Below are 69,888 nucleotides of genomic sequence, written 5' to 3'. Positions count from 1 at the left end.
TGCTGTGCCCTTTGCAGAGCACACTGGTGTCAGTGTCAGGGGGAATCCACTAGATGGAAGCAAGAGAAAGTGTCAGTGAACTCCCGAGGCTGAGGCTCCAAACTGCACCACATCCAGGATTTGTTCCTCTCCACATACACACCAATATATGCACAGATACAATTCCAAAGTGAAATAATCTTTAGTTGTTATCACAGATAACAAAGGCAGAATTAAGTAAGTCTTCAATTACAATATCATATGTAACAATGAAGGTTTTCCCAAACTGTGCAGGTATAGCTATGCATATCCCAGAACTCAAACTCCCATCTCATGGCAGTTCTGAGACTGAGATGAAGAAGAATTCTTTCCTTCCCAGCCCCCAGGCCCTGAGATATCTGTCCATATGGAAGTGAGGGAATGGATTTCATGCACATGAGCTGGAAATGTCCCTGTCAGCTGGTCCTGAAGGAGCTGCACGGGGACTCCACACTGCCCTGTTCCTGTATGGAATGTGGGGTGTGCCAGCTGCAGCTCTGAGCCCCCACTAATGGGCAATATTTGAATTAAGAGCTTGTATCCCTGTAACTGTAACACAGGCTGAGGGTGCTCCACGTGCCCTGGGACAGCACAGAGTCACAGCATGGTGTGGGTGGAAGGAGTCTTATGGACCATCCCATTCCACCCCTGCCATGGGCAGGGACACCTTCCACTATCCCAGGCTGCTCCAAGCCCCGTCCAACCTGGCCTGGGACACCTCCAGGGATCCAGGGGCAGCCACAGCTTCTCTGGGCACCCTGTGCCAGGGCCTGCCCACCCTCACAGATTCCTTAGAAAAGAAGTTTAAAGAATGGGATTTTAAAGGTAGAACCACAGATGATGTTCTCAATATCACTGACAACTGTATCATGTCACTACCAGAGATATTCAAGAACAGACAGTTTTCAGAGGGAACAGGGAATCTCCATCCTTAGAGAGATAGAAAACTTGCCTGGACAAGGCTCTGAGTAGCCTGATCTAACTCCAGAGGCAGATCTCACTCCAAACTGGATCATCACTGCTGGGAGGGGAACAGGGGAACTGGTCCAGATGACCTTTAAGAGTCATTAAGCCCTTCTGATCCAAGGTTTCCTACAATTCTGTGACAGAAACCTGTCTGTGTGTTTGACAAGTGCTTTCAGTATTAAGGACACCTGGTTACTTCCACAAAGGTCATGAGCTAGGAGTCATAATTCTCTTTTATTTGCAAGAAAATGGAAGAAGAGCTAAATCAAAAAAATTATTATTGGCTTTTAAGAATCACAATTAAAAAAAAGAAAGTTAAATTAGTTCCAAAATAGCTGCTGCTGATCCAAATTGTTCTTACAGAGATACAGTGAGCATGTCTGAGGAGTGACAGCAGTGTTGCTTGCAGCCCTGGAACTCCTGCTTTGCTGGGATTAGCTCAGCCTTGCCCTCACTGAAGCCAGTGAAACCCTGTAAGTCCCCAGTGCAGGAATTCCCGGCTCAGGTCAGCTGGGAGATCCCTGGATGCCATCCCTGCAGTGCCCAGGTGAGGCTTTACCCACCTCCATTCATCTGACTTTTCCGCCGCACTCGTGAGATCTGTTTGTTGGGCTTCTCTCCCGACTGAGGTGTGGATGTGATCAGGTTGTTGTCTATGTCCCGCTCAATTCGACTCCTTTTCGTGGGGTTTTCTCTTTCTTCCTTGAAGGAGAAAGGAGACAAAAAAGAAACATACTGAGCAGTGCCTTCTTTTTTCCACGGAACAGACCAGATCTGTAAAACAGATCAACTGTCTCAGTTTAATGAAAAGCAAATTGGAAGCAGATGTGACCATTGCTGAAACGTTTCTGGGCTGGTACCTCTCTGTTTCCAGGACAGGTTGTCGTGGTTTAACACGTCATGAAATATTCTATTTCACTATATTTTTCATAATTCAAGAATATACTGCTACTTTAAAACTATCTGAACTTCAGCTTGTTACAAAGTTATCGCTTCAACACTTCAGTTCAAACCCCAGAAAATACTTCTGAATTTATATCAGATTTTTATTTATCATGTAGCTGACCTGGGATACACTGTAAATTAGTTATGGCTTCTCAGCTACTCCTCTTTAAAATCCACAGTTACATAATGTCAGTACCTGAACTGCTGGGGGTGAATGAAGATGGATTTTTTAGACTGGCCTTCATTTAGAGAAAAAATCACGGGTTTTTGAAGCAAGGTTACATTCAGCCTATCAAAGTTTATGTGTGTGTGTATATATATATATATTTGTATGTATATATATAATTCACCCTCAAATGTACATGTGACAGGTGTTCACAGGAGAAGATCAGTAAAGCTCCGATTTCTGCCTAGACCAAGATGAGATTTCGTGGTTTTCCCTGGCAATACCTGGGTTTGATGCTCTAAGCAGGGCAGTGCCCACTGCAGGAATCACACAACTGCAGCAGTTCCCTGACACTTGGGTTTGTGAGGTTTGACCTGTACTGACTGACTGACCCCTAAACAGTTTTGAATAAAAATGCTAAAAACACACTCAGTAAATTTATGCTTACACACTGGCTTGCCTTAGTTGCCAGAACTGGTAATTCCTCCAATCTGGACTCAAGGACTCTTTAAAACAGCAATTAAAAATCTACTGGATTTATTAGCCAACACTTTCACAAAGAAATACCAGGTAATAAATCCCGTGATTTATTGGACTGTTAAATACACCTATGATTGACTCCTGAAGGATTTCCAAGTCTGCTTTTCCTGACACAGCTCTCACAGGCGCCTGTCACCTTCTGAGTTTTTACATTTTGCTTTCACCACGTTCTTTATTCTCAATAGAAACGGGTTTAAAACCAATTCAGCCAAAAGCCAAGCAGGGCCCCACAGCCGGCTCACCTTGGGTGTGCTTCCTTTGATGAACTTTTTGATCGAAGACAAGAGGCCGGTGTCATTTTTCTGTGGCTTCCCCCCGCCCCCAGGTAAGGTCTCCTCCACCTCCGAGTGTTTCCGCTTGGCCCGGAGCGCCCGCTGCGGGTGGATCTGGTTGGACTGCTGAGAAGCTTTCCGCGTTCTCAGCCTCATCTTCATGGGCACCACATGGAAAGCTATAAAAGGAAAAACCAGGAATACTCAGTCATTGAAGAAGCGCACGAGGCTCCGGCTGCTGAACTGAGGAGTTACATAAGGCTGGCAGAGCCGCGCCGAGCTGTGCCATCCCTCGCACGGCCTCACCCACGGCTCGGGGAGCTGCTGGGCTGGAAGCACAACACTGGCACCACCACAGATGGAGCTCACCCGGCCACGGGCACGGCCAGCCAGCACATCCACGAGCCCTGGCACAACCCTCCGACCCGAGTGGCAGGAAGGGAAAATTGACCGTCCAGGCTGGAAAGGACCTCCGAGATCACCGAGCCTGTGACCGAGCACACCTCGTCAGCTGGGACGGTGTCACCTCCTCCTGACAGGACTGATTGAGTGGTGTCTCCAGCCCCAAACGACTGGATGCTGCGACAAGCCCTTTCCACCCCGTGCTCCTCACTACACTTCATTTAAAGTCTCCACATCACATCTGAGATGAGGCATTAATCTAAATTTGTGTCAAGTGTTCACAGAGGGAATCATGAGCCTGTGCACTCAGTGTGGGTGAGGACAGAGAGCTCTGCAAAGGAACCCAAACTGAGCTTCGCTAGAGCCAAGTTTGGGAATAACATCAGACCTCAGGAAGACTGGTGTAAGGGCAATATTTATTAAAGCAGAGTAAAAGGCCATTCCAGGGATTGCATCCAGTGTTCCAGTGGACTGCTGGTATTGTCACTCCTGAGTCTCAAAGTCACTGTCCTTTGGACTGGGGATGTGCTTTCTGCAGCTGCCTGGAGCCCAGAGCTGGGCTGGTTTGAAGGGGACTCCTCACGTGCTTAAATCATTCATATGATGGATCAGGAGTAGAAAAATGAAGTAGCAAGAAATCCATCTGAGGTGTAACGCAGAGAAACACTGGTAAGAAAGTAATTTGCCTTTCCTAGTTGAAGTCACGACAAAAAGCAGGTTTTTAAAGCAAACTGTATGCTTATCATGACAGGAATCAGTGTCTGCCTTTCGGGTTTCCATTTAGTGAGGATCTGACTGCTGCAGAGACAGAATAAATGTAACATTTAACATACAAGTTGCCTCTCTGCAGTCCATTTAGTGTGGATCTGATCGCTGCACAGACAGAATTAACAGTCTGTAACATTCAGCATGCAAGTAATGTCACAACAGGTATGTTGTTTAGGGAAAGGCAACGGTGGCACCGGGATGAGTCACAGACAGACAAATGTTGATCGTGTTTTTCACAACCAGTCCAAAGCCTGTACACAGCTGTGTTTGTTCAGAGATAAATCTCAATCTCACACAAAGGTGCTGCAGCTACACCTGGCCACCACACGGCCTATGGAGTTGGACAGGACCCGTGTCCAAGGATGGAAGGAGGGAAGCTGGGAGTCCCGGAGGCTCCGATCCCAGAGCACTCACCACGGCAGAGCATCGGGCTCAGAGCAACCTCCACATCCTGGAGCAAAGGGGGGCAGAGCGTGTGAGGCCGAGCCCCAGGCAGGTCCTGTGGAACAGGCCAAGGTGCTGTGACCTCTGTGACCCCCCAGTGATGTCACAGAACCACTGAGGGGGGAAAAGCCCTCCAAGGCTATTGAGGCCATGGAATCCAACTGTCCCCCAGCACTGCCAAGGCCACACTAACCCCTGTCCCCAAATGCCACATCCATATGTCCTTAAATCCCTCTGGGGACGGGGACTCCACCCCTGCCCTGGGCAGTTGTGCCAGGGCTGGACAGCCCTTTACAAGAACAAATTTTCCCAATATCCAACCTGAGCCTCCCCTGGCCCAGCTGGAGGCCGTTCCCTCTCCTCCTGTCCCTGTTCCCTGGAGCAGAACCCGACTCCCCCCAGCTCCCCCCTCCTGGCAGGGATTGCAGAGCCAGAAGGTCCCCCCTGAGCCTCCTTTTGTCCAGGCTGAGCCCCCCCAGCTCCCTCAGCTGCTCCAGCCCCTTCCCAGCTCCGTTCCCAGCTCTGGACATGCTCCAGCCCCTCAATGTCTCCTTTGCCATGAGGGCCCAGAACTGCCCCCAGGGCTGCAGATGCCCCAGCAGTGCCAGCACAGGCACAGGGCTGTGCCACACTGGTGTACTGGCCACACTAAACAAATGTGTGTAGAAAGGAATTAGAGAAAACTGTCAAACACTGAAGGAAATTCCAAATTGAGAATGAAAATGTTACGTACAATTTGCTATGGTACAAGTTGCCTGACTTTTCTAGAACAGAAACAAATATTAGGCAGACAATAAAAAAGAACCAATGTAATATTTGTCAGTGGCAAGTACATATTGCTACTGTTCAATGAGCTGAACTGTTCTGCACACCCCTGCCAGTCCTGTGGCTCACTGCACACTCTGGGTATCATGCCTGGGGTTATAAATATCTCTAATGGACTTAGCAACAGGTACCTGCAATCCTCTCAGAGACACGAGTTTGCTCTCCTAGCGCTTGATCCCCCTGGCTGGGGAGTTTTTACTGAATTATTGCCGTGGTTCTTCCCTGAACCAAGCACAAACCAGGCTACAAAACTTAACTCAGTGAAAAGAATCAAGTCCAAACAGGCAGGAGAATTTGTCTCCTCAAACCTGCAGGATTTGGCTTTCCCCAGGCAGGCCATCCCTGGTGGCACAGCTGACCAGGGGCTGAGCCAGGGCTCTGCAGGGAGCTGTGCTGAGGGAAACCCTCTGCAGGGGCTGAGCTGGCACCAACTCCTCCTGCAGTTACAATAAACCAGAAAGAGGAGGGAGGGGGAAGGAAAAACCTTGTTCTTCAAAAGAGAAATACCTGGCAAAGAGAGACTAAATGGAATACTCAAACAACAATTCGTGGCACAGGAAAATAAACTGAAGGAGCTCTTAAAACGCAGCAGCTGAAGGAGCTACAGCTGCAATAAATTCCATTATCCTGAGTCCACACAGCCCTACCTGTGTCAGGCTCCCTACCTGTGAATACTGTTGTTATTCTGTGGCACAGGTACACTGTACCTACAGGAAAGAAATTCCTGTGAATGACTCATATTTCAAACGAAGAACACACCTGGAATCTGCAGCTAGGGATGGCTTTTTCCCACCACATATGACACTGCTCTTTCTCTATTTTTCCCCAGACTATTAAAAGAGGAATTAGGTGAGGCACATCTAATTACAGGGTTTAGGGCTTTCTGATACAGGAAAGAGCTGAAGATGGTAGAAGAACAATAGTGATGAACAATAGGAAGAGATAAGTGACAGGAAAAATTAAATATAGTGTTGAAGGATTTCTCTCCATTTATTTTGGCACTCAGGAATAACACAGAACTGCCACTGTGGAAATCCATCCACCCCAAGCCTCCACACCAGAGGAGCCCCAGAGGATTCAGACAACTCGAACATGTCAGGAGCGTAACTCCAGTGACAGGAACACAGGAGGCCAAAAAATGGAGTTATTTATCTGGTTTTTGTCTTGAAACGTTTTGTACACAAAGCCAAAAAGGCAGTAAAATATTTTTAGACTTGGAGCAAGAGCAGCAATGCATGGTGTGGATACAGATGGACACAGGACCAGCACAAAGCTGGGATCTGTCCCCAGATTTCACAGCTGTGACAACAGAGGGGTTTGGATTTGAGGAGTGGCAGGTTTGGTGTCCCAGCCCAGCTCCCCCAGGCCTCCCTGCTGAGCTGTGTGTGGTTCTTTCACACACTCCTGGATCTCTGTGCAGATCCACGGACAGAGGAACCAAGACCAAATATTTCCTTCAGTTTACTCTTGAACAAGCAATACCAGAGGTATTTCGTCAGCACATTTCAGGGCTGGGATGTGACCCAGATTTCGGCATGAGGAAACATCCCAAGGAGGGATGGCTGAGATCCATTCACACGGTGCTTGGGATGCTTCAAGGAAACACAGCCCTGCTGTGCAGAGACCCCTGAGCCACCTCGGGAAGGGACACGGTGGTCCCTTGGTGGGGAGGGAGGTGGCCAAAGAGCCACCACTGAAGGACCCACCTGGGCTTTCATCCACACAGCCCCAAAGCACTCCACAGATTTCAAGGAAATGCTTTTCATTAGTTCAAAGATGTTGAGACTTTTCCCCCCAAAGACTCTTGGCCTTTCTTTAACCAATTTATTCTCCTTCCCTAGAAAATCACAGTAATTTCGTGTTACTCTGGTGGATGTGTTTTGTATCTTACTTGTCAGTCTCCTCAAATCTTTAGGTGTGTTTGTCTGCAACTGCAGAACTGAGAGAGCAGTTATCCAGGAAACCCTGACTCAAAGGAGTCTGGAAGTGGTGCTAGTCTAGCGTAGGTAAAAGCAAAATTAAAAGACACTGGTTTATTAAAACAGCAAATCCCACAATATGTACTATTCAAATGTTGGTACTGGGTCGTGAAATCTGGATAAATGTATAAAGAAACCACAAGTTCCACCAAAACAACAGTCAGGAATTTTAGCTATCAAAGGTGCAATGCAAACACCACCTCCAAATTCTGCTTCACTGAAAGGCCCTTTTCTGCTCCTCCCCATCTCCCAGGGCACTGAATCAATTCTGTCTGAAATAAAATCCTGCTTGAAATCCCTTGGTCTTCAGTCCCCTTGTTTGAACCCTGATTCCTCAGCACATCTACCTTGTGCTCACGCACTCAGTTCTGCTCTCCCAAAGTCTGGACATCCCCCCCAAACCAAACACACCCTCACAAAGACCCTGCCAAGGAACGACGCGGCTTTTCAGAATTGGCCTCAACTGAAAAGAGATTTTCTCTTCCCTTATTTTTCTGCTCTAGCCATCATATTTCTGTTTTGCCATTGCTCTGCTAGTGAGGCTTTGTTTTGATTATACCAAATGCATTTGGAACTGAAAGTTTATTCCCTCCTGGCCAAGTTATTTTTCTCTTTGCAACTGAGGGCACACACTGGAAATTAATTCGGGCTTTCCACACTAAGCAAGGAATGAACACGGAGAGCTGGGTTAGCTGCGGGAGAGCAAATCCCAGAGCAGAACCCCAAAACCAGCTGCCAAAGGAAGGCACTGCTGACAATCCCTGCCGTTGCAGAGAGAATTCCACGAGTCCCTTCAGATCCCGCCGGGCTCCCCGAGCGCGTGGGAAAGGAAAGTTTGCAGTGCCCGAGTTCTAAACGAGCAGTAACAAATTCCACAGAAACAGCACTGCTCCTGTTGGGATTCAGGGAGGGCCCAGCTGTCCTCAGGCTCTCTGGACATTTAATCCATGCTGCCAGGCACACAGGGAGCCTATTTATGGAAGTCATCTCCCTCTCATTACAACCCGTGGCACAGACAGGTTGCAAACACTTCCTGGACAGACCTTCCAGGATATCGTCTGACCACAACAAACCCAGAGGAGTTACTTTTCCTAATTGTTCGGCTCATCCATATTAGCTATCTTTTTAATTTCAAGAAAAATCAAGAATGTTAAGCCCAAGGAAGCCTGTGTTGGACTCTGGAAGCCATGGAGTAACTCCTGGGATTGTTAGGAGAATACAGGAATTTTTGCAAGGTCTACACAGCAACAGAGCTGCCTTTTGCTTGACTCCACCAGAACACCTAATCTTGCTCCACTTCACCTTAACCTTCCCGTGGGATCACAACCACAGTCACATATCCCACAGGACTAGCTCAGGTTCCTATCTTTTAAAGGGCTAGATAAGGGGGTTGGCTGCTCCTTTGGCCTTTAAAATAGCAAACTATTTTTACTGCAGGATAAAAACTCTTCAAATGATAACATGATTCTTGTTGCCCTGGAAAACACTTTTTCCTTGGTACACTGTTTAAACCTGACTCTTTCACGGCTCATCCTGGCCTCTTTCTTGCATGGAAAACTTCACTCTTATAAAATTGCACTGTCTGAGATTAATTTGTGCATGTACCTACATTAAAACTGACAGGAAAGTAAGTGCTAAAGGTTTAACAGCTTTACTGATTTGTCAGGGATATTGTGTTTTTACATATAACCTTCAGCCATAATACTGAGACATGATGAACTTGAATCTCATCCAGTCTCAAACACTTGCCTGAAATGAGTTTCAGGGACCTGTCTGATTCTATCACAGTGAGGTTGTTTCACACAGTTTATTTTCTTCCCTATTTCCCCCCCACCCCCCGTTCTTCATTTTGGGTGAAAAATCCACAAGAATAAAACCCAAACCTTATTGCCTACTCAATGGAAAGTTATAGGAAGACTCTGGTCAATATTCCAATACTGCAAAGTACAATAAGCACAATTTACAAATGAGAACAGAAGCTTCGTAAGGCAAAACTGCTCTGCATCCACACTGTAAGGCTCCCAGTCTTCATTCCACTCTGAATGTCACGTATTTATTTCACAAGATAACCCCCCACGTTGCTCTAATGTATCTCTGCCACTCCAAAATGTGTGAGATGTAACGAAGCAATAACTCCATGGCTGTGAAGTGGCAGAGATGGCTCTGCAAACAGCCAGGGAACTGCTCTCTGAGTGAGAAGGTGCTGTTTGGCTCGTGCCTTACTTTGGGAAGTTTCTGTCTGAGGGACTTTCTGAGCTGGAGAAGAGGGAGGTTGTGCACCTGTACCACAGGGCACAGATCCACAGGAAACCTGCATGGGTAAAGCCCAGATCTGCACACACGACCCACAAATCTGTACCTAGATACCTTAAAGCAGAGAAATCTGCACCTAGATACCTTAAAGCAGAGAAATCTGCACCTAGATACCTTAAAGCAGAGAAATCTGCAAGGACAGGAAGTGCTGATACCAGCTGTGAGCTCATACAGGGGCTGCATTTGTTGCCAGTCGTTCCCCAGCACTAGGAGAGAAGCTGCCCTCTCCACCAGCAATCCCACAGATGAAGAAAGCACCCAGCCACATTCCAAAGCGATGCAAGTCTCCTTGACAGTGGTTAATTTGCCACATCACAAAGCAGTCACACCGGAATTTGGGAAAAATTTTCCAGATACTGAGGACGCTTGAGTTAACTTAAGTAACAAATTTAATGCAAGTTAACTCAGACAGCAACCAAATGCTCAAAGGAGCTGCTGTCACCTCTGTGCCCCATCACACAGGACAGAGCACACCCCACCTTCCGCTACAAGTGCTGAAGAAACAACCTAGCAAAGCCGTGGAAGAGTAGCAACGTCTTATGGGGGGGAAAGGAAGGGTTTCTGCTCCCCAAACCTCCTCCCTGCACATCCCTGGGCACCGTGGCAGCCCTGGCAGCGCTGGCACACAGCTCACCTGCCAGCCAGCCGAGTTCTCAGGCTGCAATGATTCAAGCCGGGAACGAGGGCTGGAATAAAAGCACACAGCTCCTGGCAGGGGAAAGGCCAGTTGTAGTAGTGAAGCAGCAGGGCCGGTGCCCGGGGTTGGAGCTCCGTGCCATGCTCAGCCGTGCAGAACTCCGGCTCCCTGGCAGCGGCACGGCGGGATCAGCCTGCTCCTGGATGCTGCTCAGGAAGGGCTCCAAGCGCTCTGAGGGACAGGGCTCTTCCCTGCAGGCAGCACTGAGGGGGTCACCCTGCTTTGGAGGAACCCAGCTCGGCTGGGGGATGCAGCCTGGGTCACACCACCGGCTCCCGAGGCCACGGGACACATCCTGCCCCGTTCCCTGGAGCAGCCAGGAGACCGTTCCACGCTGCTGTGGAGCCCCAGCTCCAGCACGGCCACGAGCCCGGGGTTGTGTTGATGTGATCAGGTTTAAAATTTGCCTTTCATTTTCTGGCACGTTATTTCAACAAAGAACATCCGGCCACGAATTTTTAAAGCAACAGTATTTTCTGTCATGGGTTTCATTTGCTCGCTGCACTCCCTGATGGGCTCTGTCCTTTAGCAGAGAGACACTGATCAGCTTTTTCTCGAGAAAATAAGCCTTATACGGAGTTGTGCTGTCCGTAACTGCCTGTGTGTCTCTCAGTCCTCCCTGGGAAATGCAGAACCCACAGACCAGCATCAACCCCGCTTCACGGAGAGACAGAAATTCCAAATGGACTCAGTTCTTACAAGGTCTCCGAAAATCCAAACCTGTGTAGGGAACAGAGACCCTCCAGCATCCCAAACAGGCAAAAATGGCCACACCCTGTTGGCATCCCTCGCCCAGCCTGGCTGCACACAGACACACTCCACCTTGTCTCCTTGCCTAGGCCACCTCTGGAACATTTAAAAACTTGCGCATTAAAGCAGGAAAAAATTCCTCTCGTCATCCTTTTGATATCATGTATGTTATAGAACAGAAATCAGCTTTTTTAACTCTCTTTGAACTCGATGACCAAAGCCCACCAGACCAGTTAAACAACCACCTCTTGCAAACCTGTGTGCAGAGGCGGGTGGGGAGGGTCTGTCCAGCCACAGGGCAGGGGCAGAGCTGAGCTGTGGAGATGCAGCAACAGGTGGAAAAGCCTCATCCTGAATGCAGGAAACTGCACAGACTGTCAGTGACTCCCCTCTAACCTGTGGATGCATTTAACCCTCTTCTACAGCCCATCACTCTGATCCATCCCTTCCATCAGCTGCCCTGTGTTCCTTTCCCACACACCCAGCCACAGTGGGGATTTATCAGCAGTTACTGCGGTTTAAAACCAAACCTACACCATCCAACGAGCCTTCCCCTCTGTACCCAGCGATTCTGACACCCATCAGCTCCCTGCAGGCACAGAGCCTCCCGAATTCCCAGCAAACGGCACAGCAGCAGCTCCACACCCTCCTGCCACCTCACAGACCACCAGAGAACAGAAAACACATCAGGTGCAGAAGGAGCAGAGTGCAATCCTCCTGAAATGACTTTGTAGTTTTGAAAGCACAGGCCACCGATGACAAATGTTTATTTTCTAACCTGAAACTCTTTTACAGTCTGGAACCCTGTTATGTTAATTGACTCAGGACATTTTTATATTAACTATTAATCTTTGAGATTGCACATTATCATCAAACCTTTTCCAGGTATATAATAAACCAATTTACTATCAAAAGAGAATTATCTTCAAATAAGTCCAACAGGGTAATTACACCTAACAATTAAGCCTGACACCTCTTCACCCGGACCTGGGTCTCTGCAGCCCATTTTTCCAACTGAGCTCTCACAGACTTTTCTCTTAGGGGCGCCAGGGAGCTTTCATCTCCCTAAGCAACACAAAAGTAAAGGGCTTTAAACCCAGTAATTACCGTTGTTTAGGAATATCACTTTAGCTACACTGAAGTCTTGGAAAGTTTCTTCCGAATCTCTATTTTTAAGAACATAAAAGTATCAAGATGACACTAACTTTGTTTTCTTCTACAATATTCACCAGCTCTGGCTTGATAAGCAAAATAAACAAGCTTTTCTAAGCCTCTTTAAAATGATTTAATTACAACTGCTTGGTCTTGACAAGAGTTTAAGGTGTCAGATAAACTGAGGTAGATAACTCAATCAAATACATTGTAGTTAAGTCCTGTGTATACAATGCCTTGAACATTCTGGTAGATATTCCTGCTATCTTTACATACTTTCTGTACCTTTTGTATACTGTTTTCCCCCTCTGGAAACAACCTTAAAACTTGAGCTCACACTACACTTTCCTTTGGCCAGCACAGACACAGAACTCCTCCCACAGAGCTAAGAAGGAGCTTTCTCTTATCCTCTTTCTTTCTTAACTCCTGACAGGCCCTCTCCATCATTTCCCAGCCACACCCAGGGCTGCAGCACATCCCACCTGGACACTCTGGCGGGACAGGAGGGGGCTCAGCCCTCACCTACAGGACTTCCCTCTGTCCCTCCCACGTGAGGGATCAGAACCCACCAGCCCAAAGGATTATTCCATAGAAAAGGAAGGCTGCTGCACCTAAATGAGCTCCCCCAGGACAGGAAAAAGAGAGAAGGTTCTGGGGAAGGGAGGAAAGGGAAGCACCTCAGGTGGTGTTATCTCCTACAGAAAGGGTGTTGGAGAATGGAGCTGACACCTGGAGCCAGCCCTGTCCTGCCTGGAACAGAGAACACTGCAAACACACCAGCTATGGGATACAACCTGCAGAAGAGTTTACTGGAGCCTGGAGAAACTACTCTGGATGAGGCAAAACCCAGCAGAGGGGTAAGAAACACCTGTACCTGTGCTGGTCTCTGCTGCAGCACTGCAGCCCTCTGTGCTGAGCAGGGACACCGAGAGCCCCTGAGGCTCTGTCTGGACTGAGACCTGGGCTGGGCTGTGCCTGAACAGCAGCTTTCCCTCTGCAACACTGCTGGGAAGGGAAAGGGCAGACCCAGCCAGGGGAAGGAGGCTCCCAGAGAGGCCTCGTGCTGGCCAAGGAACCCCCGCCTGGGGTTCACCACTAACCAGGCTGGTGCTGCCGTGCCAGGGAAGCCCTTGTGGTACAGCCTCATCCTTGGATTGAATTACCTCCCTTCCTCTAATTAGCACCTCCTAAAATACAGGGTGAATCAAAGCAATCATGGGTTAGAATGGCCTGGAGTAAACTGAGTTATGATTTAGTCTGAAATCGGTGCAGGGAAAGCGAAATTGCTCAGAACGACTGCTCTGATTTGATCAGAGTTCCCGTTAATTTATTAACTTAAATTAGCTATTCCTAAACACAGCCTAAATAAGGACAGGTTCCTTCTCTTCCCTCTGAGGCTTGGAGGATGCTAATGCGCCCTACGGCATCACCCTGTTCTGTTGCTAATGACACTCCTGCTGTGTTGTGTGTGTTTATTAAAGTAATTTATTTACAGGTAAATTCTAATCCAAATGCTTTAGAGTCTTAGATTCCCTTCTCCTACTTACACTTGGAATGCTGGCAATGACTCGCAGGATATATTTTTTAGCACTGTGCCATGTTAAGTATCCACAGCTTATTTTCCAGATGCTGTGGAGTTAACAGTTCCTTTTAGTTAAACTTATTTTCATGGCAGTATTATAATTAAAGCTACACTGCTACAATAAATACTATGAACAGAGAACTAGAGATGTTTTGTGACTCCTGACTGGATTCCTCACCCACCAGAAAGGAACTGTGAAGTCAGACAAGGTAGGACTGCTGGGGATCACTTTGATTTCTGCCATCCCTCTCTACGTCATTCCAGCAGCCGCATCACTCGGCGGGCAGTGGATCCTCACCGGATCTGCTGCAGCAGACGGGCACTTCCTAAATGTTGGCTTGAGGGTTATGTTTAGCAGGATGCACAGGAATCTCACTGATGGGGCTGGACTTTCCCCGTGGGGAGCTGTATTTTTAATGTCACCACAGCAGAGATCAATGAATGAATTGATCCGAGTGAATCCTGTCCACCAGCGGCTCCTTCCCCTGGGCTCGGCCACAGATCCCAGGATTTCCACAAGCACTGATCCATCAGATAGGGAAACCGAGGCAAGAGAGGCCGGCTCTCCTCAGCTCCCACAGGGGACACTGCTGGCAGAGGTGGAAGCACACTGCAGGATCATGCTCAACTCCCTGTCTTCTAACAGCAGCTTGTCCTGACAAGGGTTTTCCTTGGATCACAGGATACGACCAAAGAACTCCTCATTTCAGAAGTTAAGAGGACCTTAATCAAAGTAATTACTGAAACTGATCTGATTGGGAAGTAATCTGTTTAGAAAAAGTTAGGAGTGCCAAGGGGGAAGCTCCGACCCAAGCCCTGAGCTGATTGCGTTAGATGTGGATGATTTCCCACTTAATTTTTCAAGAGCCATTGAAAATGTCTTCGTCTGTGAATGTCAAATATTTATTTTTCTAAAACACCAAATAATGGCCATCCAGGCATCTCAACACGTAAACAACATGTTAGATGGGCTTTCAAGTACCTGGTGCATGGGAGTTTCTCTCCAGCGATCGGGAGAGCCGCACAGAGCTGAGCTAACGGCACTCGAGGGAATTCCCCCGGGACAGAGCTCTCCGCAGGGCTGGCACTGTCACATCCTGCCTGGGAGAGCTCCTCTCCAACCAGCTGCTGAGAGCTTTGCTCTTCCCTCCCAGCATCACAGCAATGATTCCATCTGAACAGTCTGCCCCTAACAATCACAACCCTTGGTGCATTCGATTCCCCAGCTCTGCACTCGGGGTGTGCACACCTGCATTTTGGGAGGATTTCACTGGGATGGACAAACACCAAATCCAAACAAATATCACCCCCTGCCATGGGCAGGGACACCTTCCACCAGCCCAGGCTGCTCCAAGCCCCATCTAACCTGGCCTTGGACACTTCCAGGGATCCAGGGGCAGCCACAGCTTCTCTGGGCACCCTGTGCCAGGGCCTGCCCACCCTCACAGGGAACAATTTCTTCCCAATACTCCATCTGACCCCGGCCTCTGGCAGAGTGACACCATTCCCTCTTGTCCTGGCACTCCAGGCCCTCATCAACAGTCTCTCTCCATCCTTCCTGTCGGTTCCTTCAGGCCGCAATTGGCCTTCTCCTCTCCGGGTGAACAATCCCAATCCTCTCAGCCTTTCCTCACAGCACAGGTGCTCCAGCCCTGCGCCACCCTGGTGCCTCCTCCCTGTGCTGGGGACCCCAGAGCTGGAGGCAGCACTGCAGGACCTCTTCACACACAGCACACGAAAACCAATTTTCATTCCAAACGCCCAGGATGTGGTGCCAAGGCTTCGGTGCCGAGGTGAGCTGCCAGCAAGGGATGGGATCTCATCCAGGTTTGGTCCCCTACTTTCTGGGCTGAGAGGAGTAAGAATCATCATATCTGATCTACTCACACTAATGAACGGGAAAGGCACTGGTGGAAAGGAATGACCCTGAGAAAGGATGGAATAAGGATGGAATAAGGATGGGATAAGGATGGGATAAGGATGGAATAAGGATGGAATAAGGATGGGATAAGGATGGGATAAGGATGGAATAAGGATGGAATAAGGATGGAATAAGGATGGGATAAGGATGCAGTCACAGGGGGAGCGCAGGTGGGAGGGGGGTGCCTGTAAATCTGGGAGGATCTTAGTAGTCCTAAGCTGACATCAAAGTCCAAACCCCATCACACACAGGAACTGGCTTCCCTAGGGAAAGCAGGCTGAAAACACATGGAATGGGATGAACTTCTACAGGGTTTGGACAGGGAAGAGCTGCAATCCCATAACCTGGAAAAGGAGGTTTTAGGGTTATGCAACTACACCGGCTTCAGCTGTGACCCCAAAACGACCACAGTGATGCTCTGTGGTTACTTGGGAACCCCAATTACTCTCCCAAAAGGGCAAGAAGCCTCCAGCTTCTGCCAGAGCACACACATGTCTAGAAATACACAGTAATTTAAAATTCCTGTCAAATTCCAGTCCTACTTGATGCATCCTGCTTTTACAGACTCCCAGAATGGTTGAGGTTGGAAGGGAACTCTGGAGTTTCTCTTGTCCAACCCCCTTGCTCAAGCTTTTCTTGCAAGTTCTTGCCAAAATACTTCAGTTTGACTTTCAGAATGGTTTTTACAAAAATGTGCAAGCGTTCCAGGTTATTCCACCACTTACACCTGCGAAAAAGTTTCTTCCATGGGAACAAAATACGCGCATAGAAACGTGTCAGAAGAGCAAATGTGATTCCTAAAGCCTCCTGCAAACATTATTTCTGTTGGTGTCAACCTCCCAGCATCACAAGAGATCAAAGAAAAGAAAAGCCAGTGACACGCGGAAAAACTTGGGACGGCGAAGACTCGGTTTCCTTTTGAATTCAGAAGACTTTTTCTGGTTTCTGAACTGCTTTAATGCTCCTGGGCCTCTGCCAGTGTCACATCCCTGTGCTGGGCAATCACCACCTCGGAAAGGAGTTACCAACACTTGCGGAGCGAGGCTGAGGATGGAAAATCACCTTTAAATGATGAAATGCACGTACAGCCCCAGCATATGTGGAATGTTTACATTCCTAGAAAAATGATCCAACTGTCCCATTCAATCTCTGGGACAGACTGACAGGGGAATTTTCTCTGTAATAAAGAACTTCGACGAAACAGGAATGTCAGCTTTGGTTCATTCTGCACCGACTGGAACAAGATCAAGTCTTAACTAAGTTCCACACGATGTTTTCAGGGGAAAAGTGGAGAATGTTTCATGGAATTTAAGTCGGGATTTGGCTTGCATCCTAGAACATATATCTTGTTATGAAAACTGCTGAAACACTTTTAAGTGGGCAAGCCACAAGTGTCCTTGGAGCTCTCCAGTCAACTGGAAGTCACACAGGCAGAACCTCCTAAAGCAGAAAAGCCTGAAATTGGGAGAGGGGGTGAGGGAGGGGCCAGCAATCTTGGAATCCTATCTGTTATCCGGAACCGTTTGCTTGTGCCTACAGCATGAAGTAGTTACAACTTGTTTTCTGCTATTGTCACAGATCCAGGACGTTACTCTGGCTAAATCATAATCTCTTCCTGCCTCAGTTCATCCATGTGTAAACCTGGCTCGCTAACTCTTACCTTAATGTGTCATGGGGCTTAATTAATAACACTTAGGTCTTTTAAGTCCTCTACAAACATTAACTACTTCTTGTAACAACTCTCCAAGGTATTATTATCCCCATTTTACTCATAGAGAAACGGCAAAAGAGGTTGTCACTCGCCCAAGGCAACAGGGTAATAGTTATACTTAGAGATCCTCTTCACGGACTAGTCTAACAGTGGAAACGGATCAAGAAAGGCAAAGACAACAATGACAAACTCCAAATTACTTTTAGAAGTGCACCATACTCAACTGGAAGATGATGAAAAATCCCTCCCAGAAACAATAAGCTCGGGATCATTAAAAAACACCACAATCGTCACCGCAGAGAAAGAAATACCCCAGGCAGACCTAGGCTAGAGCTCACCAGAAAAGCCACACAGAAACAGTCAGACCTGTCCTCTCGAGTGCTCTCAAGTACCATAAAATTGAGCAACAGGCTCGTACAGTGCTCTCCAGTAACGCGGAGCGGGCAGATAATCAATGTGGTATGCAGCACGCTAATTCCTCCCGCCGCCTTCCCAGCAGGGGCCGGCGATGCCCAGCACGGCTCGGGGCGGCGGGGGTCCCGCTCGGAGCCGCCGCCCCCGCCGCCTCTGACAGCCGCGAACTCGGCGTCCCCCGAGCCCGGCGCTGCCGCCGCCGCCGAGCCGCCCGCGGGGCCGTGCCCGGGCAGCCCGAGCGGGCAGCCGCGGGGGGAGCGGGACACGCACCCGTCCCTTCCCCGGGGCCGGTGACAGGCGCGTCCGGCGGCCACAACAACACCAGCAACAGGCGCGTCCTGCGCGGGACCCGCGGGCTCGGCCCGCGCTGCGCCCGCGGCGCTGCGGCCCCGGCCCGGCCCCGGGACCCGCCGCAGGCCTCGGCCTGGCGGGGCGGGCGGGGGGTGTCAGGCGGGGTGACACCGCTCCGCCGCTCCCCGCGCCAGGGCCGGCCCGCCGGGGCTGCGGCCGCGGCTGCCCGCGCTCCGCGGGGCCGCGGCGCCGGGCGGGGGCCGCGGGGGTGGCGGGCGGGCGGCGGGGCCCGGCGCGGGCGGGCCCCGAGGGGACATCCCGCCGGTCACTCGGGGCGGCCACCCCGCGCCCCCCACCTGATCCCGCGCCGGGACCCGCGGGGGGCTCGGCCGCGTCACTCACCTGCGGGAGCGGGGCCGGGGGGCGGCGCGGCGGGGCCCGCGGGCGCGGCCGGGCGCGGGCGGGCGGGGGGCGCGGGCGGCGGGTCCGCGCTCGGGGCGCTCGGCGCTCAGCGCTCAGTCGCCATTTCCCGCCTACCGACCCGCTGCACCGCACCGAGGGACCCGGATGGCAGCGCCCGCCGCGCACGCGCACCCGCCGGGGGGCGGGCCCGGCAGGGCAGGCCGGCAGCGAGCGGAGCGGGCCGGGAGGGGGAGCGGGCCGGGGAACGGGACGGGAACGGCCCCGGGATCGGCACCGGGAGCCGCACCGGGAGCCGCACCGGGAACGGCACCGGCAGCCGCCTCAGGCGCCCCGGCCCAGCGGCCTCGCGCGGATCAGGCGGCGGCCGCTGCTGAGCGGTGTTGGCTCCGGGCCGGGCCGGGCCGGGCTGAGCCGCCTCGCCCTGAGGTGAGGGGGGAGCGGGAGCGCTGAGGGGAGCGCGAGCGGGGGGGATGGAGGGAAAGGAGGGAGCGCAGGGGAAGGGGCGGTGTGAGGGGACGCCGCGGCCGCCGGGGGGACGAGCGGCTGTGCCCGGGATCGCGGCGCTGCCCGGGGCCCATCGCGCGGCCCAGCCCCGGCCCAGCCCCAGCCGTGCCCCCCGCGGCACCGGCGGGCGCTCCCGGGGCCGGGCCGGGCCCTTTGCCCGGGGCTCGCCCAGCCTGACCCGTCCCCAGAGCGCAGGGCACTGCTGGCTTGTGGTTTCGGTTGCTGTTTTAAGTCCCCTGGTGCGAAGTTTTATTTCCACTTTCCCTTTTCCTTTTTCTAGGCAGCCTCTTTGGGTGCGAAATGCTGAGGACGCTGCATGTGTTGATATCTGAGTGGCTTAATGAAGCAGCCTGACCATCTCATGCAGTATAGGAGGATGTAGTGAGGTTACATTTATCGTTTCTATGCTGCTGATCCTGGATATCTTCACTTTTCCCTTGATGATCACTTTTACTCCCCAGTCTCTTAAACAGGAATCTTCAGTTCTCAGGTTAACCTGTGTTATGACAGGGTAAGTTCTCACGGTATTGCTCAGAACAGAATGTTTTTATAAGAGTAGCTGGCATCCACATCGTCTAATTTAGCAGCAGAGAAACCCACACAGGTGTTGTTTCCTTTCCTGGTACCTGTGGACTCCCTGCTTACCTTTTGTACCTGGATCAGATTATAAAATCCCAGCTCTCTAGTCACCTAAAATATTTACTGGCTTGTTAAACAGAACTACATGTGCTGCTGTGAAGCCAAGATCTGTTTTAGAATTCTGTCACAGGACTCTAGTGTAACAACAGTACATGAATATTTTGTGAATGATCAGCTGTGAAAAAGGTTCGTTTGGACATGTTAAAGCTTAATTAACACCGTTTGGCAGTTTCTTAGGAGGAACTAGTATGGCAGGATAACTGTGTGATGTCTCATGCTGTGAGCCCAAAAGGACATTCACTGATACTTAGAAAGTGGGAGTTTTGGGAAATGGTGGGTGGAAATACTCTCTCAAGCCATGTAATTAAAATGAAATGAGCTGCCAGAGGAGATCATCTAGCAAGAGTCAAAGCAAGCAGGTATTTGTGAGAGCACCAGCACGGCCAAAAACACGCTGGGAAGACATTAAATGTGTGACTCAGGGTTCAAACTGATCTTTTTGGCAGTGAGAACTGTACTTTTCTGTGTTACAGGATATCAAAATATGTTTTCCACAGTGTCTTGTGCTCTCCTCGTGTGCCTCGGTGCTGAGTTAGGGAGAGGGTGGGAAGGGACCTCAAAGCCCAAACTATTCCATGATTCTCGCTGGTATTCCAGCCCCCTTCTTGCAGGTAACACCGTGAACCCCGAGCACTGGAGCTCAGTCAAGTTTATTTTGCCAAGGTAAAAACAACTGTGAAAAGGACTGAGAGAGGGTTGTAGAAACCAACCAATTCTTGTTTGGGTTTATATTTTACTATTGCCCATTTCCAGTGTTGTTTCTTTTGCTTATCTGAAGGGAATCAAAGCCATCCGTGCATGTGAGTTAAATGAAAGGCAGCTCCCAGGCTGTGCTGCTCCTCCATCCCCAATGTCTGGGAGCCAATCTGGCTGTCCAGGAGCAGCTCCAGACTCACTGTTCTCACTGCTGACACTCCAGCTGACAGCAACAGGGATTCATCTGCTCCCAGATCCCCACAGAAACACATGGGAATGAACCTTGTGTTTGATCTGGCACAGTGCAGCACTGAGAGGGGCACGAGACGTTCCTCCAGGGATGGAACTGCGCAGCCACGGGTGGCCAGGCCCTCTTTTGGGAAGCTAAACTGTAGATTATCCCTACCAGTAATCCCAGTGTGGCTACTTAGGGTTTGCTATAGGTTGAGGAATTGGAGTATTCTGGTTTCTGTGTTGGCAGGAAGAAGTTCAGGCATAAATATGATTACTGTGTTTCTGGCGGGCTCGAAAATTCCACTGCACTCTAATAAATAGGGAGAGATGCCCCCGATTGGTTTTGTGGGTTTGTTTTCCTCTTTTATTTAAACGACAGGAATCTGGTCTCCTCAGTCCTGGAGCCAGCTGGAACAGCAGGACACTGTGCTCCCTCTCCATATAAAGTGCCCAATCTCTCATTTGCTAGTTCATCACAGCAAGATTTTTGATCCTATTAAATATTTTGGTCAGTCTCCTCAAGGAAGGGTCCCAGGTTACTTTAACTGGAAGTTCCATACTTGGGTCCCATGTTACTGAAAGCTCCCTGGAATAGGGATTGCAGCTGACAGATTTATGGCAGGCTGAAATTCCCCTTAACAGGGAGAAAGGAGAAAGGTGTCAGAGAATTTCTTCAGACTTGTGTGAACAGTGAAATGGTTCCTGATGAAAAGTTGGGATATCAAACCCCTTGTTTTAAGTAAACTAGTACTGATCAATGCAGCTCTTCTCCAGGGTGCAAACTGTAAACAGGGAGAGTAAACAGATTTACAGAGAAGACCTTTTGCCCTTTCTGTGGGTTCTTTTGCAAAGCACTCTTGAGCTCTTCTGTCCTGCAGGCTTTGGGTTCCCCACTGTTGCTGAGTTTGCCTACATGAAAATGTAGAACATCATTTAATAAAATCCCCAAACCATTTACCTCATGTCTGTCTGTGTCTTGTCACTTTGAAGTGGCTCTTTGCAGCCATTAAAACGCTGAAAAATGTGGGGTTTGAATTTGTTTCATTCAGAACTGGGTTTTCCCTTTTGGTGAGATCCTGCCCATCAGTTTGGTTTTCCTCGTGTTTAATCTAAAATGGGTTCATTGATGAGTTGGTTTTTGTGGGATCTGTGGGACTTTGGGAAAGCTTCAGCAGCGTGTTTGCTGAAAACCTCCCAAACTGGGCAGCTGGGACTGGCTGGAATAACTGGAGCTGTTTTCTGGCTGTTGGTGCAGGTGCCTGTGTTTCTCACAGGGGCTGAACTCGCCCCTCAGCCTTGGCAGCCGGATCTCAGCTCTCTGTTTGAAATCCCTGTGCATCCAAAGGGCTTTCCAAGTGGAGCCTCAGCCCCAGGACTGGATGCACGGTGGAGCTCTGGGGGTGTTGGGTGAAGGGCTGTGCTGGATCTCTCCTGTGAGCCCCGAGTTGACTGCAGGCTCGCTGGGGGCTGAGGGAAGCAGCTGCTGGAGATCTGTCAGCGTTGTGTGTGCTGCCATCGCCATGGAAACGGGAACTGGCTCCGCACAAACCGCACAGGGACGTTGGAATTGCACGTTCAAAACAAACCCGAGCTGGTTTGTCGCTTCTGGTCCTCAGACCCCGCGTGGTGCCGCGCAGCCCAGGGGCAGGGGGGGCCTGCCAATCCACAGGGACTCATCTTTTCTGTTCATGCTTGGAAAAGAGAGCTGCTGCTTTGGAAAAGAAGTAGCTCTTTAGTTTACTGGTCTTCCCAAGCTGTGCCATGTGATGCTGCACTACAGACAACACTGGGTTGGGCTGGTACTGAACCAGAACACAGCACTGAGCTGGACCTTCACTTTTTAAATGCAGCAGCTTTTTTTGTCATTGACACTTTAGCAGTAATAAATTGTCTTAAAACTCACCAATCATTGTACAGGCGTTGAACTTTATTTAAGAGTTTCACTGAGCTGGCAACGAGCAAACCTGACCCGTTACTCCAGCCCAGCACCTGAGCACAGGGCTGAGTTCAGTCCCCCTCGTCAGTGCCTACAGCCTGTGTCCCCAGGAGCCCTTGGAGGAGCAATCCCCTTCGTTCCCACACTGCAGAGACATGGAATCATCCCCGTAATTCCGACAGTACTTGAACACAGAACACAGAGAAGGGTCTGACTTACAGATCCGATGGAGGAAAGCAGACCGTGGGCCGTGGCAGGTGTTCAGAGCCGCAGCAAGGGATCAAACTGCACCTGGGCTGGACACCCTGGCACAGCACACCAGCAGTGAACCCAGGGAGGGGCTGGTTGGTCCTTCTGTGGACGGCAGACACAGCTGCACACACGTGTCTCTCACTCACACCCTTGCTCTCTTTAACACAAAGATCTCCTACAAGCTGTGAATTATTTATAATTATTTATATCAATTTATATCTTTTAAATCAAGCTATTAGTTGCACAACTTTTTGGGGATGTACCAAATTACTGAAGTCCTACTATAGATTTGCAGCTCTAGCTACGAGATGTGGTCACTGTACAGGAGCTGAGTGGCGATGGTGCCGAGGCTGCCCCGGCCTGGGTCACGCTGAGGAGGGAGCAGCTATTGAACCCTTCAGGTCTCATTCCCAGCTCGTGGCTCACCTGCTGGACAAACCCAGCACTCGGGAGCAGCAGTTCTGCCCACACAGGTGGGGCTGTAGAAAAGGAGTCCTTGGCTGTACATGGCTTCCACAGCGGCTTTGTTACATCAGGTACAAACTGTACAAGTTCTCCAGGTTCCAAAGTGTTGTAAATGGCAGAAACAGTTCAGCCTGTGTTCACAGACTGGGCTTAAGTGTAAAGATTATTTCAGATAAGGACCAGGCTGAGCAACCGGCTCCGTGTGACAACGCTGGTTTAACACAACCTGCAGTAGTACAAGTATGTACATATGTACAGTGGGTCCTCTTCACCTGCTGACTGAGCACACTCGGCACTTCATTCTCAGCTCCCTTGGAAGTAGGAAACACTGGAGTAGAACTGGTTCAGTTTTGCAGCACCTCAAGTCCCTGGGTTGGGCTGTCTGTGCCCCAGGCCTACAGGACCCCATCGCTGAAGCGGGACTTGTAGTCCCCCAGGTCGTTCTGCAGGTCTCGCTCCTCATCATCTGCAATGAAACCACAGGTCAGTTACAGCTCAGACCCTCGGAGCAGCCCTGATGTGACCTCTGAGCGAGCACCCAGCTGCAGCTCCCCAGGGCGTGCTGCAGTGGGGACCCTGGGGCTGCGGTGCCCCCCGCTCCACAGGCTGACTGCCTTCAGAGCCTGCTCCACTCACACTGTGGCTCTGAGACTCCTCCTGCCAACACCTCAAACTAAAACCCAACTGCCATTCCAGAGTTCACTCTGTAAGGCTTCACAGAACCTCTGGGGCTGGCACTGGGACCCCTCCCAGACCAAGGGAATACTTTTCCCACCTATTTCCCAGCTGACACCTTCCACACAGACGTGGCACGACACATTTTTCCCTGCTGGGATGTTTCCTGACGCTGCAGCTGACTTTGCTGTCAGTGTTTTTCCAAACCGCTGTCTTGTATCTCAGACTCATGGGTGAAATTTGGAGAGGCTTTGGAAAACCCTTCCCAGCCTCTCATGCACAGAATCCCTGTTCTGTCTGGGCACACTGGGCCAGGGAACACAGGCAGGAGCTCGGCAGGCAGGGGCTCTCTCAGCCCCCAGCTGCCTTTGGTTCCTCTTCCCAAGGGAGTCACAGCTCTGTCCTGACGGGCAGATGTGGATGTTTCACCTTCCCTTCCAGCCCCAGACACCGTCTGTCTCCACGTCTCTCCTCTGTCCTGCTTCCTGACTTTGCTGCTCGGGGTTTGGCCTTTGAGCCTCCTCAGAAATGGTAAAATAACCCCCCCCGAGTTGTGCCCCCTCAGTGTAACCACTGACTGCAGCACATGCAGAAAATCCACAGAGGAAATGCACATTTGGTATCATTTTATGGGATATTTTAAAATATTCCACATTCTACCTGCCACAATCCAGCAGCTGTCCTATGTGGCTCCCTGGCCTCCTTCCCTCAAAGAAGGGAATCACCCCGTGGGCCCTGCTCCAGCAGCAAAGGGCTGCAGTTCACCTGCAGGGCACATGAGGAACTGCCACCACAGCTCCTGGACATCCTGGGGTTCCTCCCCCTCCGCCACCCGGGCCCCACAAACACCTCCCCTGCAGCAGGAGCCGCCACCTTCAAACCAGGCCTGGCCTTCAGCAGGTGATGAGGGCAGGGGCAGAAGGCTGGGGCTGCCCCTCCCCAGCACATCTCCCAAAGCGAGCATTTTCCCTGGATAATTTCCATCTAAGCCCACACATTCCTCGTGGCAACAGAAACCAAGTGGAATCCAGTGGCTTTGTGGCACGTGCTGCAGGCTTTGTTCAGCCTGATGCAGACCTGGGGGATGTTTTCCTGACAGTTTCTAGACAGAAATTCTTATTTTTGACCTCCCTAAACAATTGTAACCACCCTCCCTCCAACGTCACCAGTTCTCCCCTCTCCTGCCCCGCAGAGAAATCAGTGCAATGCCCGAAGCAGACGCTTTTCCTGGAATGCTGCCCCTGGAAGCACCACTGGCCACATTCAAATCACAGCTCGAGCCAACTCAACAAGTTATTAGGGAACAACAGAACAGAGGGCTTGGGAACTGCGGTTGGAGGGAGCAACACATCCTGCTCCCAACACCCTCAGTAAAAGGCTCCCAGAAGTCACCCTTTAACCTTCACTGGCTCTCATTAACCCAGTCTGTCTACACAGAGACACAGAGGGGTTCACCAGGAAAACGATTTTCCCAAGTCCAAATTCCGAGCCCCCAGAGCAGGGACCCAACGCAGATGGGAGATGGTTTTATGGGGTCACTTTCAGTCAGAGCACTGCCTTTTCAAACACCCCTCACGCTGCAAGCTGCACAAGCACAATCTGGATTTTAACAACCTGGCACCACTTGTCACTCCCTCCCACCCACCCTTTCCTAAGTGGCATATGGGAACGCTGTCCATGCCCCTGGTTACTGTTCACAGCACACCTGGCACTGACTCCTGAAGCCACACTCCCTGGGAAGCCCCCCCAGCCGGGTACTGGTGCTGATGGAGCAGCAGGAGCTCCGAGGGAAGGGCCACAGCACTGTCCCTGCACGGGCAGGGTGGGAAGGGACCTTAAGGCCCTGCCAGGGGCAGGGACACCTTCCACTAGACCAGGTTGCTCCAAGCCCATCCAGCCTGAATCCTGCTGTGCCTCCTTGCAGCTGCCAGCTGGGATGAGCAGATGACAGCCCAAGGATCCCTCTCTGGAGGGACAGGGGTGAGCACACAAACCCACTGTGAATTCTGAGCACCAGGGTCACAGAACAGGCCTCCTTGAGCAGAGGGCTGCAGTTCATCAGTCAGTTAATTAATCGCCCAGGGTTCTGATCCATCTTTTTCTTTCCCTTGTTCATGAGTTTCACACTCCCAGGCCAGCCCAGCCCAGCCTGCTGACACTGCACTTAGTGCATGCCCACACAGTCAGCTGCTTTTTAACAGCTTTGCCCATTAATTATGCTTAGATACCAATTAAATACTCGTATGAAAAACCTCCAGCTAAAAACTTACACTGTGAGGGTCAAAATCAGGGGGTTGATTTACCATCTCCTATTTCCCCCCCCCCCTCTTTATTTTACACTTTCATTTAGCTGGAAATACTCTGTATGTACACAAGCATTCTCCCCCTACAGACATGCAGGCCTGTCACAAACATCCCCAGACAGCTGGATGGAGGATGGCAGACAAGGCAGGCACAGGCAGGGACAGGCAAGCGAGGGAGGGGATGCAGGAGCCACATGCAGGAGGGGTGGCCATGCACACACAGGGGCATTAGGCAGCGCTGGCTCAGCAGCTGTGAGTTAGCAGGAACACCACAAGCCTGTTGAATCTGTGTATAATGCACAGGAGTGACACCTGGAATGGCTGCCTGAGGCCCCACTGCACAGCAGCTCCAGGCAGCACCCAAAACACCACATTCCTCTGCTGGACAATTTAGGAATGTCCAGGCCCACAGCCCACCCAGCCAGGGGGCAGAGCTGGGGGTTTGGGTAAAACCATGCCTGGAATTTAGTGCCTTGCTTTTCCTAGCAGGAACTATACCCAACTGCAGTGAGGTGTCAAAACTCCCTCCCTAAAGACTGGTGCTCTGTCTGAGCAATTGGTGATCAGCTAAACCAGCGAGGCTTTACACAAATTCAACAAGTAACTCAGCGTGGGTTTGTCACAATGGGATGGAGATAAGGCCCAAGCTCACCTTGGACGTCTTCTTCTCCACCATCACCATCCTCTTCCTCATTGTAAGCCAGCTCAGCCTGTTTGTCTGCCTCATACTCACCCACGTTCCCATCATCCCCATTATAATCTGCCAGTTTAGAACCCTGCTGCGGGTCCACAGGGGATTCATTCTCATCAAAGAACCGGCCTGTGGAGTAGGAAAGGAGTGAGTCAGCAGCAGAGAGGAAAGAAACAGGGAGATTCTACACCAGAGCAGGTCACAGGTGGAGGCAGCTGGGGTCTGGGGTAGTTCCAGCTGGAGAGAGAGGAGGGAGAAGGGAGAGGGCTTGGACAGGGGGAGAACAAGGCTCATGGAGCACCCCCGTGTGGAAAGGACACGCTCTGTCACCCAGCACTCGGACCTCCTGGAATCTGACAGTCCCAAGCTCCTGTCCCCATGGAGAAGGGCTGCAGTGAGCCCCCAAACCACCACCCTGGAGTGCCTATGGACACTAACACGTTTTCTCAAAGTGCTGAACAGCAGCACTCAGTGGAGGGTTTAGTCTCCATTTTCCCCAAGGCCTGGCATTTTCCACACGCTGGAGCCATCACTGCTGATGTGGTGCCTGGCAATGCCTGCAGGGTGTGCCCAGCTGGCACAGGGGAACCCAGCAGAGACCTGACCTCCGTGTGTAACTACCTCACTCACTGGCTTTACACTCTGCTTTCCTGCTGAGCTCTAGCAGGGTTCAAAATGTCCCCAATACAGAACTTTTGTCTCCCCATCAAAAATTAAGAATAGTTCCAGATCCTGAAACAATGCACAAGAAAAACAGGCATTAGCTGGAACTCTGGAATGAGCAGACAGCCAGGCAGGCACACAGGGAGACACCACTGGTGTGATGTCCAGCTCGGAGCTGGTGCTGAGCAGGGTGCAGGGACACACTGCTTGCCCGCTGCCTGAAGGGAGCAGCTCTGAGTCTGCCGAGGCCACAGGCCTGGAGGGCTGGGTATAAATGAAAAAAAATGGCTTAAAGTGTGATAGTCTTTACAGACTGGGCACCCAGGCTGCTGGGGCAGTGAGTGAGAGACTTGTAGTGGGAGTAATTGGATGATTTCAACCTCAGGATTAAAAGGGGACAGATATGAAAATGAAATGATTTCCTAAAACAGTGAACACTTTTCTATGCGGTAGAATATAAAGATCAGGACAGAAGTAGTACTATGGTTCTTCTCTGGATGGGGAGAAAAGCAGCAGAATCACACCTGGTGCAGCTCAAATGGACAGAAGCAGCAGTTCAAGGTATTTTCACAGAACAAGCAAGAAGGAACCATGATCTGTTTAGAAATCCCAAGTTCCATACATTATTCATTCCCTGTTCATGTCAGCCAGTGATCCTGGCTATTACTGATGGTATTTTTGACACTGCATCATATATAAAACCCAGACAGGACAAGAGGACTTGCACATGCTAAACCTAAACCGAGTCATGAAACACACCGGAATGTCCCCAACTGCCAGCACAAGCACCTGTGGGTGTGCCAGAGGAACTGTGACACACGAGCACTGAACAAACTGAGGCTACAGCAGCAAAGACTGAAACGATGAGGAGATCCCAGGAAATGCAGCAGGTCCACACAGGCTGTGAGCTGAGCTCAGTGAGCCCCTGGTGTGCAGGACCCCCCTGTGAGCCCAACCCTCCCCATCCCACCCCTGCCATGGGCAGGGACACCTTCCACTGGCCCAGATTGCTCCAAGCCCCGTCCAACCTGGCCTGGGACACTTCCAGGGATCCAGGGGCAGCCACAGCTTCTCTGGGCAACCTGTGCCAGGGCCTGCCCACCCTCACAGGGGAGACAATTCCTTCCCAATATCCCATCTAATCCAAATATGAAGGAGCAAAGAGAACAGACTAATCAGTGACAATTCCTGACTCCCACGCACCCCCTCACAGCCTACAAGGGACACATTTCCTTCACAGCTCCTGCCTACACAACTTAGACCCCCCATCATTTAATACATGGCCAGGGAAAACAGATAATCCATTAAATACCCAACAACTTCACTATGAAGCTCCCTTGATAAACTAAGCAGCCTTGAAGACCTCAGGGTGCAGAGGAAAAGCCAAGACTGCCCAGGTTCTGTGCCAGCTTAATACACCCATCCCTGCTGCCTCACAAAGATCCACAAGTCACGTCAGAACAACCAAAGTCCTCCCAAAAGGTCTGTTTCTTCAGAAAAATCTTATTCAGATAAAAAAAAAACCAAGAGAAGATGTTTCAGCAGTTAAGTTTTTCCTCCTAAACACCCCTTCCCCACCCAAGTGCTAAACAATTAGAACTGGGTCTTCAAAAACAGCCTCCCCCACAACACACCTGTGTGCACCTGTCTGGAGGCTCCTGCCTTGAGCAGACACGGAAGGGAAGGGTTCTGGAACCACCTTCTGTCCAACACACATTCCCCCCACCACCGAGACCCCTCAGTAACTCAGTATCCTGTGTGTACCAACATCCTGACTTAATCTATTTAAATGCGCAGTAATTTCCAAAAGCATTCTAAATTCCAATAAGGACATAATCTTTTTAAATAACTGAATATCCATGTGAAAAATAACACACTAAAGCACATCTTTTACCCAGGAACACATTACAATCCTTCCCAGGCTCCCTCTCCAAAGCCACCCTCCGCAGTGGTCCCTGTTTTCCAGACAGGCACTCTCACAGACAGAAAATGAAGGGATATTTTAAATATACTGAAGTGTGTGACATTGGCCAACTTACTTTGCTTAACCTTCTGCAATTCGCTAACTCGGCTCTTTGGGATTTGTATCTGCTCTGTCTCAATTTTGTGCTCTTTCTGGGCTTCCACCTTTTCTTCAAAACTCAGGTGCTGGAGAGGGTTTGGAGGGATCTGCTTCGCAGCGTTGGCGTTTCCATCGCTGTCACTGGGCAGACCTGCAGGGAAGAGGTGTCAGTGTCTGCAGGCCTCACATGGCTCCAAAGAAGGCAGAGGACAACTGGTCACATTTTAATTCCTAATCAATCCCCCGCTGTCACCTTCCCAGCTGACGTTCTGCACGTGCTTCAGCTCTCCACGAAGCTCAGAACAGTAACACATTTATGTGTTTCTTTTATCCTCCTGCTGATTCTGCTTTTCAAGTCTACCAAGCATCACTTATTGTTTCAAGAGCTCCGATCTGAGGACAAGGGTGTGGCAGGGCACAGAAGTTGTGCTAAAAACAACCACCAGAATCACAGGACTCCATAGCCAAGGAGCCGAGAACACCCTGATTCCCCTGAAATTCTCATCAAACTCCTGTTGATAAGCTCCAAGCTCAACAAAACAAGCTTTTCATTTCCTGCATCTTATGATTTCTCATTAATAAAAGTGAAAATGAAGGACTACCTTCAAAGGAAACAAACTGTTTAAAAGATGTGGCATTTGGAAACAACAATCTTTAAAATGTGTATGCAGGCTTTGAGCTCCCTCATTCTGGAATTCTGCTCACCCATCCACTGTAAAAGTAAAGAAATAAAAGAAAAACTTCTGTTGTCTTTTTCCAAAAGAACCAATAATGGGCAGAACAAAAACTTGAAGCTGTTCTGTCATCCCGAGAACTTTATACTTAATTTATTAATATTAAAGTTATATCACTGCAGGACTTTCAGTTCTCATGTCCCAAACCTCCCCCACGTCATTCTCCAGTGAGCTGTTCCCAGGGCCAGGAGGACTCTGAGCGAGAGACAGCAATGCTGGTTTATCTCTGACTGTGGCCACCAAGAGATCAACAACCAACCCCCGAGGTGCAGCCCTAATTAGTACCCTAGGGGGGAACACTCATTTCAATTACTCTGTCCACCAGAGGACTCCCCAAGCACTTCTCTTTGAACCTTCTAACTCAGATTGGGCTGCAATTGGCCAAAAGGCTCAGGAATTCCTGCTGTGGAGGGTACAGAGAGAGATCACACAACCAGCAGCCTGAGTGCCTCAGTCAGCCAGATAAGAACACAGCCTTGGATCCTGCAGAAATTTGTCTCTGGTTTTCCTCTGGTAACCAAACTGCCTTGTCCCCTGCTAACAGGAGTTGTACCTGGTGCCAAGTTCGGAGCATGGGGTTGTTCAGTTGGAAGATTCAGAACAGGTGGATGACCTTCACTCTTAGGAGCTGAAATAAGTGGCTTCTTTAAAGCTAGAACAGAACACGGGGACAAAACTATTAACAGGAGACAAACAAGACACTATTTACCTGGTCTAACTCTAACAGGCCCGTAAAGTCTCTGCTTTCCTTGTTTTCTCAGTTTTAAACCACAGATGGAAATAAAAAATACAATAATATTTTGGGAGGGGGATTATCTGAAACATTCAGTTTTGAGCACTCCAACCTCTAAAGCACAGCAGAAATGATCTGATTTTACATTGCACTTGAATTTTATTACCACAGAGAGATTTCAAAGCCCTGCATTCACTGTGAACCACATGGTGTTCACACACAATATATACGTCACTAAGACCCCAAACATGAAAGAATTAGAGTATTTCTCCTCACCGGTGGGAGTATCTTCAGCTTTTGCTGGGTCATTATCTTCTATTTCAGGCATGCCTGCATCTCCTCCTGCTTTGATTTTCTCTGCAAGACAAGAACAGGATATTCTGCCTTACCAGCCTTACCAGCCTTTCAGTCTGAGCAGCGAATGTGCCCCTTGTGGGAGGCTCTAACTTAGTCAAATCACTGCAGCTAATCAAGTTATCTGAGCCAAACAATTCCTTGTTGTGCTTCAGAGGAATGCACAGTTCTGGAGGATGGCAAAGGACGCAACACAACTGGTCCATTCTCCATCAGAAAGGCCAAGAAAGGAAATACCTTTGTCATTTACAACATGCTCTGAAGGGTCCTCGTTCTTCTCTGTGTCTTTGCCTTCCTCTGCCACAGCCTCAGGTACCGCCTGGCCACCATTGCTGGGACTGACTTCAGTGTCTTTACTGGACTGAACTTTTTGTGTGGCCTGCTGGAACAAATTCAGAAGGAGCCAAGATTAAGCACATCCCTGGAAATTACAAAACAAATGCCCTCAAATTCGAAATTACTTTGAGTAAGCAAAATTGCACTTATGACTTCACTGATGAGCAAAGCAACGAGCAGAGTCCTCTCTGCACAAACCTGTGTCCTGGGGGTATGGGCACACAACTGAACAGGCAGTGCTCGAAACAGCACAGCTGCAGGACATTTCTACTGCCATTCCAGGTGTTAAGGACAACACAAACAGGTTAAGGTGTGGTTGGCCTTAAGCCTCAGGTCAGATCCCTGGAGGAATTCGAGACTGTAAGAAAAGATCTGTTGGAAATCTGCTCTCGGTCTGCCTTATTATTTGAAATGTTTATAGGAAGACCAAGTAAGAAAATGGAATTTTAAGCAAAGCAGGTTATTTCATCGGTTTGCAGGACAGAGGCCCAAATTCTACTGGCAGCATCTTGTAATCACAGCCTTGATACCATTCCAACACCCTTATTTCCATCACATTAGCACCTGGAGGCCTCAGCAGAGCTCAGTTCCCTGTGCAGTAACCTGGGCAAGGCTGTGAGAACACAGATCCCACCCTGGAGAGCTGAACAGCAATAGCCACGTTACAGCAAGAACTGAAATCCTCAGCAATGATGTCATGGAGGAGGGTTGGAGCAAAGCAAAGAATTTGGCCTCATCTTCCAGCTCAGTCCACTGGCTGAGCAAACGGGCAGATTTCCTACATTAACACCCATTTAGGGCTGCTCAGGGGGATGTTTAACACAAGGTTAGGAGAGAAATGTCCCAGGCCTCCACTCCTCTGAGGCAAACAGCAGACTCTGGGCTCTTCTCACTCAACACAAAATTCCCTGCCGTTACCTTTTGCTCCCGTGCAATTTGGTCCATTAATTTCTTGATGTTCTCTTCATGCTGCAGCCTCATTTCCTTGATCTGCTGCCCACACTGCAGGCTTGAGGAGAAACACACCGTTAGATACACGTCATTTGTTGTATCTGCTCTCCCACAAACCAAATAAGGGGGAAAATATGAAGTGGCACAAAAAGCCAAACCTGAGAGACAACTAGAATAGTCTGTCCAAAAAGCCTGGTCCTGGCATGTGTATGGAGTGGGAATGGACTGAATACAGAAAGAAAGCAGAACTGGAAAAAATAGGGACAGAGCAGAAAAAAACAGTAAAATAAACAAAATGGCCTTGAATATATTTCCTCCAAAAGCTGGAATGCAACCAAAAAGTCAAGCTTTACAGTTAATCTGTCAGTAAATATTAATTCTACCGGGAAAGCAACATGTCTTTCATGGCTGTCAACAGAGAAGGTACACAACTACCACTATCAGTTACTGCTCCCAACTCAAATAACACGATCTGAATACACAGCCACGTGTCCCAACTTCCCTAACAAGCCACAGACATCAGCCTGAGCAGCAGAATTCCCATCTCCCACAAACCCTCAACAGCACAGAAAGAACATTCTGTGTGTGTGAAAGCTTCAAACACTTTCTCAAGTGTTAAACCTCCCTCACTCCTCAAAGCTGCAGGAGTAGTTTGTTCCTCTTTCTCCATCGTCAACCTAAAAGGCTGAGGTCAGCTTAAAATTTCAATCCACACAATGCTGCCTTCAGCTTCAATCAAAACAAATGAAATGATACTGTTAGAAAGGCAGCAATGACCAACACCAATGACATAGGACTGTGTCCATTAAACTCTGCCGTGTGTTTGTTAACTAAATCTCCATGCCATAAAAAATGCATTGACTTAAAACTGCTGAACAATTCCAGAGTAAGTCAAGACTCCCCCTAACTCCTATCTCCCTTTGAGGTAGTAGGACACCACCAAGAAACAGAGCCTGAAAGTCAAATGGCTAACAGCGTGCATCGCCAAGTGAGCACCCTCAGGCTGGAGGATTAGCAGACACAGGATTAACCAGCACTTTTTAGTAAGCACAGACCCCGATCACATGCACAAACCTGCAGTTACCAGCACTCCTGAGGACATACCTGTCGTATTCCAGCCTCCTTGTAAGGTAGGTGTTGTTCTTCTTGTACTCGTGCAGCTGATCCTCCTGGCGGATGAATTCCTGCCGTAACTCTGCCAGTTGTTCTAGGCCAGAAAGGAAACACCACTGTGAAACTGAGAAATAAAACTAAAAATGCCCTGTGCCAGATACAACTTTCAGTATTGCTAAATAAGTAAAAAGCTGCTTGGGTTTTATGCTAGTTCATCTAAAGATTCTTAAACTAATTTGAAGAAGATGCCATTTCTCTCATGTAAAGATGAGTGCCAGATGGCAGCACAAATTGGAGAAATTCTTCTGGTGCTACAGCAAACCCCGTAAATTTTTCTTTACCTTAGCATTGCGTAAGGCTTCTAAATGCAATTTCACTGTCTGTCAGGAAATGCAATTTCCTGAAAGATTCTGTGACCCTGAGTAACACAAAAGCACTACCAGGTTACTTCAGGCACAACGCTCAGATACTGCCTGTAGTGACTGTACAAAAGGAGGCACTTCCCGCTATCCATCAAATCAACACGTATTTCCTGTCTCCACAACTGGTCTGGAAGTTCTCCCTGCTCCTCAGGCTACAAGTAATTAAGCTTTCTGCTGTTTTAAGCTGCAGCTGCACAGATACAGGCAGAAACCACGTGTGGTGTTGTGTGCAGGCACGTTCACGTTTGGGCACTGGCTGCTCCAGCTCCCTCTGCAATATTCCAGACACGGTAAGACCACAGGCATTATAATCATGTCTGTACAGATCAGCCTGAAGAGATGTTTTCTGGAGCTTTTCTAACCCAGCATAGCCACCACAGTGTTTCTGACCAAACTATACTAACTTGTGTACTTGGCCATGAAAACGACTCTAAAAGCTTGGAGGTCAGCGGTGCCCGAGCACACGCTCCTCCTGCAGACAGCAACGTCCACAAGAGCCAACCCTACACTTACCCACCCCAGGAACGAACAATACACTGAGACTGCACATTATGGGATGTTCCAGCATCACCTGATCCTTCCTTTAAACTGCATTCTGCAGCCCCTGGGCAGTTGAAGTACCCGGCTCCAGCCTGCCAAGTGAGTTTGGCCATGAAGCCCTCACCCTTTAGCCGGTGTATGTCCGCCATCTGATACGAGATGTTGTTCTGCAGCTTCATCTGGAAGGAAGAAAAGGCTGGATAAATACAGGTAAGCAGGGGGGTGGCAAGGGTTTGGGCTGCAAACACTCAGGTGTGTCTGTTTGCTTTGTAAGGCAAATGTATGGAGAGGATTATGGCCAGTGCCGGGAAATCCAAGTCCTGTGTATTTAGTGACATCACCAAACCAACACTGTGTTCAGGCTCTGCTAACAAGGGCTTTAACTTTAATTCCAGAACACATTTCTATCAGGAAAGTAGATTGTCAGGGCTAAAATAAACACGCTGCATCCTGATACTGCAGGAGGGACAGTGAATGGCCAATGTCAGAGCACAGGTGGGTAAAACTAAACATGCAGCACCAACAGCAAAACCAAGTGTTACCTAAGTACATCATATAACAGAATTCTTATATTTAAATAAATCTTTTACGTGTTGCTACTTAATATTTCTAACACAAATTTTATTTTAAGAGGGAATCTGACACCAGTAAAATTCCACAACAGTTTTTAATTTGGTATTTTCAGTAAGGAAAAGAATAGCAGTTACAGCAAGAAACGCATGTACACGAAGTCTTGAAGTAAAGACGCTTTTTCTTGTTGTTACATAAAGACAAAACCCAGCAGGAATGAAGAGGAAGATGCATGAACAGACTGTGCTGAGAAAGGGTGGAAAATCCCCACCTGCCATCAAGCACCTCAGAGGCTGAGGTTATTCTACTTGCAGTTCCACGACGAAAGAAAGGGAACTCTAGGAAGGTGCTGAGTGGGGCTGTCACTCGTGGGGGACAAGGTGAGCATCACCGCTGGGGACAGCAGTGCCAGCACACCCGGACACACACCCGGACACAGGGGCTGTTTCAGTTCCCCCCAGCCCCCAGAGTGTCTCAGTCAGTCATCTCCATTTCCTGTCAAAACAAACCCCAAACACACTTGCCCTGTAGGACTTCCTGCCCCCAGCTCTGCCTTCCCTTTGTCAATCATTCATTCATTCATCCCCAGCTCTTTCCCGCTGTGTTCCTGTTGTTACCAGAGGCCCCCGGACGGGCTGATCCCCTGTGGTCTGCTCAGGCACCCCGAGCTGGGACTGCAGCCCTGCAGGAGCTGCTGAGGTGGCACCCCGAGCTGGGACTGCAGCCCTGCAGGAGCTGCTGAGGTGGCACCCCGAGCTGGGACTGCAGCCCTGCAGGAGCTGCTGAGGTGGCTCTTTGTGCAGCACACAGGGTACATGACCACGCATCAGCCGCTCCCGCGCACAGCACCGCTTCCTCGGGGCGCACAGCGCTCCGGGCAGAGCCTCGGGGCCAGCCTGCAGGATCTGCCCCAGCCCTGGCAGCAGGACACTCCTGTCCCAGGCCCAGAACAAAAGCCAAGAGAGTTCTGGAGTGTGGAGAGGCATTACCACGGCTCCCGCCTATGAGGGGACACTGAGCTGCTTCACAAGGCTTTTCCCAAAAAAAAAAAAAAGCAAGTGGAATTGAAAAATTAGGGACAGGGCGGAAAGAACAGTAAAATAAACAGAACAGCCTTAAACATACTTCCTTCAAACCCCAGAATGTAACTGAAAAGTCCAGCTCCACAGTTGATCTGTCAGCATTTATTAATTCCACTAGGAATGTGCTCTTCGGGTAACCTGAGCCCCCTGATCACACTGCTCTGGAGCAGTGGCAAAACACCCCCGGCCCCCCAGGGACCCTCAAGGAGCCTCCTGCCACGTCAGAGCCACGTTTGCCACGTGCTCTGCCCACTGAGGCATTCAAGGCCCTCTCCTTACAAGATGCCCAAAGCAACACCCCATCCAGGGCCAGCCTGGCCTGGACTTGCAGAGCTTTACTACAAAAGCGCAGGGAGCAGGTGGGGATTTCACAGGCAAGGAGGAGACACAAGTCACCACCAAGCCTTTCCATGCCCCAGGTGCCCACCATGCCAGCTCCCCCTCCCACAGACCCAGGACAGGGGGGCAGGTGCTTACAGTGATTTCTTGGGTGCTAATGAAAAAGTATCTTCCCTATTTTGCAAAACCACTGACAATAATCACCACAATTTCCTGTTTTCCACTCTAATGCGACTGTTTCCCAGAACCCAGTAAACCTACCAACAAAGGAGACCCTGGGAAGTAGTAGGGTCTGTTTTCAAACCCTCATCTATCAGAATTCCTCACACATGACACTTCCCACTGGCTCCTGCTCATCCCATAACCACGCAGCCTGGCCTGTGAGCAGGAGCTGGATGGGAACGTGCAACAGTTTTGCCACACAATCTTTCATTTTGGTGATTCTGAGTTTCAGAGAGAAGTGACAGAATTTATATCCAGCTCAGCTGACAGCAAATGTCCCTCATCTGAAGGACAGAAAGGGAAGAAGCTTTTTTATGATTCATGGGATCTGTTCCACCTACACATGCAAATTCCACGAGCCATGGCGCGGGTCCAGCTCCTCCTGAGCCACGTCCTCCTTCAGTCTAGACCTGTTTGTAGTGCTCAGAGCTCTCACGGGCTCCTCTGGGATGGAGAAAATAAACCCCCTGCAGCCCAGTGAGCCCTGCACAGCAAAACCCACCAGCGCTGGCTGAGCTGTAAGTCTTGTCACACAACTCCAGTCGCTGCTGTGAAGGGGCAGCTTTGCAGTCTGGGGGGTTATCAGCGAGTTTTGGCAACAAACAGACCCAGCTGCTCCCAGGGGTGTTTGACCCAACAGCTTCATCCCAAGCATTGCTGGGCAGCAGGGAGGGGCAAGGCTGTGTTCCACCCCTGACCAGGCCAGCAGCTGGTGTGGAACTGGGAAACTATGGAAAAAATATATATCCTAACAGTATTCTACAAAACCCCACGGAATACGCAGGAGGCTGATGCTACCTGGGCATGCAGCGCCTGCCCAAGCTCCAGGCAGGCACTACCCCTGCTTGCCTCTCCCAGGGAGCTCCAAAAGAGAGCTCCTGGTTTGTTCCAAGGCCCATCAAGGAGCTCATCACAGGGTGACAGAGCAGAATTCCCAAGAACTCAAGTTTCTTCTCTTTCTTTCTAAACACAAGACACCAAGGTCATGGTCCCACCTTTGCTCCCAAGAGCAAACATATCCCAGCTCATTCCACATCCAGGGAAGGAGGGGAGAGCCAAGAGTTTGGGCTTCACTCCAGAGATCCCTGAGTCAAGGGGAAGCTGCTGCAGAGACTGGAGTTGCCTCGGCACTGGGAAAGGCACTTGATTTATGTGACCACAAGGCAAAGAACCTCAGCTACGGACAAAGGAGCACAAAGCAGAACTGACACTGAGAACCACCAGGGCAGCATCTTTCAAACGAGTTTTCTATTAAATAAGCCTGGATTTGTTGTGCTCACTTGGCACCCTGGGAATTACCAGTGCTGGGGTTTTATTTGAGCTCCTGCATTTCATAAATGGACTATGATCACTGGTAAAAAGCAGTTTAGTCAAATAGATTAGGTCCTGCTTTGAGACAAAAAAAAAAATTGTCAAGTCTTTTTTGGTTGGACACTTTATATCTCCTACTAATTCTTGGTGACAGATCTTTATTCTCTAAAACAAAGCTTTATTCTCTCAGAGAAGTACAGTCACTTGAACACAGTCACTTAAAAGGTGGGGTTTTTTTTAAAAAAAGGTTAGAATTGTCGCCCCTGAGAAACAACACCCTGAGAGTGTGGCATTTCCATAAATCCCACTGTGAGAATAGTGTTCAAGGAGCAGAGAGATGACCTGCATGCAAATATACCCCACACTCACCCGGAGCAGGAGAACTCGTGTGCTGAGCCCGGGGAAGCTCCGGGGATGGTTATGAAAGAGGAACAGTGAAAGTCGAGCCACTCGCTCACCCTGCACAACAAAGAGATCCCCAGGCCACCCCCACCGAAAGGACCAGCTCAGTTTTGTACGAGCTTGGCTGCTCCAAGCCAAGCAAAATGACATGTTATGTCAGCAGCAGGATTTTTTTCCCCAAGTACACGCTGGCAGCATAAAAATCAGAGTGTGCTGTGCCAGGCATTCCGAGAGGCAAGCTCAGGGTGCCACGGAAAAGCACACGGGTTTCATTTCCCTTGAAACTGTAGCTCTACGGTTCTGTCTGGTTTTTGGGTTTTTTTCCCCACTGATCACAAAAGAGCAAATAACCGCAGCAAAGACAGAAAGCTCAAAAAACAACAAGCAAACTTAAACCAGCCTTATGGGAAAGAGGGAGCTCGGGGGGTGTCCATTGTTCGCGCACACACTGGAGGTTTCCAGCCGGCTCCGGGGGTGTTTGCAGAAACCCGAGCACACTGCAGCTGTCCCACAGCACCAGGCGAGCGCCTCGGGGCGCCGATTCACCCTTCAGGAGCAGAGGCTGCGGGGACGCCTGGGACGGGCGAGGACTATCAGAGCCGCCCGCAGGGCAGCGGGGACCCCCCCCTCTTACCTTGCCGTCCTCGCAGCGCTTCACCTGGCCGTCCCTGGCCTGCAGCTGGCTGCTCAGCTGGCTGTAGTCCGCCTCCTTCTGCTCCAGCTGCTTCCTGTGCGAGTCCACCTTGCCCAGCAGGTCGGAGTTGCGGCGCTCCAGGCGGCCCCGCGCCACCTCGGTGCGCTGGGCCTGGCTCTGCAGCTCGGCCAGCTCCTCCCGCAGCAGGGCCTGGCGGGACGCCGCGTTCCAGCAGTGGAAGGCGAGCACGGCGATCACGGCCAGCAGCGCCACCAGCACCAGCGAGGGCAGGCGGCCGCCCCGGCGGTTCGCGCCGAACCCCACCATGGGGGAGGCCGAGGGGGCGGCGGCGTCCGGGCACGGGGGGGCCGCGCGGGGCCCTGGGGGGACCGGGGGCGAGGGGCAAAGGGGAGACCCCGGCGGGGGGGGCGCTGAGGGCGGCGGGGAAGGGGAGCCGGCGAGGCCGGCGCTGTGCCCGAGGGGCGCGGAGCGGAGCGGGCGGTGCCGGTGGCGGTGGCGGTGCCGGTGGCGGTGCCGGTGGCGGTGCCGGTGCCGGCCGGGCCGGGAGGGACCGAGCAGGGAGCGGGCACGGACCGAGCAGGGACCGAGCAGAGCCCGCCCGGCTCCGCCGCCACCGCGGCGCCCCGCCCGCCCCTCTCGCGAGACGGGCCCGCGCAGCTCTCGCGAGAGCGCGACCCCGCCGTGCCCTGAGGGCGGGCCGGGCTGTGGGGCCGTCACAGCCCGGGACGGGCGGGAGGGGACGAGGGGACAGTGAGGAACGGTGGGCACGTTAAAGGACGTTAAAGGACGCTAAAGCTTATCCAGTCCAACCCCCTGCCATGGGCAGAGACACCTTCCACCAGCCCAGGTTGCTCCAAGTCACATCCAACCTGGCCTGGGACACTTCCAGGGATCCAGGGGCAGCCACAGCTTCTCTGGGCAACCTGTGCCAGGGCCTGCCCACCCTCCCAGCCAACAATTCCTTCCCGATCTCCCATCTATCCCTGCCTTGTGGCAATGGGAAGCCATTCTCTGTGTCCTGTCCCTCCATCCCTTGTCCCCAGTCCCTGTCCAGCTCTCCTGGAGCCCCATTACGCCCTGCAAGGGGCTCTCAGGGAGCCTGAAAGCCCCTTCTCCAGCCTGGCTCTCCCAGCAGAGCTCTCTTCTCCAGAGAGCTCTCCCAGCTCTGCCAGCCTGGCTCCAGAGCAGAGGGGCTCCAGCCCTGGGAGCAGCTCCGGGGCCTCTCTGGACTCTCTCCAGCAGCTCCATGTCCATGTGTTGGGACACTGGGGCAGGAACAGGGTGGGCTGGTCACTCCTCACCTGGAAGGTGTTTCCTGAGGGAACACAGCATGTACTGGGAATGAAGTGAGGGGATGAATCTTTTGTTCTATAAGAAACACTCAGATAAATCATTTATTGCTGATCGTGTTGCCTCACACCCCGTTCCTGTGGCACGGGGTCTCAGGGGGGAAAGGGACACAGAGTTCGGCTGAAACGTGGGATGTGCTGCAGCCGATCCCTCGGCGTGAGGGGAGATAAACCACAGCAAAGTCAGGCCTGCGAGTGGTCCCTGACACAGACACCTCGGGACCTGTTGGGTTTATTCCCTGTGATGGTGTTTAGGAGCAGTTCTGCTGCACTGCTGTGGCCAAGCCCCTCGGACAGCAGAGGTTTCCAGGGAGCTCCTGGGCACAGCAAGTGCACGGCACAACCCCGGTGCCTCCAGCTGCAAACGGTGTGGGGAGGATGTGGGAGGAACAGAAGGGTATCAGTTTTCCTCCTAAAAGAAAAAAACCAGCATTTAAGAAATCGAGTATAAAATGTGTTCCTGAGACACGCCGTGCATCGTGCAGAACGTCAGCTGTGACAAAGGTGTCATGACACATACATCCCTTCTTCCTTCCACCCTGATTCCAACCCTGCATCCCACTATTCGCACTTTAGCACTTTAACTGCTGCTACGCTGATGGCCCATTAATTTGCCATCCTGCTCTCTGCAGATGGCAGTGCAGATTCACATTCCAAATCCAGCCTCGCAAATATTACCTCCTTGTGAAGCTGGACAGTTCCAGGGTCTGAGTCTGCCTCGTTCGGCTTGTTCTTTCTGGCTGCACTTCCCCTGTGCCAGCCTGAACACTCTGAGCCAGGAAATGTTTGTCTAAATAACAATATAAACACAATATAAACGTGACTGATTGATCTCAGGCCCCCTGATCCTGTCCTAGTCTGTTCTTCTCCTGGTTGGAAAGGTACTCCTTTCCGTCTTCCTGGCTGTAACCTTGCATTGCATGTTGGAATAACATATCCCAGGGCGTCTCCAGCTCAGCCTCTGACCAGGATTTGGCTGGTCCTTTGCTCCTCTGGCTTGTGACCTCCCCACGTTACGGTGGGAATGGGGAGATCCTATCCCTGCAGCACTCAGTGTCTCATCCTCAAACACGGTGCAAGCACAAGAATTGAGTTTTAATCCTCGGACCTATCACAGAGAAGGTGAAGAATGCAAAGAAGAACGGGTATTTGGGATTGTATCAAAACCTTACAGATTTTTCTATGTATCTTTTCCATTAGTCTGCTGCTGATAATATAGTCAATGGCTATTTGACAGAAGAATAGTAATAAAATAGCAAACTCTTACATTCATTAAGATAATCAAGAAGAAATAACACAGTCAGCATTTATGGGTTTTTTGGTACAGAGAAAAAAAAAAACTGATTTAATGGAATTAATTTTCTGTTACCATTACCAGGATGTCATAAAAATGTGCAGAGGTTTGACAATATGAAATTACAGTGGTTCTGGAAGGTGTTAACCTTACCCAAGGAGGAATGGTTCGAAGTGCAGAGGAGTGTAAGCAGCAGCATGAGAGCCTTTGCCAAGGGAGAAAACACACAGAACTGCCTCAAAAACTGCGAACCTGATGGTTCAACCCTGGTGCCACTACAGCCCAGGACAGGGCAGCCTCCTTGCTTGCTTTTGCTGGTGAAACCCATAACACACATTTGATTTTCTTCTTCCCTTCAGACATTGCACTTTGCAAAGAAACCGCTGATTATTTACTTGCTTTTCTTTTTTTCTGCTGTAAAGATGGAAAATTTAGGAGCCCCACATGTGGTATTTTTAGAACTAGTGTTGTATTGTTGCTACCCTGGCACTTCTATCAGTTAAAGCAATAAAACATCTGAGTTGCTGTTCTAGTCAAGTATTTTGATCCCTTCAGAATCTGAAGCAGGTTTCTAAATGAAAGATAAATTTAGCTATGTTTATTTTTCATGCCTATTTTAACTCAAATATAAGAAGACAGTCTGATTTACTAATCTATTCAGCATTACAGAAAATTGGTGATTTTAAAAGTCTCTAATTAAATATTCTAAGATCCTGTTTCCTTCCACTGCATCAGAATGAACCTTTTTTTTATGTATTACAAGTTTGTGTTTTTTTGCAAACATTCTGAACACAGAACTCAAATTATCCCAGACTTTTAGCATATCCTTAAAAACTGATTAACATACTCCATCTGTTGGTACGCCGAGCAACTGTCCAAATGAGCAACATTTCCATGGAGATTTGTAAAACTACAGCTCAAGTAGGAAAACAGCTCTAGCAGGGGAGCACTGGGGTGTTTTATTGCAATATGACTGTGGCAGCTGGAGATTGTCTTGCAGAGTGGCCACCACATCCTCACTGCAGAGCAGTGTCTGTTCACATTTTGGGTCAGTAAAAATAGTTCATTTCCCATTCAGCACATTCCATGAGTGCCCAGGGGTGGTCATTTCCCAGGGAACAGGGGACAGGGGGAGAGGAAACGGCCTCAGGCTGTGCCAGGGGAGGGGCAGGTGGGACATCAGCAGGAATTTCTGCCTGGAAAGGGTGGTGAGGCCTTGGCAGGGGCTGCCCAGGGAGGTTTGGAGTGCCCAGCCCTGGAGGTGTCCAGGGAAGGCCTGGCTGTGGCACTCAGTGCTCTGGGCTGGGTCAGAAACATCTCTTTGCCATCTCTAATAAAGTGTAACTTTGGCTGCAGAAGTCAATTAAGGCCTGTTGTCTTCCAAGGCAAGTGTTTGCTGTATCTCTGAAGGGTGAAGGTGGCACTGGAGCAGCTGCAGGAGGAGTTGAATGGAATCAGTTCTGGGGTTTAGAGCTGAAATGGGGTTTTGTTTATTTATGGCCACCTGAGGTTTGGAAATCTTTCAGAGAAGGAGTGCTTTGGAGTGAGGTATCAGAATCAATCTCTTTGAACATGTTGCTTTATGAAAACAGACCAGGGAACATCTGGGACTGACTCACCAAATGCCAGCCCAAAGAGCAGACCAGTATCCAGGGAACTGGGACTGGCTTGAAGCCGCCTCCCATGCCAGGAGCAGGGAGCACATGAGTTCCTGGGAAGCAGCTGGGGAGGCGCAGGGCAGAGTTTGGCATTTTGGAACAAGGTGCTTTCTCTCGACAGCATTTCACAGAAGAAAGTTTGTTTTCTCTTTTAACAGCAGCTCCAAGGGGCTGGTGGGGTCCCTGGAACAGCAGATGACATTTCCAGCAGGGATAAAACCGCAGCTGTTGGCAGGAGCTCCCGTGGGTTGTTGTGGATAATCACTGGAAAGGCAAAGCATCGGTTTGGTCTGCTCTTTGCAGGGAACTGTCCGTGTGGGAATGGAGAGGGAACGGTGCCCTGGGAGGGGCTTTGTGCTGAGCTTCCCAGAGGAGCTGATGGCTCAGAGCTCCCGAGCTCCTGGGGATGAAAATCAGGCTGGGCATGCCCAGGGCAGAGGTGGGGGGATCCAAATGCCCCCTTTCCCTCAGGCAGGAGTGGCTGCAGGAAGGGGAAAGCACTGCTGTGGATTTCCCTGGAAAGAGAGGAGCTCCAGAGCAGCAGAGCTGCAGCCAGGCCACAGGAGCAGCTGTGGAAGGAGGCGGGCTGGGGAGCAAGATGAGAGGCAAAATGAAGAATATCCTTGGAGATGGGGTAGCATGGCCTTGGAGTGGGTGCAGGAAGCCTGTGGGCATTCCCTGCTCCTGGAGGGAAAGGTTCTGTGTCTGGGAAGAAGCTCAGCTGGAGTGCAGACAAGTATTTTAACACAGTGGGCTGCGGTTCTGTTGTCTCACGTTGTGGTTTCACAAAACATTCACCCTCAATTACTGTTTCTTTGTTGCTGGGGAGCACAAGCAGAGGAGGAAAATAATAATTTAAATTTAACTCTGCTAAATATACATGAGATTTCCTGGGACAAAGAAAAGACTTCTGTAGCTTGAGGGGGTGTTGCTGTGCCAGATTTCAGAGGCTCTACTACAGCCAATAACATTCTTAGAGCAGCTTAGTTGGAAGCATTTTTATAACATTTTTTTAGGCAACACAAATACAGCCATTGCCTCCAGGAGTGTATGGGGTTGCTCTGGAAGTCACAGCAAATGTATCTGTGGGTGCTGATTGTTACTGGATTTATTTATGGGAATTAGAGAGAGTCCAGGATGATACAAGTTAAAGATCATGCCCTTAAAATTTAAAGAAAATGTATGAAAATGTTTAAAAAGGTATTCCTGGTCTCTCTTGCCCCAGATGATTGTGGTCACAGTACATACATTTAGATATTCCAAGGGCAGGTGCTCTGTTTTCCCTTTCCCCAGGATACTGAAACCCTTCCTTAACTCTGGCTGCTGGAATTGCCTTGTGATAAAGGCTCCAGCTGCCAAATGATGCCAGTGACAGCAGGTTTAATTTAACAGCATTTCCTGGGTCGAACAGGTAGTAGACAATTCTGCAATAAACATGTCCTATTAAAAAAATCTTCTGTCTGGTGCTTTGTGTTGTACTGAGGCACTTTCTGATAAATGGGTGTTGGCTTCATGGAGCATCTTTTTTAAAAGCTTAATTTGATAATAAGAGTGCTGCTAAAATAACTGATTTCTGAAGTGGTTGGGATGGTGGCAGCTTTCTGTTTGTTGTTGCCTGCACTGAATTTGATAACAGCTTGAGGCCAACATTTTAAGGCATTTAAGCATCCCCAGCTTCATCAGGGAATCTTCTGCTCTATACATCAAAAAAACCCCACAGAGATGATTTAGGACTTGGGTTCGATGATCCCTTTGGGTCCCTTCCACCTGAGGATGCTCTGTGACCCCCTGATCCGAGGCCTGGGTGCCCAGCTCTGTGCCCCAGCCTGGCATCCCAGCTGTAGATGGTGCCAGGCACCCGCCACGCGTGAGGAAGGGAGATCCAATTCCAGGGGCACTGGAGCGAGGAAGAGCCATAAAACTGCGCTGCAAACAATGCTCATCAATTATGGCCTAAGTACCGGGCTGCGATAAAATCAGCAATTAAGGCCGAGTGCTTATTAAGGACTGGAAGACGCAAGGAGAGCTCAGCGGGCCGTGAGCAGCGGGGCTGATTCCTCTGCTGCCCCAGCTCAGCACAGACACTGCTGCCATTCCCCACGCCAGGAGACAACTGGAGATGGCAGTTCCCAGGGAAGAGCTCTCACAGGCGAGTAAAGTGCTGCAAACAGGAGGTGATGAGTCCTGTACCCCAGAGCAGGAACACCCTTGTGTCAGGAGCCCCCCTCCCTGTGCAGTGTGTGCTCCCTGGATAGCCCACAGCTCTGATTCTCCTGCTTTGGGTGGGCTTGGACTTTCTCCTGCAGACAAAGAAAGCTGCAAATTGAACATCAGAGGCTGTTGGTGTGTGTGCAAACCCTGACCTGAGCTGGAAACACGCTTTTGTATTCCCAAGTATATTTCAAGAACCCTTTCCTCTGTCTAAATAAATAAATAAATAAATACATACATACATTGCGATGCCTGGATTGAAAACGACTTTTTATCATACTTGGGGATCTCCTGCATTTATTTCTTCCTTCACAGTAGAACCCCAGGATTTAAATGATAAACTCCAGGTCAGAATTAGGGCAGATTTCCTTTATTGCTCCAAGACAAATTGGCATTTCAGAGGAGGAAAAGCAGCAGCTGATGGAGCTGAGGCCTAGGAGAGCTGTCCATGTGCACTGTGCATTAGCACAGTTTCAACCACATATAAAGTGTACATTTCCAAATTGCTGTAGGTGCCAGTGAAACAGCAGCCCTTGAACAGGGGGTATTTAGGGCCTCTCCCCACCCACATTTTGATCCTCACGTATCCAGGAATCATCTTCCCTGGGTCTTCTCTGGGAACCTTCCAGAGAGTGCTGAGAGCTCAGACAGCCTGTGCAGGGAAGAGGTGGGACACCCTGGGCAGTCTCCCAGCTCACTGGCACACCTGGATCAGGGGGGATGGTTCACAGAAACCAGAGAACCTGGACATGCCGGGTCCTTCCACAGTGGGACAGTGTGCAGGGTACGTGCATTCCCAACTCTCTTCCAGGTCTGTTAACACAAATCACTGCAGGGACATCCTGGGCTCTGATCCTAAAGGGACTGAAAGCAGACATTGTGTAGATGTTCCCCCAAAGGCAAAAGGAGTATTGACCCAGGATTAGGAAAAGCTGACATAGGGCAGTAATGGGATACGTTTTCAAGAGGAAATGATTCCATTAAGTCCAGGGAAGTGCTTGTGTCCTTGGAAATCAGAGCTGACCTGAAGTACTGTGTCCATCTAGGACACTCAAAAACTGAACAGTCCTTGATGTGCTAAATTAGGTTACAAATCATTTGAATGAAATTTCCAGAGAAAATTCGCATTCCTTACCTGTCTGACTGTGGTTCTCCCCATTCTTACCTTTGCTCCTCATCCTTTGCCATGCTCCCTTGACAAAATTTGTACTGCTCTCCAAGTGCCAAGTTGTTCCCTCCAGTCAGTGGATTTTTTTTTAATGTTCAGTCTAATTAAGGCCTCGGAGCCAAGCCACGCAGAACAAGGGGGTCAATTGTGCTCCCACTTGCATGGTGCGAGCCCGCAGTAACTCCGGGGAATGCAGTGAATTTCCATCAGCCTCTCGGAGCTGCTCCGGCCAGGCTGGGGGGCCCAAACCTCCCAGAGCATCAGAAGGCCTCTGAAGACAATCCATTTCCATGGGGAGCTCTCTCAGGGAGCTGTTACCTGGCACAGGAACGAGAAAAGGAACTCCCTGGGAGGCAGCCAAGCTGCCCCATTGCCGGGATGTCCCGGGGAGCACTGCTGGGGGGGCTCTGGGAGAGGGAAAAGGAGGGTGGGTGGGCATAGGGGAACATCCTAGCAGCCACAGCTGCTTTCCCTCTCTGGGAGGTCACAGAGTCACAGAATCACAGAAACACTGAGGTTGGAAAAGCCCTCCCAGCCCACGGAGTCCAACCCGTGCCCGATGCCCACCTTGTCCCCCAGCCCAGAGCACTGAGTGCCATGGCCAGGCCTTCCCTGGACACCTCCAGGGCTGGGCACTCCAAACCTCCCTGGGCAGCCCCTGCCAAGGCCTCACCACCCTTTCCATCAGGAAATTCCTGCTGATGTCCAACCTGCCCCTCCCCTGGCACAGCTGGAGGCCGTTCCCTCTCCTCCTGTCCCTGTTCCCTGGGAGCAGAGCCCGACTCCCTCCAGCTCCCCCCTCCTGTCAGGGATTGCAGAGCCAGAAGGTCCCCCCTGAGCCTCCTTTTCTCCAGGCTGAGCCCCCCCAGCTCCCTCAGCTGCTCCTCAAATGACCAAATGCTCTCTGCCAAACATGACACAATCCTTCACCTGTGTCCTCCCGCCTGCCCTGGCGGTACCTGTTGCACACACAAAACATTCCACGTTGCTGACTGGGAGAGACACAAGGGATTTCTTCCAAACTCAGCTTCTCTCTCCCTAGAAGCAGAGTGGGGCTGGTGTCTCTAACCCCACTCCTCCTTCTTGCAGGGTGTGTTAAAAGTTCAGTTCTTGTTCCTCTGAGGAGGAAAAAGTGATGGAGCTTTTCATGGCATCTGCTTTCCTTTTCTGCCTTGTAAATGCTCTTTCCACAGTTGGCACATCAAGAGCATTCCTGGGGGAACAGAGAGATCAGGAAGAGGAGTGATTGTCAGGGCTGCTTCAGCAATGGGCCCAGTTTAATGAGATGGCTGCGACCCAGGCTGGTGAAGTGGTGCAAGCCGGGGCAGAGAGGATAGGTCACGGAAATAACATCACGGGAGTGTTTGCTGTGAGCAAGCAGAATGTGAGTCGGGAGGCATCTGTCTTTGTCAGGGAGTCCTGCCGATCCATTTCTCCATGGATCAGCTGCACGTAAACTTAATCTGCTTATGCAGCACAGAGTGACTGAGATGCCCTCGATGCCCTCATCTCATCCCTGCGTCCAGAGAGTCCCCAAATCCCAGGGGAGCACAAATTTCGTCTGTGCTTGGGGCGTGACCACCCAGCATGCCTCTCCTTTCCTCTTCTCCTCTGCAAGGTGGGACAGGACTGAGGGGCAGCAAAGTCCTGTCTGAGGACACTTCTGGTGGAAGGTGTCCCTGAGCTTTGAGGTCCCTTCCAACCCAAACCAGGCTGGGACTCTGGGGTTCTATGATGTGGGATGGCTGGCTCCCTGTCCTGGCCAGCAGGGACAGTGTCAGCCAGGCTGCTTCAGGAACCTGCTCTGACCATCAGCTCCCTGTGACCCCAGGTGAATCCACAGGAGCTCAAATGCCACAACAAGGAAAAGAAGAAAATCTCTGTTTTGTCCTGATTTAAAATCAGCCAAAGTGTGTAGGTTGTGAGATTCAGTTCATGTTTGTAAACATTAGTAAGAAATGTGTAACTTCATCTGCATCCCTGTTTTATTTGTTTCATTTAGGGCGTCATTCATAATACCTCATCCTTTATTTTATAGCAGCATTTATCGTCACTTTACAAGGACCAGTGAGAATTAATCCATGATGCTTCCCTCTGATTCATTTCTAGACAGAAACCCCAGGAGATAATTTACATTAAATACAGTTGTTCTTTACCACCTTGCCTATCACCTTGCCTGATGGACCAGCACAATTCCGTCCCTTTGGTACATAATGCTGCCTCCAGGGCCACCTAGGAGAAGATCCAAGGGCTGCTGGACTCTGAGGGAGCTCCTCAAGGTCTGTACTCTGTAATTTCCCGTCACAGACGTGTGCAAGGTCATTGCTGTGGGGATGATTCACGCTGGGCTCCCAGGACACTGCTCCCTGCTCCTGCAGAGCTCTGCAGCACCGGGCTGCACGTTGGGCACGTTCCAATTCAGTCTGGAACACCCATGTGAGCAAAACAGCCCGTGGTCAGGACACTCCTCCTGTGCTTCCTCACAGCAGAGCAGGGAGACCTTTGCAGGAACCCCGTATTTCCATGGGGCAGCATTTGGGATGGGAAGGGCTGGGCTCAGCCTGCACATGTGTCTGTGCGTCCTTGGCCTCCCTGTTTCAGCTGGATTTCTGAGATCCCAGTCACATGCACCCCCTTATTTAGCTTTTCTCTCTGGAGGAGCCCGTGGCCAGTGCACTCTGAAAGTGCTTCCTGCTGATTGCTCTGCCTTCCCAGCTGCATTTCAGCTCAGCAGCCACTCAGCCAGGGAGACCTCCCGGCCCCTGAACTGCTGTGTCCTCAGAGCACCGTTCTTCCAGGCCCCCTCATCCTCCCAGAGAGCTCTCTCCTCGCTCAGCACCACACGCAGCAACACCCCATTCTCATCACCCGAGTGCCTTCCACAGATCCTCAGACTCAACAAGTTAATTACATTAAAGTGTTTGAAAGAATGACTTTCAGAGCGAGGCATGAGCAGAAAGCAAGATGCTTCTCCTCATCTAAGAGAGCAAGAGCCATGTCTTATATCAGTTAATTGGTTCAACTAAACCCTGGGTAATTCAGTTACTGCAGAGTGAGTGGGATTTAATAACAAACCCTTCAGTGGATCGCAGCCCAGTGCCCGGGCTGGGTGAAGGTGTGCAGGCAGGGCTCTGTGCAGGCAGGGCTGTGTGCAGGCAGGGCTGTGTGAAGGTGTGCAGGCAGGGCTGTGTGAAGGTGTGCAGGCAGGGCTGTGTGCAGGCAGGGCTGTGTGCAGGCAGGGCTGTTTGAAGGTGTGCAGGCAGGGCTCTGTGCAGGCAGGGCTCTGTGCAGGCAGGGCTGTGTGAAGGTGTGCAGGCAGGGCTCTGTGCAGGCAGGGCTGTGTGAAGGTGTGCAGGCAGGGCTGTGTGCAGGCAGGGCTGTGTGAAGGTGTGCAGGCAGGGCTGTGTGCAGGCAGGGCTGTGTGAAGGTGTGCAGGCAGGGCTCCGTGCAGGCAGGGCCCTGTGTGGTGCTGCAGGTGCCTTCAGCCACACAGCAGCCACCAAGGGCATGATCCTGCCTGGATAAATGGAGGAGCAAACAGCAGGCACCCAGAGAGGAGTAATTATTCCTGGGGACCTTCTCACAAAGGTCATCCTCAGATGGTTTTACTGCAGCCTGTGCCTAAAGACGGTCTCTGTTACAGTGATCTACATTTTTAGCCCAGTTTTTCCCAGAATGAAGTGTTTCAGTCACACCATCTGGATGTCTGTACAGCTCCCTCCCAGAGCCTTTGTGCCTCCTGGAGCGTGCAGGGCTGGAAATGCTGGATCCCAGCCCCCAGAAGGGGGTGATGGTTGTGAGACAGGCACAGAGACACCCACAGCTGAAGGGTGAGGGAGGACTGGGGACCAGAGGGAGGTGAAGGCACCTGGAGAGTCCCACTGTGTGCCTGCACCCCTGCACCCTGGGGAGGGTGAGTGTGCAGAGCAGCTGCACAGCTCCCCTGGCTCTCGCCGGGCTCCGTGCCGGGACTGCCGGGCAGGAGCAGCAGTGCTGTCTGAGCTGTGGCTCCGAGCCACGGACCGTGTGTCCTCCCTGCAGGATTGAGGTGCTTCCCTCTGTCTAGACTATTTCATGTCCTTTTCAGTGCCTTTTTATGCTGGGAGTTTTATGGCAGCAGCCTGGGAGCACGATTCCCTTGCCCTGGAGAAAGAGCCATCAAGGAAAGAGAAGCGCTGAGGTCGTTTATGCTCTCATGCAACATCAGACCCACACAGGACAACTCCTGCTGTCCTTGATGGCATCTGTCTCGTGCACAGTTCATGTAAATATCCTGAAAGCTTTCATATCTAACTGCTGGTGAATCTACTGGAAGTTGATCCACTCCCTTTCCTTCTGCAGCTCTGGAACACAGAATCAGAAGAGTTAAGTTCTTTGCCTGGTAGAGGACATGCTAGAAACTGCTGGTTCGAAAAGATTAGGCACAGTAATTAAAGCATAATTGCTATTAATAGTTGTCTTCCTAATCAGACTTATCTCTCTATTGCTCCTTACCTCAGAGGATTTTTCCTTCTTTGTGTTTTTCTGGAGAAGTGGTTGGGGACTGTCACCAAATCAAACTGGGGCTCTCCTTGGCAGCACGGGGGCCCAGCCCTGGGCACAGGACAAGGCCCCCTGCTCACCCCAAGGGACCAAACTGCTTCTAGCACTGTATCTTACTCTCTCATTCCTTTCCAACCCGCTTTCAAGCAGTGCAGGGGTCTGGGTGGCTCTTCCCTCGGGTTTGTGTGGTTCACTGGGTTGGAGGTGTCTGCTCTGACCAGAGTGGGAGCCAGAGCAGGAGCTGCTCCTGCCTGATGCACTTGTGCCTTCTGCCAGCAAGGCTGGGGGAGGATAACTCGGGATCTGCAAATCCACACAGCCTCTGGGGGGACTTTAGGGTCCAGCACAGCCCTGTCTGGTGCCAGCTGTGTTCCTCTGAGCTGTGCTGGCCCAGGGCAGGGTCAGGTGTGCTCAGTCAGTCCCTTCTCTGCGTCACTTTGTGCAAAGAGAACAGATTTTCTTTGTCTTTTATCTTTGGCTTTTATCTCTCCTGCACATTGTCTCTATCCCCTTCCTCTGTGCTTCCTCACTTTCTGTCATTCCCGTCTCTACTTGCTTCATCTCCCTTTTTTCTTTTCCAATATTCATGTTGCCCCTGAGTGCAGCCGTGCAGCTCCAGGAGAAATCCCCAAACAATCTGCCAGCCCTTTGAAGAAGGGTTGTGTTCTTCCATGTCAGCTTAATTACTGTGTCCCACTGAGGACGCCCAGGCCTTCTGGGAGGGGAGAGCAGAGGCAGCTCTGAGCGCTGGATTCAGGCTGGGGCTGTGCCCGGGGCACTGCAGGGCTCCCGTGGGACACTGCCTGTCACCTGCCCTCCTGTCACCCTGTCTGTGCCTCCAGCATCTTATTGTGTCATGGTTGTTACGGGCTGGGTTCTCACAGGTCTGTCCTTCCAGTGCTGAGCTCCTCACCTGTGATGTCGAGGAGTGCTGAGCAGAGTGCTCAGCAATCAGCACCTTCCTTAGAGCTTGGCTGAGCGGGGTCAGAGCTGGCTGTGCCTGCAGGAACAGGACACCCCGTGAGCAGTCCTGCCTGGGTGAGCTCCTGCACCCTGCTGGCTCTGCCTCTCTTACCTGGCCACTGCCAGCACCCACAAACTGAACTTCTCAGAGCTTCAGTTTTGTGGGAAAATCTGTGGTTTTCACTGCTGAACGCCTTTCCTGGCTAAACACTGTGATTTCCTGGAAATAGCATAAAGCTGTTGTTAATGGGCCTGACCCAGTGAGAAACCAGGCTCATTTCATTCCCACTGACTTCCTTAGCAAGTGAATTATTCATGTACGTTCATATAAAATACAGTAAATATAAAATAATATACAACAGTAATAATACAAAATGAATATTTTAATTTATATGAAATACTGTACATAAAATATATTAATAAGTATTCATATATTCATTTTACTTTTTCAGCCTACCATCACGTCTGCCCTTGTTATGAGGGCTTGCTTTAGTGATGGAGAGGGGCAAGGGAAGTGATAGATGGGCTTGGGCCAGGCTTAGCTCACTCCCCATCCCAGTCAGGCCAAACCAGAGCATCACCTGCCCCTCTGGAAGCAGAGCCCACAGCCCTTCTGGTGCCTCAGGGGGAAACCAGCAGCTCTGTTAACACTGAGCTGGAAATCTCAGTTGTTTATTAAAGGCAGTGTTTTGGGCTGGCCTGTGGATGCTGTGTGCATCAAGCCAGCGTGTTTCTGGAGCAGACAGGGTCACATCAGCTCCATGCTTTTACAGAAATAGCTCCCAGATGTAACCATTGTGTCACAGCACATTTAGGAAATTTGGCAGAATTGCAGGATGTGTGGGGTTTGTGTGCGTGAGGGGAAATCTGTGCCTCAGCCTCCTCTCTGACCTGTCCCAGCCTCGTGGGCTTGGTGTCCTTGCATGGTTTGGGACCACAGTGAACAGCCCTGGGTGGTGATGAGACAAAGTCGGGGCCTGAGTTTTCCTCTGCTGGCACAGACAGGGCATGGAAACAGAGTCAAGGCACTTGAAGCCTCCCAGACACGTGAAGAAGGGTGTTTGGCAGCCAGCACCTCCTCAGCCAGCCATTTGGAAGTGCACAGAAATAGAGGATTCCAGCTGGGCTTCAGCAGCGTCTGCAGAGAACGCTGGTGGTGGAGCTTCAGCAGCGTCTGCAGAGAACGCTGGTGGTGGAGCTTCAGCAGCATCTGCAGAGAACGCTGGTGGTGGAGCTTCAGCAGTATCTGCAGAGAACGCTGGTGGTGGAGCTTCAGCAGCATCTGCAGAGAACACTGGTGGTGGAGCTTCAGCAGCATCTGCAGAGAACGCTGGTGGTGGAGCTTCAGCAGCATCTGCAGAGAACGCTGGTGGTGGAGCAGCATCCCCTCCAGTGCTGGGTGGGCCACGGAGCTCCCACAGACCCATCGCTAACATCCAGGCAGTTCATTGCTCCCCTGGGTGTCAAACCTGCCAGCCCTCTAAAAGTGGGGGGAAATAATCCTAAGCCTTTGCAAAGAGCTTTCTTTTCTCAAAAAAAAAAGGAAAAAGCCACACAAGCAAAAGGGCATCTCGGGTTTTTCGCCGGCCGTGCGCGTTTGCTGCCATCGGATCACATGGGGAGCGATGAGCAGTGACACATCGGAGCTCTGTCCCATCCCCTGTCACAGGAGGCAGCCTCTGAGGGGGGTTTAATCACAGCACTGTGTTAGGAAAGGTTTTTCTCCTCGTGGGGGTAAATAACCCAGCTCACAGAGTCTGGGGAAGCGCTTTCCAGTGGGGATCCCTGCAGCCCTCTCATGGGTCACCAGCCGGGTTTCCAGCTCATCAGAGCTCATCCCAGCGTGCACAGTGAGAGGCAAAGGCCAGAGCTGGTGGGGACACAGCGTCCTGAGCTCTGCCACCAGCCAGGGTCACCTCTGTAGGGCGTGGCAGGAGCAGAGCAGGTCCCTTGCAGGTGGGCTCTGTCCCGAGGGCTGGGTGCTCATGGTCCTGCCTCCCAGCCTGTGTCAGAGAGCAGAGGTGAGCCTGGGTCGCTCCAAACCCCGGGAGATGTTGGTCTCCACATCTTGCCTTGCTTTGGAAGGAACAGATGTAACCTATTTGTTGGATGTCTGAAGGGCATTAGGAAAAGGTCAGTGGTTAGAATGTGGATGACGTGCTCCAAAAGTGCATTAAAATAGCACAGTTCATTAAGCTGTGAGGAGCAGAATGTTTGGAGTTAAGGGGGAATTGCCTTTATAACCCTCTTCATGGCCCATTTTGTGTGGAGGAGTTTGAAATGTTTTGATGCAGGTTTGCATGGGGATTTTTTGGCCTTGTTATAAAATATTCACACTGTAGTTGAGGGGACTGAAGGCAGCACTTGCATTCTGCTCCCATGACTGACGGGTGTCCATGCCCTGCCTCTATTCCTCTTTTTTCCAACACACAGGCAATGGTGGAGCAAACACCACGAGCAGAGTCTGTCAGCACGTCTTCAGAGCCCTGTCTTTGGGAAACCATCCTTGGAAAGAACAGATTGTCTTCAACAATTTGTCTTCAACAGATTGTCCTCAGCCGCCTGAAGGAGAGAGGAGTGGATTTGCTTCTCCAACTCCAGATTGGAAACTCTGCCCCTGAGCCATGAAAGCAATGGCAGAAAACAGCTCCCTGTGTTCTCCTGAAAATAAAAGAGGGTTATAGCCTAAGCCAGTCAGACAAATAAGACCAATAAGACCAAATAAGACTTGTAGTTTAACAAGAGTGGCAGGGAAACAGCCAAGAGACTCGCCCCAGGAACACGATCTGCAGTGCTCAGCCTGTACTGGAGTCCAAAGGATGAAGACAAAAGAACTCATCCAATCTCCTTCAGCAGAACCAACACAGACAGCAAATGCATGGCAACCACTTCTTCTGGCCACGCTGGAGATCTGGTGCTGCAGGCACCTGCCCATCCCAAAGCGAACCCTGAGCAGCACCGTGGCAGGAGCTGCAGGAGGTTTCACATCCTCCTGTCTCTGAAACACGGAGGAGTGGGATGGCAGCTCCCTCGCCTGGAAGTGTCTGGATGTCAGGACTGTCAGTAATTCTTCCCAAAGGCAGCCCCAAAGTGCTGTGCTGCAGAGGGTGCTCCGTGGTGAGGCTGGAGGACACTGCTGGGTGCAGGCTGTACCAACAGGTGGTTCTGCCTGGAGCCTCCTGCGTGGCTGTGCTCCCCCAAAATGAACAGGGCAGTTCTGGAGCTCCTTGCCCCGTGTTCCATCGCTCTTCATGCTGCTGAACTCCCTGAATTGCTGCAAGTGCAGCGTGTGCTGTCCTGTTTGCTCCTTCCCCATGAGACACAGGTCAGCTGTCTCCGTGGAGGCCAGGGGTGCTGGTGCTCCGGGATGAGTCAGAGTCTCCAGGCAGGGCCGCTGCCCATCCATGACTCACTGTGCCTTCCTGGGAGCTGCATCCACGCAAACGCTGCCGAGGATCCAGGTGTCCTGTGGGTGCTCCCGCGGGGGCCCTGCTGGGGAGAGGTGCTCGTTAGGGATGCTGTGAGGGTCTGTGTCTCTGGGTCCGCTGCCCTCGGGAGCCCCCACCGAGGGCCCTCCTGCCCGCGGGGACACGGGGGGCAGGCTGAGCTCCCGCCCTGCTGCCGTGCTTTTTTTAGGAGCAGCTTCGCACGGCATCGCTGAACCTGCGGCTGTCATTTGGCAGTCACGAAGCCAGGCAGAGCCGGGAAGGCAGCGCGGGTGGGAGCAAGGCATGAGCTGCTTTAGCAAACAGCTCTGCAGGAGCTGCGCGGCCCTGCCTGAGCTCGGGAATGCTCGGGAATGCTCAGGAATGCTCAGGGATCCCAGTGCCCTGCTCTGGTCGGAGCTGCGCTCACCTGGCTTGGTGGCAGCGCGTCCCAGAGGCCACCCAGAGGCTGCTGAGCCTTTTCCAATACACCGTGGATGAGTAATTTGTGTTTCCCCCGCAACATCTCCCACTTCAGAGCCGGTGCTGGAGAGGGTCCGGCTGCCCAGAGCCCCTCCACGAGGAGGAGGAGGAGCGGGAGGAGGACGGGCCCTGCTCTCACCTGGATACTGTTGCTTGGGAAACCACACCCTCCTCATCCGCTTCTTCACGACAGTGGTTCTGCCTTCCAAAGAGGCGTTGCGGTGATGGGGCAGCCTCAAACCCAGCTCGGGAGCAAGAAAAAGCACAGGGAAGGACTGCAAGCATTCTTGAATGTTTTGTGGGAACAAGTACCTAAAAATATTTATGTTTTTATGTGCAGCATCAGAGAAACAGACTTGAAATAATGTGTGTGTGTGCTCCAGGCTGGAGTCTGCTCCAGCTGGAGTCTATTGGGATTTGGAGACAAAATCCTGACCCCACAGAAATGTGTGGTGAACTTCTCTGGCCTCCCAGGACCAGGGTTTTGCTGGGGACCAGGAGGAGCACTGGGAGGCCTTAGCCAGGCTCTGCTCCTCACCCACCCCTCTGCTCCCACGTGGCTCCTCCAGGCACGTTTCTACCTGGGAGATTTTAACAGGTGGATTTGTGAGAACGGGTGGCTCCAGGGTCAGGCTGAAGGGAGGATTCTGTGTGCTGGGAATATGTGAAAAGGTGGGAGCCACGGAGGGGTCCCTGGCTCTGCTCTGTGTGCAGGGGAGAGGGTGAGGAGAGCTGCCCCCTCCCTCCCACGGTGCTGGGGGGACCCCTCCTGCAGCCACTGGAGCATCTCCTCTGGCAGCAGGATGAGGGACTCACATTTCCACATCAAACTTCCCAGAAGGGCTCTCTCCTGCTGGAGCAGAGCTGGACAGCCTGTGGTGCTCTCCCTGTTGTTACAGAAACCTGTTCTACCAGGAGAGAAATCCAGGCTTCCTTTAAAAATTCATGATTTCCTCTTAATAAAAGTTTAGGAGGAGTAAGTGCCTCTCTCAGTGGGCTCAGTCTGTGTGTGATTCATCGGGGCTTCCCTTGGAAGCTGCTCCCGTAACGTGCAGCTCGTGGCTGCCAACAGGAGAGCCAGGAACGCTGGAGGGGAGCTTGTCCCAGGGTCTGGTGTTTGGGATGGTGGGGGGGAGTCTGGACTCCTGTGTGCTCCAGGGAAGCTTTGCTGAGCACCAGCAGCTGGATCCTGTCCTGGAGGGGCTGCAGGGGAAGGAAGGATGATCCCCCCAGCTCCAGCACTTGGGGGTCAGGAGGAGATGGAGAGCCCGTGGGTGCCCACAGGACTGGGGCCACCCTCCAGGAGTTGTCCCCAGGCTTGCTGGGCCGGGCACAGGGGACCTGGACCACACTGCATCTGTTCCAATGCACCAGCCCTTGTGCTCTGAGGGCACCTTGTAGGGTGTGGGGCTTTATTTTCCAGAAAACCCATCATTTTATCCATTCTTTTATTCATGTGAGCTCAAGGATGCTCTTGGCTTTCTATCTTCAGAAAAATTGGACACTTCAGTCAAATTTTCTCTGCCTTTTCCTGAAAGATAACCTTCTGGTTCCTGGGAAATTAGATGTGGCTTTTCACAATATTCAGGTTTTGAAATGGGAAAAGTGGCAGTTCACTGTGGGAGCCTTTGGGTCCTGCAGGTCACCCTTCCAGCTGGCAGCACAACCTTCCCTCTGATCACTCCCTGATCACAAGAATTGGCACTTTCTGATATTCCTCAATGACGACATTAATCATTTGCTATTTTTGTTCACTCCGTCAGAAACATTTGGTGAAGCCTTTTTGTTCCTCTTCCCTTCCTCAGGCTGCTTTCCAGGCACTCCCAGGCCCCTCTCCCGGGCTGGAAGCATCCTCCCTGCCCTCCCAAACTCCGTGCTGTGGGATGGGCTGGAGCAAGTGAACAGCCAGCATCTTCATCAACTTCTCTTGATTCTCAAAAGCCAGGTTTGAAATGGCCAGGCTGTGCTGTGGAGAGGAGCTGGGGTGGCAGCACCTCTTCCAGCCTGTCGGGGGCCGGCTGCATCCCGGGCAGCGCCGTGCCTGGCTGCTGGAGAAATGGGCGCCCGACATCAGCACCTCCGCCGAGCCCCATCCAGCGCCAACGGCACCTCGATCTGACAGAGGGAGAAACATCTCTCCGAGCTGCAGATCTTCCCAGCCCAACTCCAGGACACGTAATTACCACGCAGCCGGTCCGTTTCGGGTTGCCATTACAAGTAAATTAGCTGCAGCGATATGGCAGTTTAATTTGCCTTATTTATCTCCATCACTTTGCGTGAGGGAGATAAATGCCCTGGCAGGATTTCACGTGGATGCTCCGGCTCCTTTCATGTGGTTTCAGGTAAAGGCTGCACAATGCATCCCTGCACAAGAATTCATCTTGCAGGCAATTGGCCTGAATTAAAACACCCAGAGCAGGCAAAGGGAACTTTGCCTCGTGGCTCTGAACCCAGCCAGGGCTCTGATGTGAAGAGGTTTAGAAGTATCTTACCTTTGAGCCCAGGAGAGGGGAAATGCAGCACAGATCCCCCCACGGCCGTGGCCACGTCGTCCTGCTGAGCACGTACTTTGCTGCTTCTTTCTTTTTTTAGTTTGGAAATGTCAGCACTTTCCGTTCCCATGGGAACCCTGCCTTTTCCCTTGGCACGCATTGCACTGAAAGCTGCTGGGACTGGAGGGGCTGTGGTCGCTCTGGGAGTGTGTGCCAGCCATTCCTGGCTCCTGCCCAGCAGGGAGGGATGGATGTGACACCCCAGTCCTTTCCTGGGGTCCTGCCCCTCCGACCACCCCTGGTGGGGCTGATCCCGGTGGCTCTTCCAGGGGCTTCCAGGGGCAGCTGCAGCCACGGGGTAAGTGGGAGAAGGGGCCAGAAGCTGATGGAAAACTCCAATGGTAATCCCTGACTGTAATCTCTTATTACAGTTACTCTAATTATTCTAATTCTTTGAAGCAAGCTGGGGGTCAGGCTCTTCTCCCAGGCAACAGGTGACAGGACGAGAGGAAGTGGCCTCGAGCTGGGCCAGGGGAGGTTCAGGCTGGACACCAGGAAGAATTTCTTCACAGAAAGGGTTGTCAGACTTCAGAACCTTAATAATTCTGTGATTCTTCAAAGTACCCAGTAACCTCATGGGAGAGTATGGGAATTCCCAGAACAGAGGCAGCATGGTGGCTACATAAGCACTGTGGAGAAATCCCTTCCTGAGGGTGAAACTCCCATTCTTAGAGTGATTTTGCCACTGTTACAAGTCTCCAAATTAGGGGGGCTCCATTTGCTACTGAAAGAATCGGTGATGTGATAAACCACCAGCAACAGGCTGTGTGTGGCTCAGCAGTCAGTGCTCCCAGGGGGTCGTGCTCTGAACCTGTGGAGTTAATACAGGTCACCAAACACACCCAGCCCGCTGCTCTGCGGCTGCCACGGCAGTTTTCTTCACTGCTCAGCTCTCAAACGCTGCTGCTTAAAAAAGCTCCTTTGAGAGCAGTGGGACATGTGAAACAATGTGGAGCTGCTGACAGGTACCATGGCAATGGCTGTGCCAGGAGCTGCGCTCTCTGCCGAGCCGCTCTGCTACTGACTGAGCTCATCTCACTCCATATTTATGAGCATTCCCACTCCTGAAGGATGCTGACAGCTCTTCCATGTGTTGCTAAGTCTCAGGCTAGGGGGGTGCAGAGGGAATCTGGCCACAGCTCTGTCTGTGCCTGGAATGCAGGTCAGGGATGGGACAGGCTGAGGGACAGCCCGGGAAGTGACTCTGGGACTGGGGTCCCACCAGCAACGTGCTGGGATTGCCCTCACATCCCGCTGTTCCCAGCTGCCTTCGTGCCCCAGCCTGTGCCCAGACCCTGTGCCCAGACCCTGTGCCCAGACCCTGCCAGCTGTCCTTGCTCACTGCTTGTTCAGGGAACCTTTGCCTTCTGCTCTGTCTCACTTGGGCTCCCCTTGCTTTGCCCAGGCCCTTTCTGGGGGGCAGGCTGTGCCCCCCTGCCCCAGCTCAGGTGCTTTGTGCCCAGCAGGCGCAGGTGAAAAGCCTCCCCCTCCTCATCTCCACGGAGTTGGGACATGGCCCACTGTGCCTTGGTCCCAGTGCCACTGTGGGGGTGACATCCCTCCCCAGGACACACGTGGCAGTGCCCGTGGTGGCAGCAGAGCCAGCAGGGCTGTGCCATCCATGGTGCCCATCCCACGGGGCTGTGCCATCCATGGTGCCCATCCAGCCCATCCCACGGGGCTGTGCCATCCGTGGTGCCCATCCAGCCCATCCCACGGGGCTGTGCCATCCGTGCTGCCCATCCAGCCCATCCCACGGGGCTGTGCCATCCGTGGTGCCCATCCAGCCCATCCCACGGGGCTGTGCCATCCGTGGTGCCCATCCAGCCCATCCCATGGGGCTGTGCCATCCGTGGTGCCCATCCAGCCCATCCCACGGAGCTGTGCCATCCCTGGTGCCCATCCAGCCCATCCCACGGGGCTGTGCCGCAGTGGGGCAGGTGCTGCTCCCTCCTCAGAGTGCTGTGTTTAGCTCTGGGAGAACAGGCTTTCCGAGCAGGGAGGTTAATTGCTGTTTGCTTTCCAAGCCTTTATCTGGTTTTTAAGTCCTCTGCCTTTCATCTTCCCTCTCTGCTTTTTGAAGAACCACGTTCAGAAATCTGTTTGCAGGGCCCAAAGCAGCAGCAGGTTCAGGGCCAGGGAGAATTAGCAGAGGAGGCTCCTCCTGGGCAGGAATCTGAGCTCCAGGGAGGCAGATTTTGTAGGGATGGGGTTTAGGGATGGGGAGGTCACCAAGTCCAGCTCCCAGGAGTGGCCTTGCCTTGTGAGCCCTGAGTGCTTCCTCTGCTCTCAGCTCCTCTGCTTCAACTCCCAGCCATCAGCACCATCTCTGCCTTTCTGTGGGAAAGAAAAGCCCCCTTAACCATCAGGTACTTGCCTTACAATAGAGATATTTATACACTCTAATAAAGGCAGCTCTCTGGATCCCATGTAAGTTAAGCAGATGGAGCTCATGGGGGGTTTTTGCAGCCTCTCAGGGATTTCACTCCTTCTCTCTGTGCTCTCTGCACATCTCTGTTAAGCACTCCAGCACCAAACCTGAATGTAGATCTCCAGTGTTGGTCTAAACACTGGCTAATTGAATTTTCCATGGACAAATTCACTGCCCTGCTCTTCTGGCTGCTGGCTCTGTTTGCCAGGAAGCGTCCTGGATGCTCCTGGTGCATTTTTTTGCCCCCATGCCCTCCCAGGGCGTTCCAGGAGCAATCTCCAGCGTCCTCCCCATGGCCCCCTGCCTGGGCACAGCCAGGGTCTTGCCCTCCCGTTTTCAGTTTTATTCCCAGCACATTCAAACCCTCTCAGTGTGGATGAGTGGAGCATTTTGGAGCACTGTTTGCCTCAGCTGCTCTTCCTTGTTAGTGCCTCTCCTGCCAGGCTCTTAATCATCCATATGTTTTATCAGCAGTGATCTTGCATTTGCTGACAATTTGCTGATTAGAAAAAAACTCATCCCCATCCCTGGAGCCCCTCTCTAGACCGGGCTGTGCCTGGGGCACCGTGGGTGGCACAGCCCTGCCAGCTGCCAGTGCCACCTCACCAGGACCTGGAGGGGACCCCATCCTGACAGCCCCACGTTGGGGAGCATCTGCACAACAAAGGGCCAGAGGGCAGGGTTAGAAGGGATGCTGGGCAGCAATCCTTCCCTGGGAGGGTGGGCAGGCCCTGGCACAGGGTGCCCAGAGAAGCTGGGGCTGCCCCTGGATCCCTGGGAGTGTCCAAGGCCATCCTCTCCCTGCTGGCAGCCTCGTGACGTGTCTGCAAATGCCCAAATGATTGTCCTTGCTGGTCTCTCAGGGCTGCAAGTGCCCAAGAGCCTGGATACAGAGTGAGGATAATACAGCAGTAAATACCCAACCCAGGCACTTGAAATTGTAGCTGTGGCAGCACCCCAGGAGTCCATTTTCTCCAGACAACAGGATCCTACTGTAAGCATTTTGAAGAAAGTAATTTTAAACATATTTAAGAGAAAAATTAAAGCAAGTTAAGGAGAGCAATGCCCATTGCCTGGAACATTCACTGGGCAAATGCATTTTCCTTGCACGATGCCTGAGCACTGGAGGTTTGGGAGGATGGCTGAGGGTGATGGGCTTCTCCTCCTCTTTCCCTGGAAAACCCTGCTTTAGCACCCTTGGATTTGTGCAGTGGGAGTCTTTCCTCTTCCCACCACACCAGCAGGGTGTTCACAAATGGAAAGGAAGAGTTTCCAGCTCATGCCAGAGCCACAGAAATGCTCCTGCAGCCAAGGGGGTGTGGTGACACCCATCCTCCCCACTGTCCCCAGCTCCTGTATGACCCCCCCAGTTCACACCACAGTCCCCAGAAGGAGAGACAAAGATCCACAGAGATCCCCTCCTGTCTGCCTGTTACAACATTTACAGAAACAGCCTGTAAATAGAACTATAGGAATGTTTTAAATGGATTTCTGGGCTGCATTCAGAACTGTTCCCTATTTACATTCCCTAAATATAAACCAGAGTGTATCTTGCTGGCACAAAACTGCCAAGAGTGTTTTCCAGTGTTACCTCTGCGAGTACCCAGGAGGCTGCAAGTTGTACTTGCACTTTCAGGGACTGGGGATGCTCCTCTGCCAAACCAGCGACCCAGGGAGAGGAGCAGACCCTGCGTGTCCCAGCCAGCCAGGCACAGGCTGAGCTTCCAGTCTGGAATGTCTGTGCAAGCACACAAAGCTCTCCCTGACACACTTCTGATCAGCTCTGCAAGCAGGAAAGGGGTTTGGAGCCATGGTTTGATGGGAATTACTGACTTGAACAGTTGCACAGGCAGAGTTAAGTATCTCTGCAGTATTTCAAAGTAAAAACAGCCAGTTACTTTAAAGGTATTTGGTGCAAGAAAGGAATCATAAAATCCTGGAATGGTTTGGGTTGGGAGGAACCTCAAAGCTCATCCAGTCCCACCCCGTGCCATGGGCAGGGACACCTTCCACTATCCCAGACTGCTCCAAGCCCTGTCCAGCCTGGCCTTGGACACTTCCAGGGATCCAGGGGCAGCCACAGCTTCTCTGTGGGCTTCTCATGGGGCAACCTGTGCCAGGGCCTCAGCACCCTCAAGGGGAAGGATTGCTTCCCTATTTCCCATAACCCATCCCAATATCCCATCTAACCCTGCCCTCTGGCAGTGGGAAGCCATTCCCCCCTTCTCTCCAGGCCCTGAGCTGTGTCCCTGCTCCCTGCTGGGCTCTTCCCAGCCCCTGCCACATCCCCAGAGCCTCTCTCAGCCCTGAAGCCGAAGGGGGAGTGATGAGGTGGATGTGTCCAGCCCCTCTGACCTGCCCAGCAGCACAGGCTCTATAATTACTCTCTGAAATATCTGCCTGGAGCCAGGAGCTGTGTGCTGGAACTGGAGGAGACCTCTGTCTAATGAGCCTGTCCCTGGATGTCAGCAGTAATTAATGTGCATCGCCCTGCAGGTTCCCACCTCCTCTTAATAAGCTGAAATTTTATCCTCTGGTTATAATTGCAAATTATGGTTAAAATTTCACATGCCTGGGAGTAGGGGAGCTGGATGCTCCAGCCTGTTCCCCCGTGGGTACACGTGGGGAGGTTGCTGACATTGTTCCAGCCCCTTCTTTCACTCCTGGTCCTCTTACAGTCAACTTCCTTCATCACCACACTCTTCTCCTCCCTTTTCTTGTCTTTCTCTCCTTGTCTCCCACTTTCTTCACCTTTGCCTCCTTCTCTCTCTTCAGCGTGGCATGACAAACCCTCCAGGACTGTGGTGGAACATGATCATCCCTTGTGGCACATGAAGCCACCTCTGGCACAGCAGCCCCTTCCCATCAGCTGTTGCTGCCAGAAATAATGCTGGGACATACAGAAACAATAAAGGGACCAAAGGCACACACAGAAATGCCTATGGAGCACAACTTCCTCCTTCCCCTCAAGCTGGGAGAAATTGTGGGAGAAATGAGACTCGTGGGGTTCTCTCTGGCACAGCAAGTCCCTTTCCTGGGCTGTCCCACCACTGCTGATGAGCTGTGTCTGAGCCCAGACAACTACAACTCACTGACCTCATTTCACTGGACGAGACAGCTCTGCTGCTGCTCCAAATGTTTCCCACGGCCATCAGTGCCCAGGTGAGGGTGGGAGATGCTCAAACACTCACTAAAGGGCTCCCCCATTCTCTGAACATGAGCTGAGGGCTCAGCTCCAGAGTGGCTGCTTGCAATGGCCAGGTGAGCCTCTTTCCTCTTTTCCACACCTTTTCATTAAAAAGTAATTAAGGGATAGCAGAGAATTTGGGCTTTGTTCCTGTCAGTTCTCAGTGCACAGGGAGCTGAGAGGTGGGATGGGAGGTGGTGAATCACGCACAGGAGAGCTGCCCAGGGATGAATCCAGCTGATGTGGGATGGGAATGCCGAGAGCTCTGTTGACCACTCGGATTAGGGGCCCCACTGGGACATCTTGGCCGGTGCTGGGCAGAGCCAGGGTTTGTGCAATCCCAGCTGCAGGTACCTGTGGAAAGGGAAAGCAGAGCTGACAGCCAGGGAAACACTGGCTGGGTCCAAACACAGCAGGCTGCACTGCAACGAGGGAGAGCAGAGGGCTGGGCTTCGGTCATTTGGGCACAATAAGCAGTTCTTGCTTACATACATTAACATAATTTAAAGATGAGCAGCCATCCTTTCCCGCTGTGGCTGAACAGGGGTCTCCAGCTGGACCCTCTGAGCCAGGCACTTGACATCCTCAGGCTCTGCTCCAGCTTTACCTGGGCAGCAGCCAGGTGTTGTTCTCCATACCTCCCCTACACCTGCATCTGCTCTCAAAGCTCCAGCCAGCTGTGGGTGATAAACTAGGATGGATGATAAATAAATAGATTATGTAGATAATAGATAATGCATGGCATTTTCTATTGAAGTCGTAGAATCCCAGAACCATTGGATGGTTTGAGTTGGAAGGGACCTTAAAACTCATCCTGTTCCACCCCCTGCCGTGGGCAGAGACACCTCCCACTATCCCACGTTGCTTCAAGCCCCATCCAACCTGGCCTTGGACACTTCCAGGGACCCAGGGGCAGCCACAGCTTCTCTGGGCAACCTGTGCAACACTCTTAGTGAAACTTAACCTGCTGGAAAACACACACAGCAAAGAGCTCACTTTGCATTTGGAAGGCTGCATTTTGAATTTTTTAACTCAAAACTGCAAGTGACAGAGAATCCAAATAGGGAGAATTTGTAGGATTTACTGTATTAATTATTAAAAAGGAAAGAAAAAGACATTACTCATGAAAAGCACATTCTTGTCGATCAAAGCTGGGAAACAGAGAGTACTTTTATAAAGTCATCTGCCAGCCTTTGATATGCTCAGTGGAAACCTTGTCAGGTGTTTGGAGTGTGGAGTGTGGAGCTGTCTGGCTTCGAGGACGTTCCCTGTTCCGAGGACGAGTCGAAGGCAGCGAGGGGGATGAACTCAGCCAAGGGGCTCCTGTGCTGCCTCAGTGAGGGGCTTTAGGAAAAAAAAAGCAGAAAGCTGGAACCTGAACAAAACCGCTCCCTGGGTGCAGGAGCAAAGCTGCAGCATGGGCTGGGCGAGAGGCTCCGGCACAGCCGGCTCTGAACGGGCTGCTCTTTGAGCCGCTCAGCTGGCGCAGCCTCTGCTGCTCGGGCTGAAAGCAGCACCTGCCAAGGCCGAGCATCCCATTCTTCACTAACAGCTCAGCTGCTTCAGAAGGGGAGCTCGGAGGCAGATGAACAATTTATGCAGAGTGGGATCCGTGACAAAGTAGCAGCTCCTTTGGTGAATACAAGCATCTTTGTACGAGTGCCCAGCTGGTTCGGGAGCGGGGTCGTGGCTCTGAAAAGCGCCCTTGTTGTTCCGGGCTCGGCATCACGCCTCCCGACAACGTGCCGGGCACAGCCCCTGCTCCTGGGAGCTGCAGGCTCCAGACAGACATCCCACACAGGCCGAGTCCCTGGCTTTGCTGACATTTCTCCCTGCAGGGTAATGTCCCCTCCGGGGTGTCTCCCACTGTCTCTGCCCCGCTGCTGCAGCACCACTGCCTGCAAGGCCGTGTTCCCATGGGATTGGGACATTTGGATTAACTGGACTTGGACATGAGATAACCAAGGCCAGCCTTCCTCCACAGGACACGTCCAGCCTGACAGACAGCCTGGCTGGGATGGGGGGACAGGCTGGGAGACACTCATCTCTTATCAACCCTGAACTGTAGGATCCCAAAGGACCCCAGCCCCACACACTGGGGGTGGGCTCCTCACATCAGGGACTGTGGGGCAGGGGTGTGAGAGCCTGCAGAGCCATGGGCCTTGGAGCAGTTCTCCTTCCTAGGGGAGCTGGGAAGAGCTGCAGGGAAAGATGCTGCTCTGCAACCAGGAGAGGCCTGGAAGGGCTGGTGGCAAGAGAGCCTGCACTACTTTGGGAAAAGTAAGAAAGACAGCTTTGTAAACCACCTTTCTAGCTGGGAAGGCAGGGAATGAGGAAGGCTGGAGCACAGAGAGTACAGGGAGCAGTTGGACAGCTGGATTCCATGGAGGCTGGTGCTCCTGGGCAGAGGATGGGAGCAGCACTGCAGCCTGGAAATGCAGCTGGAGGGGATGAAGGTGAGTCTCCAGGCAAAGATGAGCTGAGCCAGGCAGGTGCAGTGGGAACAGGGCCTGTGCTGCGGTGGGATGCACTGGGGGTAGCTTAACATGGATCCTTCCTGTGGCCTGCTCGATTTGGGTATTTGCCAGAGTGTCTGGAGCCAGAGTGGTGATGGGAGCAGCACTGAACTCCTTGGTGAGGGGTGGCTGTGGGCAGTGTGACACCCAAGCAGGGAATGAGCAGGGCCAGAGGCAGAGACCTGCAGCAGAGCTGGCCAGATCCCCATGCCCTCATCACTGCTGATGCTGCCACCAGCTATTTCACTTCCCCAGAGCAGCACCAGCTGTACCCAATAACACTGATGGCTCTTTGAGTCCATTTTGTCCAAGCACCGGGGATTTAAAAGTTTCCTTCCATAGCAAATGAATGCAAAGGGAGAAGCTCATGGCCTGGGGGCCACCTTGGCACTTGGGCTGGTGCTCGGGGCCACAGCAGCTGCTGACCCTCCCTGGCAATGCCAGCCTAGTAATGGGGTTGGGCTCCAGTGAGAACTGGGCACAGCTCGGTGCTTTGGCAGTGACCTGCGGGCCTGATGGGTTGTGTCTGGTCACCTGCTGCCCTTGGAGTCACAGAGTCCCAGGTGCAGCCCCTCACCTCTCTGATCTGGGGATCTGAGGCACCAATACCCCCGGCCACCGGTCTGACCTGCTCGACATCACTCAGAAGGCTCAGTGTCACCACGGTGCATCATCTGAGAGGTGCTGCCACGAACTGGGGGCTGCCCCCTGCCCTGCCCCGCTGCCCCCCGATGTGGGGGAGTCTCTCGGTGGTCGCCAGGCTATGGGGAGCGGGTGGGAGGTGCGGACACCTCAGCGGATCCCCGCGGCTCTGGGTGCCCCCCGTCCCCCGCCGCCCACCCCGGTCGTGCAGCGCCGCTCCCGCAGCCCCCCCGGCCCCCCCCACCCCCCCGCCCTCCGCGCCCGCGGAGCCCCCGGCCCCCTCCCGCGCGGGGCTCCCGGCGGAGGCGGCGGGGCCGCGCCGCCCGTGCCGCATTGGTTTGCGGCGGAGCCCGTCACCGCCGCCGCGCCGAGATTGGCCCCCGCAGCCAGCGCCGGGCGCCCCCCGGCCCTGCCTCCTCCCCGCCCGCCGAGCGCCGCGGCCCGGGCACGGGCACCGGGCACCGGGCACGGGCACCGCGCTCCGCTCCGCTCCGCCCCGCCCGCAGCGGGGGCAGGGCCGGGCCGAGCCGGGCGGGGGGCGCGCCCACCGCACCTCCCGCACCGCCCCGCACCGCCTCGCACCGCCCCGGCAGCGGGATGTGAGCGGAGGCTCCGCCGGCAGCGCCCGCCGCCCGCGCCCGCCGCGCCCCGGGAAGATGCTGAGCAGGTGGATGAGTGGCAGCAGCAGGAACCTGGACCGCGAGTACAACTGCACCGTGCGGCTGCTGGACGACAGCGAGTACACCTGCACCATCCAGGTCAGCCTCCGCGGCACCGGCACCGCCACCGCGCTGCCCCCGCAGCCGCCGCGCTGCCGCCCGGCCCCGGCAGACAAAAGGAGCGGAGCGGCGGGGGCGGCCCGGTGCTGCCCCGCGCCGCCAACAAAGGCGGCCCCCCCGCTCCCGCCGCCCCCCGGCTCTCGGGAGGCGACCCGAGCCGCGGCTGCCGGCGGCGGGGAGCGCCGGGGCTGAGCCCCCCCCGTCGGCGGAGCCCCCGGCCCGGGGGGGTGCGGAGATGGCGCGGAGAGCTGCCCGCCTGCCCCCGGCGCGGTGCTGCCCGCAGCTGCCGGAGCCGGAGCGGGGCGGGGGCAGCCCGGCACGGCCGTCCCGGGGCCGGGGTATCCGCGGCCGTGCCCCGCGGAGCCGCTGGTGCGAACCCTCCGCTGCGGGCGCGGGGGCTGCGAGCAGCGCGGGGAGGACGTGGGTGCCCAGTGAAGTACGAGGGATGCTGCGGGGCGGGGATGGACAGGGCACGCTGCGGGGCGGGCATCGACCCTCCCGGGCCCGCCGCAGCCCGATGCCCGCTGTGCCTCTCTCACGAGCGGCCGGCTCTGCCCTGATGTGCGCTCGGGTTTTGTAATCGTCCGGAGCGGCGGGGACGGGGCGCGCCGTGCCGGGAGGGACCGGGACCGGGAGCAGGACCGGGACGCGGGGTCGGGGCCGCCGTTCCCCTCCCGTTGTCCCTTCGCTGCCGGGGCTGCGCGGGGCATCGCTCGGCGCGCAGATGTCGTGGGATGTCGTGGGATGTCGTATTGCTGAAAACTAGGGAAACGCGCTCCCCGGCTCCGCTGGAACTAGCCCGGTACCGGGACCGTGTGACCGGGGATTGAGAGGGGCATCCCTGGTTCTGGCTGCTCCTGTGCTTCATCCGTACAGTCAGCATCATCCCTGCAAGGGAGCTCACGACTCGCTGTGCGGAGCCGCACGCGCAGGGGTTGCTGCTGGAGGCGGCTGGCCTCAGCCCAGTCCGGGGGCGATGGAAAATTCGGGGCAGAGTTTTGAGTAAAGGTGACTCAACACGTCAGTAGCAACAGCTCCCACCGTCCAGCTTTGGGGACCCCCAGTTCCTCCTGCCTTGTGATGCCGAGGAGGGAGGAGCATCCTTTCATTTAACGTGCTTTAGGTGATAGTGCCAAAGAATGGTTGCCGAGGGTGCTGCAGGCTG

The 69,888-nt window shown here is 52.3% G+C and overlaps 2 protein-coding genes and 1 long non-coding RNA gene across 5 annotated transcripts in view; 1 reads left to right on the top strand and 2 right to left on the bottom strand.

Annotated features, from left to right (window-relative positions):
• The window catches only part of CTDSPL2 (CTD small phosphatase like 2), a 13,254-nt gene extending 8,649 nt beyond the window's left edge, over positions 1-4,605 (bottom strand). Inside the window, exons 1-4 of one of the 2 annotated variants that reach the window (XM_027902451.1) lie at positions 4,492-4,605; positions 2,878-3,086; positions 1,548-1,686; positions 971-1,036 (exon numbers count right to left, since the gene is read on the bottom strand). In XM_027902451.1, coding sequence (XP_027758252.1) covers positions 971-1,036; positions 1,548-1,686; positions 2,878-3,086; positions 4,492-4,504 — 427 coding nt within the window. In that variant the 5' untranslated portion in view covers positions 4,505-4,605. The remainder of the gene's footprint in view (positions 1-970; positions 1,037-1,547; positions 1,687-2,877; positions 3,087-4,491) is intronic. The other variant, XM_027902452.1, reaches the window with a different exon arrangement.
• A 14,365-nt stretch (positions 4,606-18,970) lies between these two features.
• Positions 18,971-37,234, top strand: LOC114067182. Its single transcript, XR_003573340.1, has 3 exons — positions 18,971-19,005; positions 19,364-19,861; positions 37,223-37,234. It is a non-coding gene; the product is annotated as an uncharacterized LOC114067182 (long non-coding RNA).
• On the bottom strand, positions 22,621-40,046 carry CASC4 (cancer susceptibility 4). 2 transcript variants are annotated; one of them, XM_027902459.1, is made up of 10 exons: positions 39,503-40,043; positions 35,067-35,121; positions 33,972-34,074; positions 32,835-32,925; positions 31,818-31,959; positions 31,503-31,583; positions 31,047-31,145; positions 29,737-29,910; positions 26,996-27,163; positions 22,621-23,831 (listed from the first exon to the last, which is right to left on the bottom strand). In XM_027902459.1, the coding sequence occupies exons 1-10, from the start codon at positions 39,827-39,829 to the stop codon at positions 23,761-23,763; spliced, it is 1,311 nt and encodes a 436-aa protein (XP_027758260.1). In that variant the 5' UTR covers positions 39,830-40,043; the 3' UTR covers positions 22,621-23,760. The 2 variants fall into 2 exon arrangements, with proteins under 2 accessions (XP_027758260.1, XP_027758261.1); XM_027902460.1 differs by lacking the exon at positions 26,996-27,163 and having other exon boundaries at positions 39,503-40,046.
• Between the last annotated feature and the right edge of the window lie 29,842 nt (positions 40,047-69,888).

This window comes from Empidonax traillii, unplaced genomic scaffold (assembly GCF_003031625.1).
Source record: "Empidonax traillii isolate 1590-97213 ecotype Southwest subspecies unplaced genomic scaffold, ASM303162v1 scaffold876:size463933, whole genome shotgun sequence".
NCBI classification, from domain to species: Eukaryota; Metazoa; Chordata; class Aves; order Passeriformes; family Tyrannidae; genus Empidonax; species Empidonax traillii.
The sequence above is the reverse complement of the archived record's forward strand: the minus strand, read 5'-3'. Positions and strand labels throughout refer to the sequence as shown.

Coding starts and splice junctions, on each gene's coding strand:
- CASC4 (XM_027902459.1), bottom strand. CDS start 39,829: ATGGTGGGGTTCGGCGCGAACCGCCGGGGCGGCCGCCTGCCCTCGCTG. Junction 31,960..32,834: donor AAATTGCACGGGAGCAAAAG/GTAACGGCAGGG, acceptor TTGTTCCAGCAG/GCCACACAAAAAGTTCAGTC. Junction 27,164..29,736: donor ATTGCAGAAGGTTAAGCAAA/GTAAGTTGGCCA, acceptor CCTACTCCACAG/GCCGGTTCTTTGATGAGAAT.